The sequence below is a fragment of the Neolamprologus multifasciatus genome, chromosome 2 (assembly GCF_963576455.1).
Source record: "Neolamprologus multifasciatus chromosome 2, fNeoMul1.2, whole genome shotgun sequence".
Classification (NCBI taxonomy): Eukaryota; Metazoa; Chordata; class Actinopteri; order Cichliformes; family Cichlidae; genus Neolamprologus; species Neolamprologus multifasciatus.
The window spans coordinates 16576445-16648533 of record NC_140440.1 but is presented as its reverse complement, the minus strand read 5'-3'; the positions used below and the strand labels follow the sequence as shown (position 1 = coordinate 16648533).

The 72089-nt window shown below is 39.7% G+C and overlaps 1 long non-coding RNA gene across 3 annotated transcripts; it reads right to left on the bottom strand.

Moving 5' to 3' along the window:
• Positions 1–35465: 35465 nt before the first annotated feature.
• Positions 35466–42934, bottom strand: LOC146524154 (uncharacterized). 3 transcript variants are annotated; one of them, XR_014869446.1, is made up of 4 exons: positions 42726–42934; positions 36949–37005; positions 36633–36728; positions 35466–36185 (listed from the first exon to the last, which is right to left on the bottom strand). It is a non-coding gene; the product is annotated as an uncharacterized LOC146524154 (long non-coding RNA). The 3 variants fall into 3 exon arrangements; XR_014869448.1 differs by lacking the exon at positions 42726–42934 and having other exon boundaries at positions 36627–36728; positions 36949–37342; XR_014869444.1 differs by lacking the exon at positions 42726–42934 and having other exon boundaries at positions 36949–37342.
• Between the last annotated feature and the right edge of the window lie 29155 nt (positions 42935–72089).

Here is a 72089-nt window from a genome sequence, read left to right as displayed (position 1 = left end):
CTCCACTGAATATATTTTTAAGCATATTTGTACATGGATTTTTATGACTGTGTTTTTATACGGCGTTTTAGATAATTGTTAATAAATTGTCAATTTGTCTTAACATTGAACCTCGTCTCTGTACTGAGTATAACAAACCTAACTGCCTTCGTGGTGATTAGTGTTACTGATTATTCTCTGGGTGAAATTCCCAGAGTGGCGTTGTCTTTTAAAACTGTGAAGAGTATTTACTTTATTCTCACCTCGTGCTGCCACAAAAGGATGAAACATGCAGGCAAGTTAAATGTTTCTTTGTCATTTTTTCTCCTGGAGACAGAGCTGTTGTCATGAAGTAACTAGTAATTAATGGCAGTGGATACTTTGGAATAAAATCCTTTAGGATATACATTTCAGTGTCCATGCATCATATTCAGGATTGTGTTACTCAGTGAATTATTTGTATATATATTTATTTGTATATATCTGACCTCATTATTTAAAACTAAATAATTAACTAACTAATTTAGACCATCTATCACTGTAGCACTACACTGTAAAAAATAGATTAATACTGTAAAATAACAGAATTCTTTTTATCGCATAAATATACAGAAATTTTGAACGATCTATTTAAAAAAATTATTTTTGTGAGACAGTATGTACATGAAACGTGGTATTTTTTATGTTACATAAAAAGATATTTACATGTATAACAACAATGCAATTACCTGATGATGTGGTCAAACACTGTTGTAATACAGTTAATCAGAAAAACACTGTTATAGTGTTTTATTATCTAATTTGATGGAAAAAAACACTTAAAAAAGTCAAAATCTTGTTGGTAAACTAGTAACTACAACCATCTACATTTCATTTTTAATTATATCAAGTATGAAAAATATCTTTATGTTAAACATAAAAAAATATGTCACAGTTGATATAATTAAATAAAAAGTACAGTATTTTCATATAATCTATTATATATTTATCTTTACTATTAAAACGTGTTTTTGACATAAAGTTTTCTTTTTAAAAATATCCAAAAAAATGTTATTGTAATGACAGATTGCATGAAGTACATACTGGTATGTTTCCACATACATCCATATCTGTTTAAAGATAAGAACACTGACGAGTCACGTTTAGTAAAGAATTTCTTTAACTTAGTTTAATAATATCATCATACCAACACAAAATTACTACATTTACATTTTTTATATTTGCCTTGAAAAACAATTTAAAAACCTCTACTGGTGCCGTAAGACCACCTCAACACTGCTCCACATTTTCATTACTTAAAGTGACACAGATTTTTATTACTGAATGATCACAACTCTCAAACAGTTAGAGCACACTTCCTTCCTGTGTGTAGCTACATTTAATTCTGTAAGCAAACACAACACAGCATCATCTTCTAACAATATTATTAAAGCGCTCTGTTCCAAATAGCAGTCAATGAGCCATACACACAAAACAGGAAAAGAATCTGTCAATTAAACCACAGACACCTTCAGTTTAGAGTCACACTGAATGTGGCAAGTTACCCTGAAAATGTCTGTCCTCGAGGAAAGATCACTGCTCTCTCCTAATCCATCGGGACTCTTTTTTTTCTAGTTTTGAATTTCACTCGTGCTCCTGTTACTAGTGGTAGCATGAGAATGTACAAGCAGTCCATTTAGGTTGCACAGATAATCCACCTCAACCAGGATGCCATAGGTGAAGTTGCAAGAAGGTTTGCTGTGTCTCCCAACACAGTCTCAAGAGTGTGCTGAAGATATCAGGAGATAAAGAGAGCAGGACAGGGCTGTAGGAGCCAGTTTCTGCTTCTTTGTGCCATGAGGACCACAACAAACACTACTAGTGGGCCTGACACTTACAGCCCCACACCATTCAGATCAATTGACATTCCCCAGAGAAGAAGCAGGTTAGAAGTGGGCGGGTTCTACTGGCATTACAGTCTTTTCACAGATGAATTCTATGTAATCTATGCATTAATTGTGGATTTTATTATGTTACAACATTTCCTGGGAATGTTCACCACTGTTCCATGTTTTCAACATTTCTGGATAATGGCTCTTCCTGTGGTTTGCTGGAGTCCCACAGCTTTAGAAATGGCTTTCTAATCTTTTCCAGACTCAGAGATCTCAATTATTTTCTTTCCTTGGATCACGGTGATGATTTCTGGCTTTGGAGGGTCTTTTTTACTCCACTTTGTCAGGCAGGTCCTATTCAAGTGATTACTTGATTGAGAACAGGTGTGGTAGTAACGCCTGGGTGTGGCAAGAGAAACTCAACTCAACTCTCCAAACATGTGATACACCACAGCTAATTTATGTTCTAATGTTGGAGCGGGCAATCACTTTTCACACACGTTTTATCCCCTTAATCAAAAACAAGTTCATTTAGAAACTGCATTTTGTGTTTTGTAGTCTTATATTTTTTTAAATATTTGAATATGTTTGATGATCTAAAACTTTTAAGTGTGACAAACATAAGAAGAAATAGGAAATCAGGAAGGAGTGAAAGGGTGTTGCAAACGCAACACAATCCAATTCAGATTTTTTTATCCTGTGCAAAATTACAACAACAGTTTCCCAAAAGCACTTTATATATTTATATATATATATATATATAAAGTTTATATATTTAAGGTAAAGACCCTAATAATAATAATGATAATAATGATAACAATAACAATAATAATAGAAAAAAAAAAACAGAAAACCCAATAATCATATGACCCCCTATGAGCAAGCAGTTTGGTGACAGTGGGAAGGAAAAATTCCCTTTTAGCAGGAAGAAACCTCCGGCAGAACCAGGCTGAGGGAGAGAGACATCTGCTGTGACTGGTTGGAAGAGAGCCAGAGAACAAATAATTTAACATAGAGAGGTGTCTTAACACATAGTAAGTAAAAAGGGTGACTGAAGAAGAAAAAGATGCATTGTGGGAATCCCTCAGAAGCCTAGACCTATTACAACACAACTGAGGATTCAGGGTCACCTGATTCAACCCTGACTTTATGCTTTAAACATTTTAATGTTTAAATCTTAAATGTTTAAATGTTTCCTAATCTTAAAATTAGAGAGGGTGTCTGTCTCCCAAATCCAGACTTTAAGCTGGTTTCACAGAATTGGGGACTGAAAGCTGAGAGAGCTGAGCGTAAAATTGAAGCTCCCGATATACCGGTCGATCTACGTCCCTACCCTCAACTATGGTCATGAGCTTTATCCGAACGAGACTGCAGATATAAGTGGTGGAAATGAGCTTTTTGCAAAGGGTGACTGGGCTCTCCCTTAGAGATAGGGTGAATAGTTCAGCAGCCTGGGAGGGCCTGGGAGAGTATTATTGTCCCTTATTTCCAACAATGACTATAGGAAAGGTCATATATCTTCACAAGCTAGTTAGTAATGTATCTGCTGGTACTGAGAAGATCATGTGTAGAGGAGTGCTGGAAATAGCTCCGTGCTTTGTTTTCCAGCTGTAGACATATCACTCAAAAACAGTTAAACTTTTCGACCACAGCTGTGCTCTTTTCTGTGTCACATTTTGGTGACATTAAATTTGGTGAATTAAAATGCGGTCAGTATTTCAGTAGTAACACTGTTAACAATAGCAGGGGTGAAGCTAACTGAAGGCCAGTTACTGGGCTTTGTTACTTAACGACAATAAAAGCTTATACAATAACACTCTAGGAAAGGAGATCACAGAGACTTTATGCAAAAAACAGCCACCTTTCACTATACTATACACAAAAATCTTTGATCCAATAATCATGTGATTAATGTGATCAGGAAGATGGGCTCCAGCGCTCTTAACTCATCTTGTGATAAAGAAAAGCACTGTGACTTCAAAAGTTTTACCTTGTTTAGGGGCACTGATGCTGTCATGTGACTTTCTCATATACACTCAGTGATGCTGAATATTTGCAAATCTAGATTATACAAAATAAGTGAATTATTTCAGAGCATTTTACGGAGTCTCAATGAATCTCAATGGCACAATGGGACATCCTGGTTAAATAATGGCAATAATTAATTAATATGCAGGACAGCTTAGCTCAAAAGTGAAACAGCTGACATGCTGGGTCTTTGCCTTACAGTATAAAATGCCTTTAGGTGACTTTTCTTGGGAACTGGTCTGTATAAATAAAGCTGAATAGCACTGAACTAACACTACTGTACAATAGGTAACTCATGTACCTGAAACATACACACACACACACTGATGAGGTCATTCTCCCCCCATTTCATTTTGCTGTGCCATTGTAGTGAATATGAAGTAGGAGCAGAACAGTGCCGTGCATATCAATGTGTCCTTAATAAATTATGAACCAGCTGTAGGGAGAAAGAAGCATGTTTGTGTTTCTCACTGTGTGGCCTACAAATTCACCAGAGTCAAAAAATTTAAATAAAAGTAAAACAAAAAATAAAACACTGTTTTCAAAAGTCAGCATCCTACAAATCACCTGTCCTGAAAAGTAATTCACAACATCTAAATTAGCAATTTAAAGACTCACATCTGTGTTTCATCTCCATTTCCACCCCAGAAATTGAGCTTAATATTCATTTGTACATTGAGTTATTGGACTTTCTAGCACTGTTGCTAGATGATAACTGGAACAAAATCGCCATCAGCATTACTGAAACACATCATCAGATAAGGCTACAACCAGCTAATATTTATCATGAAACAGAAGGCACAGTGTGTGTGTGTGTGTGTGTGTGTGTGTGTGTGTGTGTTTTGGGTGGTGGAAGGATACATGAAAGAATTAGTGTTGTGCTTGCTGTGACCTTGCTGCAGGCTAAGATGTAGTGCAGGTTTATGGATGCAGTTCTTCATAATGGAATGGATGATCTTTATAGTATCTTTAAAAAGTAATCTTTGACAAAAATAAGCCAAATTCCGCTGTTTGAACTGCATGACATACAAGCAGACAACATGAACATGGTTTATGATTATGGCCACTCCAGGACATTCACTGGTGGTCCCAAAGCCACTCGTTTGTTGCATGTGTGTTTAGAGTTGTTGTCCTGTTGGGAGATAAACCTTCGCCCGAGGCCAAGGTGGAGAGTGCTGTGAAGCAGTTTATCATCAAGGATGGATTAACCTTTCCTCAACCCTGACTAGTCTCCCAATCTCTGCTGCCAAAAAACATCCCCACAGCATGATGCTGCCAGCACCATGCTTCACTGTAGGGATGGTATTGGTCAGCTGATGAGCAGTGCCTGATTGCTTTGGCATTCAGGCAAACAGGCTGATTGGTGGAGTGCTGCAGAAATAGCTGCCCTATCCTCAGTCAGAGAGGTGACCAAGAACCTGATGGTCACTTTGACAAAGGCCCCAACACCCCAATCGCTTAGCTTGGCCAGCTGGCAAACTCTAGGAAGAGTCCTGGTGATTCCAAATGTCTTCCATTTAGAGATGATGGAAGCCAGTGTGCTCACTTGGATCTGCAGAAATGCTGCAGACATTTTTCTGCACCCTTTGCCATACCTATGTCCCGATACAATCTTTTCTTATGGGTCTACAGAAAGTTTCTTGGACTTAATGACTTGGTTTGTTTGTGCTTTAACATCATGTCAAAAATCATGTCAGTCGTGGTTATTGTGTCATAACAAAGGCAGTGAATACCTATGCACAGGTTATATTTTCGTTTTTTATTTTTCATACACTTGAATGCAAACTTTTTGACGTTGACATTATTGGGTTGTTATTATTATTGTTACATTATTGTGTGTAGAACTTTTAGGTGAAAAATCGATGTAATCCAATAATAAGGTTGTTACATTACAATGGTGAATAGTTAAAGACTGCTGGTGGCTGTGTTTACTGGACTATTGATATTATTTAGCTTCAGCTCAGTTGTGTCAAGTTTGGCAAAGTTTAATTTAGGAATTTCTGAACTCCTTAGTTTTCTTATATCAGGAGCAGTGTTAGAGAAGATTCTCACGGTATTTGAAAGCTCTCTTCAGTGCTTCATATCAATAGAACTCAATATATTTTATTTACTGGCTTTACTGTTATTGTTAGCATTGATCATAAAAGGGTTAAGATTATTTATTAGAGTAATATTACATTGTGATAATATAGGATGCAGTCAATTTGAATCACACTAACTGGATTTTGTACATCATGCTTAAGGATTTGTGCTCTTTGTAGATATAACTTATGAAAATGAAGAGAGAGATGTCTCAACTATGTAACAATAGGAAAAGAAAGCACACCAACATGCACAACCCTGGTGGGCAGAAGCCAGTCTCACGAGCGCCTGGTGAAATGTCTTACTTTGAAACTTTTAAATGAGTGTTGTTAAAAAAAGATGCTCCTTCTGCAATGACTCATCAGCCTGAATAAGAAACACAAACAGGTAAGAATAAAGTTTCAATAGTGCCGAATAATTCTCCTTTAATGCATCTGCCTCACCTGCGACCTCTATCATTTAATCCAGAGTAATTCAACATGAGAACTCCAGCCCAGTGCCAGGGGATCAGGTGCTTTTGTTATTTTTAGGTCAGTGTTTCTTGGCCCTGTGTCACCTGCTACAAGCTGAACATGATCCAACAACAAGGAGCCCATAAGCTTTGATTAAATCATTAAATTGTCATAAGGTTGTTTTGGAAAACCGCAACAGGGCAGCACGATTCCACACGTTCACACCCACGGCGCATGCTTGAGTGAGCGCGCAGATGCACACACACACACATGAAGACGTATGTGTCACATATACACAGCTGTCCACACACACACACACACACACACACACAGACACACACACACACACACACACAGACATAGATAGCAACACTCGATCTGTTTGGCTGCTGTTTTATTCATAGTTATTCTTTACAGTGGAAGTTGATCCAAAGGGGAACTGAGCTGAGCACCTGTACTTCCTCTCGGATCATGTGATACTGTTAGATCGTTAGTGTGCACACATGTATCCGTGAGGTGTTGAATCACATTGAACAGTATCGAGGGTAATTCATTTCTCCATTTATCTTGTTTCTTGTAAGCAGCCATCTCCCCTCTGTGTAGCTGTGTATGTACGTGTGTGTGTGTGTGTGTGTGTGTGCTGCTCTCTCGTACACTAACTTCAATTTCATTAAGATGTGTCTGAACTTTCTAGAGTGTCATGTTCCTGTAATCTGAACCCATGGCCGACGCGACTTTGATGGCTTAACTCTCCTTTTCCAGCTGGCCAACAATCAGCTACATGTTTACCATCATGTTTATGTGTTTCCACACTTCTTGGTTTATTGTCATGAATTTGTTTTTCCAAAGGCCTGCATATACAATACACACATTTTCCAGGAAAATGGCATCAAAATGCAAGGCTGTAACACACAAGTTAGTTTTTTCTTCCATCCTTAATTAAATCTACCTCTGCCTCAGCAAACAACCGTTCTACCAGATGCTAATCCCACCCTCAGTCATAGGTTATGACTTGTAACTTCCAAAGCCTTAGGAAATAAAACCTAGCAGAAACATAACTTAGGCTTTATTCTCTCCAAGTATTTACTGCTTTTTATGATCTGAATAATTAAAAAAACAAAAACATGCAAAAAACCATCACAAAAGATGTCATCATATTTTTATGCCTAACTTTCATATTTAACCTTCATAAGTAATAGTAATAATGCTGACCATCAATACTACCTTTATTGGATCTATTGGTTCATCATTTTTTTGTTCTCTCCTCAGAAAGTTGTGCAACAAGCAGAGTTTCCTGCTTTGTTCACGGGGTTCAAGGGGTGGCTGTAGCTCAGGTGGCAGAGCAGGTCAGCCACTAATCAGAAGGTCGGTGGTTTGATCCCAGGCTGCCTCCTGGCTGCGTGCCAAATATCCTTGGGCAAGATACTAACCCCATATTTGCCTACTGGTGGTGGTCAGAGGGCCCGGTGGCGCCTGTGTCCGGCAGCCTCGCCTCTGTCAGTGCGCCCCAGGGTGGCTGTGGCTGCAATGTAGCTTGCCATCGCCAGTGTGTGAATGACTGAATGTAGTGTAAAGCGCTTTGGGGTCCTTAAGGACTAGAAAAGCACTATACAAATCCAGGCCATTTACCATTTACTTTGTTCACGGGCAGGTGTTCCCTTTTATGGTAATTCTAACTGTTTTAGGCTCACACACACCTTTAGTTTCTTGTAGAAAGCATGCAGGAGCAAATGTCCCAGTAGCACGTCTGACCATCACAAATGGTCCTCGACCAAGCTACTGTAAAAGGAACTGAATTAATCTGCACAAAAATGACAGATAACACGAATGATAAGTGATGTAACTGAGTAAAATTGTTTAGTAATATTACACGTATGGCAATGATGAACACCATAATGGATATCCACAGCTACAGGGGATTATTTGTTCTTATTTCATATATATCACAGATGATGTGTTGAAATGTTTAATATATAGATAATAAAACGCCACACACCTTATTACTGGGTTTCGTCCTTTGTATAAAAAAGATTTTGAAAGACTGTTGGCGAGCCTATTTTGAAGTTCTACCTGCTGGTGGAACGGCGCTGTAGCTTTGTTGAGAGGATGATCTGCTGGGCTGCTTTGTCAGGTCTGATGTATTCTGCAATGGTTCCAAACAGGTTCAGGACTTTGTGATCAAAATACGTTTGAAGTCCTTGGTGTGTTCATGACCAGTCTTAGTGCTTAGAAGTGCACTCTTTTCACTGCAACTGCTGTGTGTTTCTAATGAAAAGCTAAGAATAGGGAGGTGAAGGATAACGTTTTCAGCACAATTATTTGCCAACTTTGTTTTTTTGTTCTCCTTCTGCTTTAAACCAGCACAGTGTTTGTCAAAATCTGATATTTTCACATAATTCAATCTGCTCTTGAATTTTTTTCTGAGTGCCTTCGCCAGCCACTCATGATTGGCAAAGGCAATTTCTCTTTGTGCTCCTTTAAAATAAAAATTGAGTACAATGTGAAGATAAATGTTTCTTTTTTTTCTTTGATGCAACGTTCGTTCAGCGTGTATGATCACAGCTTATAGACAGCCTGTCTGAAACATTTAGGCAGAATATGTATGGACATTACCACGAGGACTAATTTAAAGACAAACCTGTTTAGAGTTTAGCAACAGTTGCAGAATGTCATTTGCTCTTCAGTTCCTCTGTTTTCTGTCCTTGGAAAAGTTTACTTCCTTTCAGAGAACTTAAACAAAACTCTGAACATGCCCCTGACAGTCTATCATCACTTTGTAACCCTGCACTGCTGATATCAACTGACTCCTTCCTCTGTCTCTCTCTTTTACACACTCACACACACACAAACACATAGTTGTTAGTTCACATGATAGTCAATAATGTCAACACAGCAGTCACTGGAACACAAGCCGAGTGTGTATATGAAGTATTGGTGTGCACAACAGTCACACTACAGTTACAAAGACTCTGGATTTTTGCTCCTGATATAAGATTTCTATCTTCCACCAAAGTCTATTCTGGAATATGCCAAATATTACAAAGACAAGCTACAAAGATTAGACAGGTCAAAGTTGAGGGAATGAACAACAAAATGAACCATTGTAATCTTTATGTTTCATGATCCAGACGGTGTAGCTCATCAGTAAAACATGGAGCACGTCATGTCGTAGCGTGTGCATGTCTTCTTGATCTGGCTGATACTTTTTAGTTACAAATGAAAGAGCAGCAAGAGGTCAGTCACAAGTAGGCAGAACGTTTTTGTCTAGCTATTTTAATTCCTGCTATCACATTGGACTGATAACAAGCGCTTTTATCTGTGGCGACAACAAACTAACAAACAAAGACTCCCATAAACTAAGCGCAGCTTCTTTGGAGGCTTGGTAGTATTTTCTTTAGGAAATAGTAAATGTTTAGTAATAGCTGTTGTCTAGTTGTTTTTGTATGAGGTGTTCCTTTAACACTAGCCTCAACCCTGGCATATGAAACCTCCAGTCATTTTCAAAACATAAGAAACCCCTTTAAGAAAATTAAAAACTAGGGTAACATACAACTAAACCATCAGAATATCAAGCTGTAGTGTACAGCTGCAGTTATCAACTCTGAAAGGGAATTCAATCAATTTCAAATGTTCAAAGTATTGCTGGGAGAGGATGCTGTCGAACTCGGTGCAAAATGCAGGATAAGAACTGTAAGTGCGAGTTCTTTAAATGTAGTAGCAAGCTTTCTGCTGAGCCTAATTTTAGCATTTAAGTACACCTGATTTTTGTCAGCACAGATGACAAAAGATGCAGTGCAGACATGTTTTTACAGCTTTGGTTTGCCTGGTATTTCTGACATCATATTGAAGACATGGAAGGGTTGTCTGTTTCCTCTTTGTTGTTTCCCTGTGGCCTTCTTTCTCGCATACAGACACGATATACTTTCCTTGTCTGGCAGTTTTAGCTGTAGATATGCAGTAGATGTGGAGAAGCAATTCACTCTGTATTTTAGAGCTTGATCATTGGCATTATCAGCTATTGTTTCAATGCCAGGCTACATGTTGCTCTTAAGAGGTAGGAACTGGGAACCCATCCTTGTAGAAAGGTCAAGCAGGTCCTCTTCATCACTTTCAACTATTGTGCCCTGGAGAGCTTCTCAACTGCTGATCTCTCAACAGGAGGAAGATAGTTAAGAAGACATGCCAACAGGGCACAATCTACATTGACTGAGTCAGGTCCATGAACAGAGGCTAAAATGAATGCCTTTGATAGCCTCACGGAAATCATACCACGGTCTAATTCTTTCAATCAAAACTGTCTAAGTGCTTGCTATTCATTCAGCCTTAGAGCACTTTGTCTTTCACCTTCACACTGTTCCAAATATTGTTCCGAGTGTGCAATGCAAACCTCCGCTCAGAGCCGTGGGAAGAGCCTTGAAGTTGGGGGTGTTGAACTGTGCTGGAGGTGGGTGTCTAATGTAGAAAATATTGTGCCACATTCTGATATAACTAAAGTATGTCAATGATGCAAAGTTTGCCAGTCTTCCAGCTACAAGGTGTCTTAAGACAACAGCAGTCAAGACATACAAAACCTATCGAAATATGGATAATAAGGATAATATTTTAGGCAACTCAAAAACAAAATGTGTCCTTTCACAAAAAAAAAAAAAAAATGCTGCTTAATTTTAATGTTAAACTGCTTAGGGACAGATGTGTCAGTCGGTTTTGTGTCATGGTTGTCATGGTCCTCAGTCTGTCAACTCAGTGTTTTGTGTTTCTTTATATTATTTCCTCTCCTTGTTTATCCTGTTTTATCTTTTGTTGAGGTTTTGTTCTGTGCCTGCCTGCTCCCACTTCTCTGTGTTCGCTCTCTCTATGGTGTCACACTGTTTGCTCGTGAATCTGTCTGTTTAATTCAGTGTCTTGTCTGGTTCTGTGTCTGTGAGTTTTCTGTTTTATTCTGAAGGTCTCTGCCTCATGTGAGTGTGTTCAGTTTACATTTCCCCTGTCCCGTCAGCTCTGATTTCTCCCAGGTGTGTTCCCCTCCTGTTGCTCATCCCTTGATTGCTGCTATGTGTATTGTGTAACCATGCGTGTTCTCCTGTCAGTTGCCGGTTCGTCTGCATTATCTCCCTCCGTCATCTGTGTTCGTTCCCTGCTTGGTTCTTTGTCTAACTGCGTCTCCCTGCTTTGCCATTTGGGTCTGTGTTTTGTTAGCTTTCTCCAGTCTAGGTTCTGCTTAGTTTCTGCCCACTCCTTTGCCATTTCTGTTTGTGTTCCTCCTCAATAAAAGCCCACTCTCATCACATATGCCTGCATCTTGGGTCCTTTAATAAATTCCACACGGCTCGCCTCGCTGAACGTGACAATGGTGGTTCATTATCATGTTTTTAATCCATCTTGGAGAAATACACATATATGAGACCAACAATGGGACAAATGTAAGAGTTTAAGGGATGGTCTGTTATGCTCCTCTGTAAATAACACAAAAAAGCTTTTTCATGCAGTTGTGATAGCAGGTGATATTGGCTGATAGGTCATTTTGAAAAATGCACCACTTCTAACTGTGTGTAGTATGTGACATTATTTGACCATGACATTTTCTGGAGGAAAAGAAAAGCAAAATATGTGTTTATATGTGTATCCACACATATTTTCCTTTTTTTTCCTTCCAGAAAATATCACCTTCAGGTTCTTCTTGAGCTTCTCATGTTCCTTTTTCCTGATGCTATCACTTGGCATAGCTAAATGACTGTGTTCCTCTGCTTTCAATTCAATTCAATTCAATTTTATTTATATAGCACCAAATCACAACAAATGTCGCCTCAAGGCGCTTCATAGATACAGAGAAAAGCCCAACAATCATATGACCCCCTATGAGCAAGCACTTTGGCGACAGTGGGAAGGAAAAACTCCCTTTTAACAGGAAGAAACCTCCGGCAGAACCAGGCTCAGGGAGGGGCGGCCATCTGCTGCGACCGGTTGGGGTGAGAGAAGGAAGACAGGATAAAAGACATGCTGTGGAAGAGAGACAGAGATTAATAACAGGTATGATTCAATACAGAGAGGTCTATTAACACATAGTGAGTGAGAAAGGTGACTGGAAAGGAAAAACTCAGTGCATCATGGGTATCCCCCGGCAGCCTACATCTATTGCAGCATAACTAAGGGAGGATTCAGGGTCACCTGGTCCAGCCCTAACTATATGCTTTAGCAAAAAGGAAAGTTTTAAGCCTAATCTTAAAAGTAGAGATAGTGTCTGTCTCCCGAATCCAAACTGGAAGCTGGTTCCACAGAAGAGGGGCCTGAAAACTGAAGGCTCTCCCTCCCATTCTACTTTTAAATACTCTAGGAATAACAAGTAGGCCTGCAGAGCGAGAGCGAAGTGCTCTAATAGGGTGATATGGTACTACAAGGTCATTAAGATAAGATGGGGCCTGATTATTTAAGACCTTGTATATGAGGAGCAGGATTTTGAATTCAATTCTGGATTTAACAGGAAGCCAATGAAGGGAAGCCAAAACAGGAGAAATATGCTCTCTCTTTCTAGTCCCTGTCAGTACTCTTGCTGCAGCATTTTGGATTAACTGAAGGCTTTTCAGTGAGTTTTTTGGACATCCTGATAATAATGAATTGCAGTAGTCCAGCCTGGAAGTAATAAATGCATGAACTAGTTTTTCAGCGTCACTCTGAGACAGGATATTTCTAATTTTAGAGATGTTGCGCAAATGGAAGAACGCAGTCTTACATATTTGTTTAATATGTGCGTTGAAGGACATATCCTGGTCAAAAATGACTCCAAGGTTCCTCACAGTGTTACTGGAGGCCAAGGTAATGCCATCCAGAGTAAGAATCTGGTTAGATACCATATTTCTAAGCTTTTCAGCGCCGAGTACAATGACCTCAGTTTTATCTGAGTTAAGAAGCAGAAAGTTAGTGGCCATCCAAGTCTTTATGTCTTTAAGACATTCCTGCAGTTTAACTAATTGGTGTGTGTCATCTGGCTTCATGGACAGATAGAGCTGGGTGTCATCTGCATAGCAGTGAAAATGTATGCTATGTCTTCTAATGATGCTGCCTAGGGGAAGCATGTATAATGTAAACAGAATTGGTCCTAGCACTGAACCCTGTGGAACTCCATAATTAACCTCAGTGTGTGAAGAGGACTCTCCATTTACATGCACAAATTGGAGTCTATTAGATAGATATGATACAAACCACTGCAGTGCAATACCTGTAATACCTACAGCATGTTCTAATCGCTCTAATAGGATATTATGGTCAACAGTATCGAATGCTGCACTAAGGTCAAGAAGGACAAGCACAGAGATGAGTCCACTGTCAGAGGCCATAAGAAGATCATTTGTAACCTTCACTAAAGCTGTTTCTGTGCTGTGATGAGCTCTGAAACCTGACTGAAACTCTTCAAATAAACCATTCCTCTGCAGATGATCTGTTAGCTGTTTGACAACTACTCTTTCAAGGATTTTTGATATGAAAGGAAGGTTGGAGATTGGCCTATAATTAGCTAAGACTGCTGGGTCTAGAGATGGCTTTTTGAGTAAAGGTTTAACTGCAGCCACCTTGAAGGCCTGTGGTACATAGCCGATTATTAGAGATAGGTTGATCATATATAAGATCGAAGAATTAATTAATGGCAGGACTTCTTTGAGCAGTTTTGTAGGAATGGGGTCTAAAAGACACGTTGATGGTTTGGAGGAAGTAATTATTGAAGTTAACTCAGAAAGATCGATTGGAGAAAAAGAGTCTAACTTAACATCAATGGTACTAAGAGTAGCTGTAGATAATATTACATCTGTGGGATGATTATTGGTAATTTTTTCTCTAATGATAAAAATTTTATTTGTGAAGAAGTTCATGAAGTCATCACTAGTTAACGTTAAAGGGATGGTTGGCTCAAAAGAGCTCTGACTTTTTGTCAGCCTGGCTACAGTGCTGAAGAGAAACCTGGGGTTGTTCTTATTTTCTTCAATCAGTGATGAGTAGTAAGCTGTTCTGGCTTTGCGGAGGGCTTTCTTATAAAGCAACAAACTATTTCTCCAGGCTAAATGATGATCCTCTAAATTTGTGACACGCCATTTCCTCTCCAGATTACGAGTCATCTGCTTTAGGGTACGTGTTTGAGAATTATACCACGGGGTCAGGTACTTCTGATTAGAGACCTTAGTTTTCACTGGAGCTACAGTATCCAGAGTCGTACGTAGTGAGGAGGTGAAATTATTAACAAGATAATCGACCTCTGTTGGGGTAGCGTTCAGATAGCTGCTCTGCTCTGTGTTGGTACAGGGCATTGACGATGATAACAGTGGCTGGATTATATTCTTAAACTTAGTTACAGCGCTTTCAGAAAGACATCTACTTTGATAAAGTCCACTCTCCACTGCTGCGTAATCAATTATTGTAAATGTAAATGTTATCAGGAAATGATCAGACAGGAGAGGGTTTTCAGGAAACACTGTTAAATGTTCAGTTTCTATGCCATATGTTAAAACAAGATCTAGAGTGTGATTAAAGTGGTGGGTGGGTTCTTTTACATTTTGAGAGAAACCAATTGAGTCTAACAACAGATTAAATGCCATGTTGAGGCTGTCATTTTTAGCATCAACATGGATGTTAAAATCACCCACAATAATTATTTTATCTGAGCTCAGAACTAAATCAGATAAAAAGTCTGAGAAATCAGACAGAAACTCTGTGTAAGGCCCAGGTGGACGATAGATGATAACAAGTAAGACTGGTTTCTGAGTTTCACAGCTGGGGTGGAAAATGTTAAGCATCAGGCTTTCAAATGAATTAAAAGTCTGTCTTGGTCTTTCATTAATTAATAGACTGGTGTGAAAAATTGCTGCCACACCGCCCCCTCGACCTGTGCTTCGAGATTTCTGGTAGTTAGAATGACTCGGGGGTGTTGATTCATTTAAACTAACATAATCATCCTGCTGCAACCAGGTTTCTGTAAGGCAGAGTAAATCAATTTGTTGATCAATTATTAAGTCATGTACTAACAGAGACTTGGAGGAGAGAGACCTAATATTTAATAATCCACATTTCACTGTTTTACTCTTGTATGTGGATACTGTATTATTCTTTCTTTGTAAATGTTTAAGTTGTTTGTTGCTGGTTTTTAGTTTGTTTTTTGTCTTTTTGGAAGCAGACACAGTCTCTATGGAGATGGGTTTTTGGGGGGGTAGCAGGAGGAGAGAAGCTGCAGAGAGGCGTGTAAGACTGCAACTCTGCTTCCTGGTCCCAACTCTGGATAGTCATATTTTGAGGGGTTTAATAAATTTGTCGATATTTCTAGAAATGAGAGCTGCTCCATCCAAAGTGGGATGGATGCCATCTCTCCTAACAAGACCAGGTTTCCTCCAGAAGGTTTGCCAATTATCTATGAAGCCCACATCGTTTCTGGGACACCACTCAGACAGCCAGCAATTTAAGGAGAACATGCGGCTAAACATGTCACTCCTGGTCTGATTGGGGAGGGGACCAGAGAAAACTACAGAGTCCGACATTGTTTTGGCAAAGTTGCACACCGATTCAATATTGATTTTAGTGACCTCCGATTGGCGTAACCGGGTGTCATTACTGCCGACGTGAATTATGATTTTACTGAATTTACGTTTACCCTTAGCCAGCAGTTTTAAATTTCCTTCAATGTCGCCTGCTCTGGCCCCTGGAAGACAATTGACTATGGTTGCCGGTGTCTCTAGCTTCACATGTCTGAGAACAGAATCACCAATTACCAGAGTTTGACCCCCAGCGGGTGTGTCACCGAGTGGGGAAAAACGGTTAGACAAATGAACGGGTTGGTGGTGTACCTGGGGCTTCTGTTTAGGACTATGCTTCCTCCTCACCGTTACCCAGCCGTCTTTCCCCAGCTGCTTGGGATCTGCCGATCTGTTCACCACTACTGTGTCCGGTGAGTTAGCCATCACCAGTTTGTCCGTCTCTATCTGGAAGTACCACAGGATCTTAGCTCAGTCATTCTCAACCCTTTTGACCTCGGAACTTCCAGGTTATACTCAGCACAGATGTTTCTGTACACTAAGCAGCCACTTGGTTATGGCGTTCCATGTATGCCCTGTCTGCTAGCATCTTGCACCCTGCTGTTATGTGCTGGATTGTCTCAGGGGCATCTTTACACAGCCTGGGGTCTCGCCTGCTGTGATAGACCCGGAGCTTCTATGGATCTTGTGCTCAGAGCTTGTTCCTGTGCTGCCATGATTAGAGCCTCTGTGCTGTCAGTTCAGCTTTGTCCAGCCACTGGTAGGATTTCTCTCAGGATCTCACAAAAGCAGTCCAGAGGTGCAAAAAGAGATGACCCTGAAAAGTAGATCAGCAAAATTTTAATTGAGTCAGTTTTTGCTTTTCATGGATGGAGTCACACAACTTATTTTCATTGCACTACATATAATACTTTATCTTTTTAACTTACTTTAGCAGATCTAATACAGAGGGACTCAAAATTAAAATATATGTGCATATAAACAGCCTCTTTTATCTTATTGTGGAGTTTTGATCTCAAATTCAAATGCCTGAAGTCCCAAAACCACTGACTTGCACACACTGTTAACACACTTTTGGAGAGTACTGCAAGTGTTACATTAGAATTTGATGTGACTGTGGGTGTGAGACTACATAAAGTATTCACCACTTGGGTTGTTCTCAGTTCTTTTGTTTCAAGTTGTGTTTGAAAAAATTCTCCCATGACAGGAACATGGTGTGATGATGCTTCTTCTCTGCAAAGGGCCCTGGAATGCAAGTGCAAAGGATAAATGAAGGCAACACAACTTTGAAACTATAATAATATCTGGGATTACAATTTATAACCTGTCCCTAAATCTAATGCTGGCAAAATACTACAGGATCAGGAGTGGGACAAATTGCTTACAGGAGATAGTAAAAGTCATATTCCAGTCCAACTGTTATCATTGCAGCAACACAAATCAGACAGAAAGTCTCACCAACTCTAACTTTAACCAGCTGCTCATAATCAAACTGGAAGACTATACAAATAAGAATTACAAAATAAGTTTGAATGTGTGTCCAAATCCATTTACACAGACCAATGCCACAGCATGAATTACAGTGAACACACTGCAGGGCCTCTGCCTGATAGGTCTGTCTGTATATTTCTATTTCTAATGTTGCCATTATGAGCTGATGCTGTCTTTCTCTCCTTGTTATGAGGGTTTTAATTGCTGAAACAAGAAAGACACTTAAAACGACCTTTGCTTCATGGTGTTTGAGGAAGCTAGCTATTTGCAAAAGAAAACTGTCCTCCCATAAACCACCTTATTCTGAACCTTTGGTATGTTTCATATGAAAGGATCCTCTGAGGGCTGTAGCTGTGCTATGCGTGTACTACACACGCATCAAAGAAGCTCTGTGTGGATGGTAGCTCAACAAAACTTTAAACTGCTATTGAAAGTATCACACATTTGTTTATTTCCTGCTGGAAAGATGTGGTTTAATCCTGCCTGTCCTAAAACCTTTAAAAGCATATTTATGACTATTATTGTAATGAGGAAAGGTCTCTATTTTAACCCAAGAATAAGCAACAGAGCTATGCTCCTGAGAGTTGTATTTACAGGGCTATATGGTACAACTTTTTGGATGCTCCGCACATTCCATGAAAAGGAAGGTGTATCGTGTGTGGGAATTTAGTAGTAATGATACCCCATCAGCATCTCATTATGTATTAGTACTAATGTTGTGATAAAACATATATTTTATGTCTACGGAGCAAAATAACCACAATATTTCCAACATTTGGATTCCTGGATGAGAGACACAGGTGGCAGTTTTTACCCGTATCAGAGCTTTTTCAATGATATGAAGAAAACTGAAAGATCTGCTCAGCTTCTGTTTACAATACACAAACTAGATGCAGTTGTTTGTGTGTGACATTGTGCAACAAGCCTTTGCTGCAGGCCATTATAAGCTATTTTAAAGCAAGGCCACAGTGAGTGAGTCATAACGGGATGACTGACCCTGTAGGTGTTGACGGCTTGACAACGAGGATCACATCCCAGAATGCCGTGGTTTCAGATGTTACGCGTCCTCTGTAACTATTTCAGCCCCATCTGACACAGAGGACGTGATTACAAGGCTCTGCAATAAGCCTGCAATCTGTAGTGGAAAGTACAAGAGCTAGGGATAAATAATTGATGGAGGTTCACCGTTTAAAGGTGAACCTCCATCAGTAAAGTGACGGACTGACAGTCGTGCTTAACAGAGAAAGAAAAGGAGACAAACAGATTGTCCATTACATTCATGCAGTCTTTGTTAACTTCTGCATTCTTGACTTGAGTTTTCTTAATACCCTCACCTCGCCTGTCGTCTCCTTTCCCATCTCCTTTTCTCTCTTCCCTCTTTTCCATTTCTCTCTTGCTTTTTCTCATTTATTTATTTAGTTTGTGCTGCTGTTCCCCCTTCCTGGCTCAGGTGATATAAGGTATGGCGACAGCTATTGAAACCTGAGGGATTAAGTAAAGCTATTTTAGTACCTTAGGCTAACTCCACAGTAGCTATCTCACACAAATGCACAAACATGCCACAGACAACCAGGTGATATAAGGTAGAGAGACAAAGCTATTTAAACTTGCAGGGGGGTTGTGTGGCTGCCTGCACACATACACACACATAGCCTGTTGCCTATGGCAGAGAAAAAAGTTAGAGCCAAACACAGGCTCATATACACCACCCACACACGTGCAGAGAGAGCATAGTGTGACACAACTCCTATCATGCTGCTCTCACACTGAGGAAGCCAGAGCGCCAAAAGTCGACACCCAGACAAGATTTGCTGGAACACATCTTCCCTGTAAATCCATGCCATCACTGTATTGTTCCACAAGTCAAAGCTCATTGCTTTTGTGGCTATATGTGGCCTTTAGCATGATGCACCATGGAAACAAATGTCCTTTACATCAGACATCCATAATAGAATTGGATGCATACCACAGCCCCAGCGCTCCTGTTCTTGCATTTGTACAAATTTACTGCTGCATGCTCCTTCTGCAAAAAAGACCTTACCTAACCCAAGATGGCCTTAAAGCTATTGTAACTGTTTATTTGCACATCTAGTCCAAAACAATGGCATTATTTGCAAGGCACACCATTGCCACATGAAGTACATGTTTGTACTTGACAGCTTGTTATGACGAGAGTCTTTAAGACAGATCTAGGAACCTTACAAATTGAAATAAAGCTTTATTAGTTGTATAACACTGCTACTCTTCTATTGACCACTCGAAGCTGTCGCCAAAAGTGAGGCAGTCTCTGTAAACTCCAATGTTAGAATACCAACGTGCACCTTCACAGCCTTTTACTAAGAAGCTTTTGGTATTTGTGGATGGATCTGCCCTCATAATTGTACAGGGGGTTAATTTACATAATAATATATTAATAATTTTATTTTTTTTAAATAAATCATTGATTAGAACAAGGTGAAGGTTTTAGTGAGGAATGTGACTCGTTTGAGTGGCAGATACACTGACGTGGCACATGTTCACTGGTAGACCTCACCTTCCCATACAATACAATACAATTTTATTTATATAGCACATTTAAAAACAAGGTGTATGCCAAATTGCTTCACAGAAACCAAATAAGCGCAATAATAAATACAAATAAATAAAATAAATAATATACGTACAAATAGAATATACTAACAGGTGGGAGACATAACTAACCAAAGATACCAGGCATAGTAGGCACGAGCTGAAAGGCTGAAGGTCAAAACATAAAAACATTAATAAAAGCAAAAAGGTTACAGTACAGTTAAAATGCAGGGTCTAGGAGGCAGGGAAGGCAAGGCTAAATAAATACGTTTTTAAACAAAATTTAAAAGACTGAATTGAATGAGACGCACGGATAGCTTGAGGAAGATTACTCCAGAGGTAGGGTGCAACAGAGGCGAATATGCGGTCACCTCTGGTCATAAGGCGGGATCTAGGTCGCACCAGGAGTATTTGGCCTGCTGACCTAAGCGCTCTCCCAAGGGTATAAAAGCTGAGGAGATCCATAAGATAGCTGGGCGCGGTGTTATTTATGATTTTTAAAAGTGAGCAATATGATTTTAAAATCAATGCAATGTTCCCTTATTCCAGTAACTGCTGTGTTAGTCTTTTGGAACATTTTTAATGGAATTATTTGACAAATAAAATATCCTACTGTGGGACAGTTCTTTGTACTTTATCATATTTTGTTAGTCAGAGCTATGCTATGTGTGTTGAGCATGTACAGTCTATAGATACAGCTTGTTAACCAAACCCACTAGTGTTAGCTGATAATTTAGCATTAACACACAAAATGAGTACATTAAAGACTGGCTGCTGTCACTCAGGCGATACTGATCTTTACTGTCATGGCTAAACTAGAATATTTATTAACAGACAAGAAAAAATAACAGGGCACACTGATGAACTGGGTTAATCCAGGGGAGATCAGATGGTACAGACAGTGGAGCAGTCCAAACATCCGACCCTCACGATCCACGCACACTCTCACGGTTTGAGGGAAGACTCTCTCTCTCATCACACTCGAAAGAAACGCTGAAGGGAACAACATCCTGCACACAAGGAAGACAAACAGTCACCGAAGGAAGCTGCAAGGAAACACACAAGGAGTCAACTAGAGAATGAGCTGGGGTTGTGGGTCAAGGTTCCAGCAATGAAAGGCTGTCCATCTCTGCCTTAAGAAGGGCTGTGATTTTTCATCCTCTACAGGTGAGTGATCAGCCACAGGTGAGAAGGACGGAGACACAGAAAGAGTCCAGCCCACCGTCAACACTACACACAGACCAAAACAGAGGGGGGAAGAGAACGAGAGAAGGAGAATCCACTGGGAGAAGCAGATCCATGACATAAACACAGTGCTTTAAATTTACCCCCTTCATTTTATTTGCTTTTTGTCACATGTTTCAGAATTGATGGATGGACACTGTCCTTTAGGATTTTCTGGTAAAGAGCTGAATTTATGGTCCATAGCAAGTCGTCCATCCCTGAAGCAGCAAAGCAGCAAAGACCATCACACTACCACCACCATGCTTGACTGTTCCTTTGATGCTCTTCTTAGTTTTGTACCAAATGTACCAGGGTACAAACCATCCAAAACACTAAAGTGTTCTCTCATCAGTCCACAGAATGTTCTCCCAAAAGTCTTGTGGATCATCATGATGTTTTTTTGCCAAATGAGTAGCTGTCATGACAAAGATTTCCAAAGATAACCACTGTAAACTGCATCATATAAAACAACATTTAACTGTTTGGGTCTTACTGGTAAATGTCTGGTGGTGAATAATACAAAGCATCCACTTTATGTCTGGATTCACCTTCTTCACACACCTATGTGTGCTCTGCCATTGTCTGCAGCACACCCACACTTTTCAAACGTTCTCTCGTATGAAAAATGGACTTTGACAGCTTCTGGAAGTAACTAGCAAAGCAAAATATGTTCATGGATGTATTCTACATTGTTGCAAAAGTTTGAGCCAAACACAGAGAGAATGAGTTTTTCAACAACTGAGTTTGGCTTTTGTTTCACAAGTAGTAACAGAGGAAACTTCCTCCAGAGTTTTGCTTCATACTCTTCAGTCTATTCTTCTGACTTGGTAAAACTGAAGAGGTTTTGAACTAAAACTGTCAGAATCCAAGACCCCTGAGTGCTTGCTGCTGCTACGACGATGGGCTGCCTTCACCAAATTATCTGCCAGGATTTTGCTGCAAAGAAAACATTGTGCCTGCAGTGTATCTTCAGACATACAAGGAAACCCATACATGCCACGTAATTTCCACTGAGCTTATTTCTATGGAATCAAATCATTTTTATCCTTATATAAAACATATTAAGAGTTTTCAAACAGCTTGTCCTGTTGATAAATCCAGTGGTTACCACACAAACGAGGGCCCTCAGTCATGAGGGATGCTCTCTCCAACATCTGGACACAGCCAGCAGCAGTTTGATGCCCCTGCACCTCCTGAAGTTTCACTGTTCCACTCAAGGAAAAAACACCCCAGACCACCAGGTGGGATCTGCTCGTCATGCCAGTAATGTTGGAAACCATCAGGACCATCATTCATCATCATCATTTGTTCTCATCAGAGAATAAAACTTTCTTCCACCTCTCAATGTCCCATGTTTGGTCCAAACGGTCAGTTCTGTGGCGTTCAAGAACACGAGGCCTTTGAAGACGTTTTTCTTTTTGAAGCCTTTCAGTCTCAGATGCCGTCTGATGGTTAAGAGGCTGCAGTCGGCGCCAGTAACGGACTTAATTTGGGTTGAGGATCATCCAGTGTCTTGACAGACAACCAAATGGATCCTCCGGCTCAGTGCTGGTGACTTTTTTGGTCTGTCACTTCAGTTTTTTGTTCCACAACCCCCAGGATCATTTAAGAAATTCCAAATGACCGTCTTACTGCGTCCCACCTCAGCAGTGATGGTGTTGTTTTCAATCAATTGTCTCACTCTCATTTCTTCTTGTTGCATGTTGAAGCTCAACTTGGAACCTTTTTAAGATCCAACCATGCCAAATAGGATTTTTTGCCATTTTTCAAGCCGTCTTAAACGTTTGACATGGACTGTACTGTAAAATAACAGTGAATATAAAATCTAATTTCTGTGTCGAGTCTTTAATAAAAAAAGCAATTTGATGCTAATAATTATAATTTTCTGATTGAGATAAAGTTTGCATAGCTCTTTCATACACCTAATGTAACAATCTCTTTCCATAACAACTTTCTTGTTGCTTTATTCAACGAGGCGACAGCGAACTAATCATTCTTATAGGTCTCGACATTATCCATCCTCGCATGAAAACACTCAACAGTGAGACATTTGAAATTGTTTTCCACTAAATAATTTGGGTATAAACATCAGAAATAACCTTATTTCTCTTTCATCAACATTAAATCAAACAGCTGATTCTTTTCAGCGAGGCAACACTGTCTGATTGCGTTGGGATTTTTCTTTTTTGCTTTATTTATTTATTCTTTTTTGGGGTTATTTATCCAAAGATTGGTGAGCTTTTTCTGTCTGAGAATCAGCAACTGGAAGTGATTCCAGGCATCACTTCCAAGGTCAAGCATCTTCAGTCATCTCAACTACCTAATTCTACAATGTGCTACGTTCACCCTTCAGCACTTTGCTTGTTCTTCTGAGGGATCACTTTTATTTGCTTTCATTAGTAGCAGCATCATGCAGGGTGGTCCAGTGGAGCAGGTTGGTGTGTGTGGGAGCATATAAGAGCATGCTTCTTTTCTTCACTCTGTCTCTTCCTTCACTCCCCCACCTCTCGAGCTCTTTATAACCATACAGTGAAATGATTTCTCTATCCTCCCAGATTTCCTCTACCTCTCTGTTGTTCCATAAGCTTTATAGCTTACTGAGCAGATTAAGAGTGCCACATATGACGAACCAAAATATTACCACAAACGTGGTGAACATGTGTGACGTGTGTCAAAGTCCAGGGTAAATTAGACCATAAAGAGGTAAAGAGGCTCTTATTGGCTTATTGATCTTATTAGTTGGATGTGAAAGGTGTAAAGACCCATGTTACTTTGATAAGGCTCAAATTGTTAGGACCAGCGACAGCCACAGCCCGTTCTTAAGTACATAGCCTCCTGATGGATAATGGTTTGCAGGCACAGGGGAGAGTGAGCCTGGGAAGGAAACTCCACCAGAAGGCAGAAACAGAAGGAGCTGACCACAAACCACCTGGAAAAGGAAAACATCCTGACAACAAACCTGACAGTTTAACCTCTTAACATCCACCAGTGGCCTGTCTATGGTTGGACTAAATTGATCTTCAGAGATTTTGGTCCATATTGACATGATGACGTCATCCAGTTCTTTGAATTTTAACGGCTACACAACCATGATGTGAATCACCTATTCCACCAATCCCAAAGGCACTCCACTGGGCTGAGATCTCGACTGTGAAAGCTTTTTCAACACTGTCATGTTCAACAAACCAGTTTCAGATGATATGAGATTTTTTGACCTGGTTCATTATCCTGCTTGAAACAGCCATGAGGACATGGGTACACTGTGGTCATAAGAGCATGGACTTGATCAGGTAGGCTGTGATGAATTTCATGAGTTTCTTTTGCCTTTCTGTCACCTTGAACCACGTTGGCAATTATCCTTTGACCTGTGACATCAACAAGCCATTTTTGCCTTGAGAATTTCACTCCCAGTATCTCGTTGGATATCTTTTTCTTTTTTGTACCAATATTTTTAAACCCTAGAAATGGTTGTGTAGAAAAATCCCACTAGATTGGTAGATTCAGATTTTTTTTGGCAACACCTCACCTTTTTTCCTTATTCTAATGCTTGATTCAGACTTCATCAAGCCATTTTGGCCATGTCTGTATGCCTTTTATTCTTATTATTCTTCTTATTTTATTCTAAAACACAGGGTTAGTGTTGTAACTATCAACAAGGACTTAGACCTTCCTGGTCTTTAAATGTGTAAGGGTTTCAAATGAACCTTGAGTAAAAGAGAAACATCGTCTGGCCCACTGAGTTTTCTGTATTCTTGGACATCGTGTAAAAAAGCGGGTATAAGTGTAATTGTACCAGGGCAGACAAACAGGTGAGAGAGTGTGATGCTCTGGAGCATTAAAGGGCCTGTTGGATCAACTGCAGGCGAGGTCAGGACTGTTTTGGCTGCACACAGAGAAACAGGAGCTTATTAGGCAAACAGCAATCCTTTGGCTCACCAGCTTTTGTGTTTAGCCATACTAGCATCAAACACATTTTTGCTGCAAAAATGTTCTCCTCGAGATGAACTGCAGTAACTGGACGATCCTTAGACTTTCAAATAAGAAAACACTTCCCATTAGCCTTAGCTGTACTTTGTGTATATTACCAATTACAAAAACTAAAACTTTTTCCAAGCAGGCTTCAAAATTCTTGAGCTCACACAGTTTCAATTGATAGTGGCACTAAATGGGAAATATTGTACCAGAGAATTATGATATTGTGGTCATTATTCTAGTTCAGTGGTTCTTAACCTGGGTTCGATCGAACCCTAGGGGTTCGGTGAGTCGATCTCAGGGGTTCGGCAGAGGTCCAGCCACACCCGAATTATCGTGTAAATTTGTGATGTCACGCCCCCTTCTGGCCATCACTGGCTGCAGACGATCATGCTACACTGCTTGGCCAATCAGGGCTGCGGGGAATGTAACGCGTGCAGTAGTCAACATGTGAATGTTGTGGTAGTACTTGGTGTGATACAAGAACACAACACTTGCTGAATTCAAGGTGAAGAGAGCCAGATTCGATGAAAGGCCCACTCTGCCTGCTCTTGGATTTGTACCCGTTAACAAACCGATCCTCACAGCATCGTACAAAGTTTCTTACCTGATCGCAAAGCAGGGCAAGCCACACACCATTGGTGAAACACTCGTGAAACCAGCCGCGTTAAAGATGGCAAATCTGATACTCGGAACAGCGGCCGAAGGTAAATTATCACAAATTCCTCTTTCAAATGACACAGTCAGCGACAGAATAGAAGACATGAGTAAAGACATCTTGGCTCAAGTAGTCGCCGATCTGATTTCAAGCCCGGCAAAATTCAGCCTTCAGCTCGATGAGAGCACAGACGTTGCTAATCTAAGCCAGCTTACTGTTTTTGTGCGCTATGTGAAACATGACATGATAAAAAAAGATTTTTTATTTTGTAAGCCTCTTACAACAACAACTAAGGTTGTGGATGACTTCTTCAGAGACAACAATCTTTCATGGGACATGGTTTCTGCAGTTTGTACGGACGGAGCTCCAGTCATGCTGGGAAGAAACTCTGGTTTTGGTGCGCTAGTAAAAGCCAATGCACTACACATCATTGTGACTCATTGTATTTTGCACAGGCATGCATTGGCAACAAAAACCTTGCCTCCAAAAATGGCAGAAGTATTAAAAACCATGGTGGAATGTGTGAACTATGTGCAAACTAGTGCTCTGAGGCACCGCATCTTCAGTGAGCTGTGTAAAGAAATGGGCTCTGAATTCGAGGTACTTCTGTACCATTCTAATGTTCGGTGGTTATCACGGGGACAGGTGCTGAATCGTGTTTTTGTGATGCGTGTGGAATTAGCTCTGTTTTTGCAAGAGCACCAACACTGTCATGCAGATTGCTTCAAAAATCCTGAGTTCATTCTCATTTTAGCGTACATGGCTGATATATTCGCAGCTCTCAATCAGCAGATGCAGGGTGGTGGAGTCAATATCATAGAAGCGGAAGAACACCTGAAGGCTTTTCAAAAAAAGCTAACGTTATGGAAATGACGAACAGAGAACAACAACTTTGCAAACTTCCCCCTTCTGGACAACTGTGTAAGTAAGGTCGAAGATGTGTCTGGAATCGGAGATATTTCTGTATCCACGGAACTGAAGCAAACAATTGCAACGCACTTAGATGAGTTTGCAAAGTCTCTCGGCAGATATTTCCCTACAAGAGAGTCATATCCAGCATGGGTGAGACAGCCATTCACGTTTGCTGTTGAGACAGCAGATGTCAATGATGAATACCTTGACGAAATCATTGAAATTCAGCAGAGCCAGGTTCAACAGCAACTCTTCAGAACAACAACGCTCTCAACGTTTTGGTGTCGACAAATGGACAAGTATCCAATTATTGCTAAGAAACCCCTGGATTTTGTTATACCATTTGTTACAACATATCTTTGCAATCCTTTTCGACAATGCTGGACATAAAAACGAAGAAAAGGAACAGACTTTTCTGCGAAAATGACATGAGACTGGCACTTGCCAAGGTGAAGCCACGCATATCTGAACTGGTCTCTTAAAGGCAACAGCAGAAGTCACACTGATTTACAGGTATGTAATTTGTTGTAAGTTCATGCATTGTGTTGGTTTTGTTCTTTGAACAAGATGATGTTCATGCACGGCTCATTTTGTGCACCAGTAAAAAACATATCTATGTCTTGAATTTGAAAAAAAAAAAAAAAAAATCACTAAAGAGGAGTTTGGTGAATGCGCATATGAAAGTGGTGGGGTTCGGTACCTCCAACAAGGTTAAGAACCACTGTTCTAGTTGCAGTTTGCGAACTTTTATAATCTCAATGGTTAAAAATCAAGTGATGCCTAATTTTGTGTTGTGCTCTTTCATTAAATGTCATTAATATTAGAAAAACTGACTGAAGTTGCTCTAAATGTTTGACATCTAATCTGAGGGAAAGAGTTGAAACATAGGCCTGTTCTCACTTGAGGTTTGATCTTTACAAGCTGGCATTTTACTATATAAACAGCACTTTCATGTTGGTCACTCTGTAGCATCAGTTACACTCTTTTAGTAGCCTAGCAACAATTGCAACTGGCAGCTTCAAAGAAGTAGCTTGTTGCACCCTCCTTTCGTTGCCTTCCTAATGTGCCGGAGACTCTGCAAGATCCTTCCCCTCTAATCTCTGGGTCCAACATGCTATTTTTGTCATTTTTTTCCTTTAGGATCAGGAGCAGGCGATGCACTGTTTTCTTCTGATGGCTTGTTTGCTCATAGGTGGCCCAGTAAAACAACACAATGATGAGGGACTGGCCCAGAGGAGAATACAAATGAAACCACTGACTCCCCCTGCTCAATATGCTTGGAAAAAGACACATTTTAAATCTGTTTGTACACTTTAAAGTCATGCATTTAAACTGCGCTCTTTGGTCCCGTTGTTCCCCCTCTTTTACAAATTAAAACATTTATCGCGTCATCCCGGCCAGAGTGTCAGAAAACTGCTATTTTGTCTGAGAGGTACAGACAAAGCGTGGTGTCAGTGCTGGCACTGCTGGATGCTAAGGGCAAACAGTGCACCTAAGCTAAGCATAAGGATGCACAAGGGGTGGTGTTATTATAAATCTCAAGACTGCCAAGCATGCAGTGTACCTGTGGGGCCTTTGTTTTTAGCCCTTACTTGTTTTTTCATTTACTTCAGGGTTCAGGGTCACCTACGCTGGTTCCACAGAGGAGGGGTCATACAGCCGAAGGCTCTGCCTCCCATTCTACTTTTAAATATTCTAAGAACCACAAGTGAGCTTGCAATCTCATAAAATGAAGTGAACTACTGAGGTGATATGGTACTATGAAGTCTTTAAGATAAGATGGGGCCTCATTTGTGAAGAATGTTCCCTGTTGGCCAGACAGTATTTGTTAGGATTAGGGATGGGTACTGGTATCCGGTGCCATGATGGCACATTTCGGTGCTTTTTTTCGGTGCTTTTTTTCCTGAGCTGTGATACACTTTAGATTCTAGCCAATCATTTTACGTTTCCGAGGATAGTAGGCGGGCCCAGGTACGCACGTTCTTTTAGAGCAGAGCTACAGATTAAAAATGCCCAAGGCGAAGTGGTCAAAGTCTGGCTGTACTTCACAGCAAAAGATACAAACTCAGCAGCCTGCAACAAGTGCTTTAAGCTGATACTGTGCAAAGGAGGTAACACCTCAAATCTGATGAAACACCTGGCGACGCATAGCTCTTTTTTTTTTTAAAGCCGAGAAATGCGCCGTATTTGATAGCTTGCTGCGAGACCTCACAACGAGTGCATCTACTGCGGGTGGGTTGCCTGTTATCGGACGGAGTTTGCAACATCCCCCAAAAACCCGAAGAGTAGAGTCCTGGCCCCTAGCCCTGCCAGTGTAGCAGAAATGATGACGGATGATGATGGCAGCAGCAGCCATTCTTCTCTGTGTGAGTAGCTTAATGTTGTTCGTGTATAATTTACGTTGAGTAGGCTAACCACGTTATTACATTAATGCATGTAAGGTGAACTAGCAAACACCGTCGTAGTTACATGCAGCTGTCTTCTTGTTTGATGGCAGATACTCCTTTCATCCTGGCCAAAAAGGCTAAAATGACCAAAGAAAAAGTGGAAAACAGTTAAACATTAGAGGTTTTTGGACAAAGTTTGTGTTTTTTTCCATTGTTTAAGCACTGCTTCCAGCCAATAGTGATACCATACAGTGTTGGGGAGTAACGGAATACATGTACCGCCGTTACGTATTTAAAATACAAAATATGAGTAACTGTATTCCGTTACAGTTACCGTTTAAAAAGGTGGTATTTAGAATACAGTTACTTTGTTGAAATAAATGGATTACACGGCGGTACTTTCCTGTTTCATATTGTGGCGGGTCAGGACTGTTTGGGTTTTGTTTGACAGCTACGTTCTGTTGTTCCAGGCGGCAGCGTTACGGTTGCCATGGTTACAGGGCGACACTCTCGCTCTGCGTGTTTCCTAGGTGAGAGAGCGCCTTCTTGTTGTTGTGCTAAGCTAATAGGCAGAATGCAGAATGTATCATCATGGGCAGTGTAGTCCGTGCTGCAAGGAGAATGCACTGCCATACGCATTATGTGTCTGTGAGCGCCAGGTGGGAGAAAAAGGAGAGTCGAAAAGTACGAGCTGTCATCGAGCAAAAACGGGAGCTGGAAGCATGTAAATATAATAATAACCACTGCAGCCAAGAAGAGAGCCTGACGAGCCCAGTTGTAAGTAAGCTATTAAAACTCGACTGTACGCTTTGTTCGTGTTTTCCTCCAAAAACAATAAGTTCCGTTGGAGCAGCCTTTCAACGCCTCTCTCTGTCTCTCGCAAGCAGAGTTGACCCAGACAACAAAGTAAAGCTAGTTTTCGGCTACGAGCCCGACACAGAACCCACCGTATTAGCCAGAGGTCCCTTTACTACGGTTCGGAGCCGCAGACCTTCAGTAACAGTAATAAATCACAGCAATAGTACATTCATGTAGTTGTAAAATGCATGATAATATGTTAAGTAATCCAAAGTATTCAGAATACGTTACTCTCATTGAGTAACGTAACGGAATACGTTACAGAATACATTTTGGGGCATGTATTCTGTATTCTGTAATGGAATACATTTTAAAAGTAACCTTCCCAACACTGTACCATATATGCCCCATAGCTGCAGAAAAGGCTAACATTGTTATCTTTTTACAAAAAAACAGTTGAATATGAGGAGGGTTTTGGACAAAGTTTGTGTTCTCCATTCTTTAAGGACCGGTTTGAGCAACGTTTAAGCACCGGCACTGTTTCAAAAGTACCGGTTTGGCACCGGTATTGGAAAAAACCTAAATGATACCCATCCCTAGTTAGGATGTAGAAGAACATCATGGTGTTGGTCCTTATAGAAGATTAACTCTTTAAAAACAAAGATTCTTAAGGGTTTAATTCAAATTTGACACTAAGGTGTCTCAACTACATGAAACACGTGGAGAGTGAGACTGGCCTTACCCAGTCTACCTCACGCTGAGCTCAGTATTTTTTCATAAATATGAGCACAGACTAAATGATCCAATTAAAAATTCAGTTTTCAATACTTGGTTTTTCAAACAACTGGAAGATTATGAACAATCCAATACTTACAGTCAGTCTATTCCAATAATTATGCACCCCAAGGGTTTAAATGCCAGAAGTTGTTACTGACTCAAGATTTCTTAAAATTAATGGATCTGCCACACTAGAATAAAAATATGACAACAACCTTCTTGCATCTTGGACAAATGTGTGGTTGCCCAGTGACTGCAATGATTTTTTTTTCACCTTCAATACATTTTAGAGCTCCAAGGAAATGACTGAATAAAAAAAAAGTGTGACTGCTGTAACAATGCATTGAATTTCAGTTTGTTGATGCCACAACCTAATTTCCCCACTAACATCAACGCTTCCTGTTCAGATGTACTTGCTGAATAAGGAGTAGTATAATCCATTTTCCAGCACTATAAAGTTGACCTCAGTATGTTTTGGGGTAAAACTGGGTGAAACATATGAACTGGTGGAAGACATGACATGGGACCTTTAGTAGTGTGGCAGACAAAAACCCTGCTGGAGATCCTGGTGAGTCACCCTTCTAGCTGACTGTGATGTTTGCTGCAGCTCTCCGCAGGAATAGCCCAACAGCAGCATGTGGCTCTCTCTCTCACACGCACACACAGACACAGACACAGACACACACACACACGTGCAGTGACTGTCTTTGTGGATTTTTTTATTTTTTACTGAGTGTATCTTCATTTTTTGTCCTCTACGTGTGAGGCGACCAGCAGCTGGTTCACCTGGGCGAGCATCATTACGTCAAACAGGCTTTTAGAAACCAGTTAGGAACTAAGTGCACTGTCTCTCAAGCTTTTCTCATCAGTAGGGCACACACATGAGATTATAAGAAAGGGAACATTTTGTGGTGGGGGGAGGCAGGGATTGCCACCTGCTTCCTGTATTCCACAGTGATTATAACAATAAGTAAAAGATGGAGATAAATATTTAAGTGTTTTAGCTCATATATGTGGTGAGTCTGTTGCTTAGGTGAGCTGTGATAACATGTTAAAACAAAAAGCAGTTAAATACAGTAGATACATGCATTTTATTTCTGTGTATATTATCCTTTTAACAAGATGTACTGAGAGGTACTGTGAAAGACAAACCAGTCCATGAGATGATATTATTTAGCAGATCATAGATCCAGAACAGTCACAGTACCCATGCTGCCCATGTACACTACAGAAAGTGCCAGCAATGGGCACATGAACATCACAAGTGGACCACAAAGCAATGGAAGAAGGTGGCTTGGTCCGATGACATTTTCTTTTACATCATATGGACTGCTTACCTGGAGAACACCTGGCAACAGGAGGAACTATTGGAAGAAGTTAAGCAGATGAAAGCAGTATGATGCTTTGAGAAAGGTTGGGTCCTGCCATTCATGTGGATGTCACTTTGACACAAACCACCTACCCGAGCATTGTTTTAAGGAGTTTAAGGTGTTGCCTTGGCCTTCACATTTCCCAGATCTCAATCCAATCAAGCACAAACAAATCCGATCCATGCAGGCCCTACCTTGTAACTTGCAGGACTCAAACTGTCTTGGTCCCAGATACCACCGCACACCTTCAGGGGTCTCGTGGAGTCCACTACTTGACAGGTCAAAGCAAAAAGGGGACCAACACAATATTAGGAGGTTATTGTGCTGATAGTGTTAGTGCAGCTGTCCCTTTAATAGTTCTGATACCTGGTGACATCACAGGAAGCAGGAAGTAGTGAGGTTTAGTGAAGTTTGCACATGGCCAAGGAGACTGCCATGAATCCACATGCATCTGCCCTCAATCCTTCGTCTTTTGGAGCATTGTCTGTATGTATATTGTTTATTTGATACTTATCTGTAGTTCTGTGGTTGTATTTTGTGACATGAGGGACGTTTAATGTGTAACTTTGATACGTTGTTGAAGCCACATGTTTAGAGCACAGCTAATGCTTATTCTTGCAGCTAAAGTGCAATGCTACGTTGATTTAGATTATTGTAGACTTGTAGGTACAGTGTATATGTAAGATTTAAAGAATATACTGTAATTGTAATTGTGTTATGTTTGTTTCAGTTTCACACTTTCTACATCATTAAACCTGTGGACAAAGAGTAATGGTCTTCAGAGTCTTGATGGAAGAAAAGTGTTGAACCTTGCTGCCGGTTCCTCTTCTGTGCAGTGTGAGGAGGGAAAGACAGTACAGTTATGTTACGCCTGATCAGTGAATGTAAAATCCAAGACAAAAACAAAACTAAGGCATTTACCTCAGAGTCATCAAGTCATCCCAAACTCAGTAAGCACTCATGCTTCTTATGTCCCTATGGATCAGTATTTGTGTTCAATGAGCTAGTTAAAGAAGTATGCTAACATCAAGGAAATAAAAAATGACTGTGGACACTCACCGCTGCATGCAGTTTAAGATCACAGCTTATTTACTCAAATAAGCTCCAATTAAGCCAAAAATAAAAAAAAGCTTTAATAATTATTTTTTTAGCAATTTGCATAATGTTGCCCTTATTCCAAGCATCTCATTTCACATGCAAATTTATTATTTGCATGTGAAATGAGATGCTTGAGATGCATTTATTATTTATTTAACCAGCTTTGTAATATATATCAACACACTTTTCTTTTGATGTATGTGTATTTAATGGAGCAATATGAGATGCAAATATGCTACAACTGTCATAGTTAAATGTTAAAAAATGAATGTGCAAACATGTTTTGACATTTAGTTTAAACCTTTTCGCACTGTCTTAGGGCTTGAAAAACCTTCCTTTCACCTCTTTCCCTCCCTGAACCCAAACCCTCTTTTCATGCTTGCGGTGTAGAAATCGATGCAGGATCATAGCTATCTTCTGAATTCACCTGCTCCACAAGCACAGGAAGTACCAAAAATATAGTATATGTGACTAAAGTCCTGTCTAGACAGGAATATTCATCCTGAAATGTTAGCTAAAGTCATTTTCACTTGTATTTAGGTCCTGTGAAAATAATTGCCTTTCTTTGTGGGTGTGCAAACCATATATCAGGTGAAACAAAACAAATTGCTTAATAATTCTGTTTAGAGCTATGTAATATGCACAACCTGACACACAGCACAATCAAAATACAAAATCAAGAGGTGGTGCATTAAAATAAATCTACTCACATGAATAATAATTGAGTGTCAAAGCATTCATTACACGCAAGAGCACGCATGCAGTTCCAAAGCATTCTCGATGAATTAAAACCAGATCCGAGCCCACTGCTCTCCTGGAAACTGTACGCATTGTAAACGTTAGTTACCAGCGCAGCACGAGAAGCAGAGATGCCTGCAGGCTCAGCAAAGTGCTAGAAAAGCCGTCCTCTGTCATGGGACGGAGGGTCAACTCCCCGGAGTCTCAGGGGGGAAGGGCGAGTCCAAACTGAGGCCCATGCTAAGCCCTTATTCACATAGGACAGGATTCATGTAGTGGCATTAAGTGATTAATGAATTAACACTCCTCCTCTGTGCTTCAAGGAAGGAAAAAAGTTGTCCAAACCTCCATGGTGAAAATCCATTTGTCCAGATGTATACACTCCATTAAAGGCTTTATTTCTGATTCCGTGATGAACAATGGTAAGTGTCTTTGACTCCATCAGCACAGCATTGGGCGGTTCAGGGATTATTTTGTGAAAAGGGGAAGCACAAGGCGGGGGGTGATACAGGAAATCAGAATATTTAAATTGCATTAAATATGTAACTCAGTGAAGTGTTTGAGTAAATGTAGAGTACTGTGAAACTACAAACAAAAAATTAAATCTACTACAGGAATTTCTCTTTTGACGGTAGTGGGTGCATAGCTAGTGAGACAAGGGAAGTAAAACTGAACACAAGCACATGAGATGAGGATAAAACAGGAAGTAGCACCCACAACAGGACTCAGACAAGTGGCTTGACCCCAGGACGGGGATAAAACACGACAGACTGTGGAGACATGGAAACATGACAGACCTCACATGGAAGACGCTAAGGACAAACCATAAAGGTGAAAGTAAGAACACAGGAGGAGGACACTAAAGAACAAAACACAGAGACAAGACTAAGGGACCGGGAAAATAAACAGACGCCCAACATAATAACAGAAATAGGCTCAATTCTCAAACTCAAAATGACTTTAACCAGATTCAAAAGTCCAGACCACAAAGCACTGAATCACCGACCCAGATCTGTGACATTTACGCTTTAATCATGTAGAGAAACTGAGACATGCTGTTGAAATTTTACTTCTTTTTCTTATATTAAATAAGACATTGTGTTACATGCTGTTACAGAAAGGGCAGTTTCACTGGTGTGGCCCGCTGCAGCTCAAAGTGGGCTGAAAGTGGCTCAAATTTAAGTTTGACACCCTGTTTAAAATATTTACGAATCTACTACTCAGGTAAAGGTTTATTTTTATGTGTTATTTCAATGATGGCTGTATTTTTGTGCTAATAAGATAACAAACATAGATATTAGACATGTTTAGTTTTAGTGCAGCCAGTGTGGTGGAGCTTTTAAAAAGAACAAGAAGACTGAACCTGAGGACAATCCTCAAATATCACCTACACTGTAAACCCGAATAAGTTACCAGAACTCAAAAAAATTGCTCCCTTTTAGCACATTATGTTGAAATTAAATACATTTTAAAAAAAATTAAATAAATTAAAAATAATTAACAAAAACATTTATAAATTAAAATAAGTAGACCAAAAATGCAAAAATCGAAAACTGTCAGAGTAATAAAAAAATAATGCCAAATAATTATAAATAATATCAAAATGTGCTTTTGGCTCTCTGGCTAATATCTGAATAAGGCAACAGGGCAGCAATTTGAGTGAATTACAATGCTATTTGTTTTACATTAACCAGTATCAAACAGTGAAATTTAGGTCATCTTGTGCAGCCCACAATGTTTTAGAAATAGTATTATGAAAAACATTAAAACATACAAAACATTAGTGTTGCTTTGCATTATGTTAATGAAAACAAAGACACGTTGTATAGTTTGGACCTATTGGCTGAACACCTGTAGAGTAATGCAATAATGTTTTGAGGCATTATTTAGATAAAAGGAGAGAACTTTGAACTAGCCTTTTATAATGCTTCACCCTGCATCCTTCTTTCAGATGAGTTCCTACATAACCAAGTCATTCTTGAGGGTCTGTAACCTGGGTGACAGTTTACCACTTTCTAGACCAAGTTAAATCTTTTGAGTAAATTCTAAAGTGTTGGTCAGGGCTTTGGGGTAGCTGAGGTGAAGTGCATAGATCAGTCCAAACATTACCAGGAAGGCTTCACCAAATCTGGGGAGACTGTCCACGGCATCACTTTCAATGACGACAGAGATTTTCACAGGTTGGTAGTGAACTGGACTTGTCGTGTCATGGTCACTGATGACAGTGAAGAGGGCCACTTCAACACCATCAAGCTCCAACTCATCAGATTTGTCCTGAATGAATGAAAAAGAGATACTAATCACAATCTAACCCAAGAAATACAACACACGACATATAATTTCTCATTTTACCAACTCCCGTTGAGATCCAATACCTCTTTTACAAGGGAGACCTGGGTCTCGCTGTAAGAGGTGAAAAACAGAAGATCCATGTTCTGCACACAGAAATCAGCTAATTCACCAGAGAATCAAGTGGTGTGAGATAGACTGAAACTAAGCTAAAGGAATACACAGGAAAATGTTTTACTAAACATCTTATCACTTTCAACAAAACACCAATTCAGTTCATTCGTAGTGAGGAGACAGAAAAGACCATACATGGAAACCGTATGGGTAGACTAAACAAAGGTAAGTCCAAACAGTGCATCAGAATACATGTTTGTACTTTGATGCACTGTTTATATACACAGTAGTATCTGTTAGAAACTTAAGGACACTCACAGTGCACGTTCTGAAAAATCCAGAGACATCCTCACGCAGATAGACAGGAAGGGCGTGGAGAACGGTAGTGCGCTTGGTGTGGATATCATGGATTTCCTATTGCCAGATAAAAACAGAATTGTATATACTGGTGAGTTTACTGAACAACAACAACAGTCAAATCAGAACATATGTCCACAAATAAGAATAAGAATCTATAGGTGGAAAATAGCATAAGTAAAGTTGGTTTAGTAGTTAGTTTAATATATTTTTAAGACAACTCGAGAGAGAGCGAGAGCGATGATTGGTAGAAGAATTCACAAACAAAATGAATTACCTGGTATCTTTATCACATCCCCAGTTCTCTTCCTCGACTCTGTCTTAATTCTTGAAGCTGGAACAGAGAGATCCAAAGGCATAAACTGATGAACAATTAAAAAGCATCCAAACGGTGACAAATTATAAATACTTCCATTTATAATTTTTCCCTGTTAATGATCTTTTCATTTAATCCCCAAAGTGGGAATGCATCTCTAGTCAAGATACTAAAGCCATTGAGCAAATATTACAATACTGAAGACAAGCAGCAGCACTTGAACTTTAACGGCATGGTTAAATCAACAACAACGCCATTTCTACAAACTAAAGCCTTACTGATGAGAGGTTCCCCCAAACATATGTTATTTGAAATTATTTAATGTGCATGCACAGTTAATGTCAAAAATGTCAGGCATCACTGCTTCTCTCTCCGAACGATTCTGGTTGTTTTGATTGACAGGTTTGTTTTTTAGGACCTTAGTGATCCAAGAGTGCCAATTGGTTGGCAGAAGTTGATTGACAATTGATTCCACTAATTAGGCAAAGTGAGAGGAGACGATGCGTGCGCCGTGCTCTTTCATTGGCCCTCTAACTCTGGCTTGTGAACAACGTGCCTCGTCAGAGCAGGTGTGTTAGAAGGATACACCTGGTCACTTGGTGTTCGCTCGCTCTGTGGTATAGTATCGCTTCCTGTTCCTGCTCAAACACAGTGGTGTTTCTGAGTAGCTTATTTGCTTAGCAGTTTAATTAACAACTTTTAAATACATTCTTTTTTCACAGTATAATCTTCACGTGCTTCATCCGAAGCACACTTTCTGTGTACTCACTACCTAATTTATAGTATTCACTCACTGTCTCTGTACTGTTTCGCTAGCTTAGCTCGTAGCCGACCCGTTAGCACCATGGCTACTTCACCTGTCCCTTCTGCACTTTCTTGCTCATTGTGTCAGATGTTTAGTTACTCCTCGGCCTCCTTTAGCAGTAATGATATCTGTAACAAATGTAGCATATTTGCAGCTCTGGAGGCCAGGATTACTGAACTGGAGACTCGGCTTTGCACCCTTCTCTCACACTTAGCTAGCCAGGCCCCTGTAGCTGGTGCAGCCGAAGATAGCGTAGGCCCCGCTAGCTGTTCCCCGGGAGATCCCAAGCAGCTGGGGAAAGACGGCTGGGTAACGGTGAGGAGGAAGCATAGTCCTAAACAGAAGCCCCAGGTACACCACCAACCCGTTCATTTGTCTAACCGTTTTTCCCCACTCGGTGACACACCCGCTGGGGGTCAAACTCTGGTAATTGGTGATTCTGTTCTCAGACATGTGAAGCTAGAGACACCGGCAACCATAGTCAATTGTCTTCCAGGGGCCAGAGCAGGCGACATTGAAGGAAATTTAAAACTGCTGGCTAAGGGTAAACGTAAATTCAGTAAAATCATAATTCACGTCGGCAGTAATGATACCCGGTTACGCCAATCGGAGGTCACTAAAATCAATATTGAATCGGTGTGCAACTTTGCCAAAACAATGTCGGACTCTGTAGTTTTCTCTGGTCCCCTCCCCAATCAGACCAGGAGTGACATGTTTAGCCGCATGTTCTCCTTAAATTGCTGGCTATCTGAGTGGTGTCCCAGAAACGATGTGGGCTTCATAGATAATTGGCAAACCTTCTGGAGGAAACCTGGTCTTGTTAGGAGAGATGGCATCCATCCCACTTTGGATGGAGCAGCTCTCATTTCTAGAAATATCGACAAATTTATTAAACCCCTCAAAATATGACTATCCAGAGTTGGGACCAGGAAGCAGAGTTGCAGTCTTACACGCCTCTCTGCAGCTTCTCTCCTCCTGCTACCCCCCCAAAAACCCATCTCCATAGAGACTGTGTCTGCTTCCAAAAAGACAAAAAACAAACTAAAAACCAGCAACAAACAACTTAAACATTTACAAAGAAAGAATAATACAGTATCCACATACAAGAGTAAAACAGTGAAATGTGGATTATTAAATATTAGGTCTCTCTCCTCCAAGTCTCTGTTAGTACATGACTTAATAATTGATCAACAAATTGATTTACTCTGCCTTACAGAAACCTGGTTGCAGCAGGATGATTATGTTAGTTTAAATGAATCAACACCCCCGAGTCATTCTAACTACCAGAAATCTCGAAGCACAGGTCGAGGGGGCGGTGTGGCAGCAATTTTTCACACCAGTCTATTAATTAATGAAAGACCAAGACAGACTTTTAATTCATTTGAAAGCCTGATGCTTAACATTTTCCACCCCAGCTGTGAAACTCAGAAACCAGTCTTACTTGTTATCATCTATCGTCCACCTGGGCCTTACACAGAGTTTCTGTCTGATTTCTCAGACTTTTTATCTGATTTAGTTCTGAGCTCAGATAAAATAATTATTGTGGGTGATTTTAACATCCATGTTGATGCTAAAAATGACAGCCTCAACATGGCATTTAATCTGTTGTTAGACTCAATTGGTTTCTCTCAAAATGTAAAAGAACCCACCCACCACTTTAATCACACTCTAGATCTTGTTTTAACATATGGCATAGAAACTGAACATTTAACAGTGTTTCCTGAAAACCCTCTCCTGTCTGATCATTTCCTGATAACATTTACATTTACAATAATTGATTACGCAGCAGTGGAGAGTGGACTTTATCAAAGTAGATGTCTTTCTGAAAGCGCTGTAACTAAGTTTAAGAATATAATCCAGCCACTGTTATCATCGTCAATGCCCTGTACCAACACAGAGCAGAGCAGCTATCTGAACGCTACCCCAACAGAGGTCGATTATCTTGTTAATAATTTCACCTCATCACTACGTACGACTCTGGATACTGTAGCTCTAGTGAAAACTAAGGTCTCTAATCAGAAGTACCTGACCCCGTGGTATAATTCTCAAACACGTACCCTAAAGCAGATGACTCGTAATCTGGAGAGGAAATGGCGTGTCACAAATTTAGAGGATCATCATTTAGCCTGGAGAAATAGTTTGTTGCTTTATAAGAAAGCCCTCCGCAAAGCCAGAACAGCTTACTACTCATCACTGATTGAAGAAAATAAGAACAACCCCAGGTTTCTCTTCAGCACTGTAGCCAGGCTGACAAAAAGTCAGAGCTCTTTTGAGCCAACCATCCCTTTAACGTTAACTAGTGATGACTTCATGAACTTCTTCACAAATAAAATTTTTATCATTAGAGAAAAAATTACCAATAATCATCCCACAGATGTAATATTATCTACAGCTACTCTTAGTACCATTGATGTTAAGTTAGACTCTTTTTCTCCAATCGATCTTTCTGAGTTAACTTCAATAATTACTTCCTCCAAACCATCAACGTGTCTTTTAGACCCCATTCCTACAAAACTGCTCAAAGAAGTCCTGCCATTAATTAATTCTTCGATCTTATATATGATCAACCTATCTCTAATAATCGGCTATGTACCACAGGCCTTCAAGGTGGCTGCAGTTAAACCTTTACTCAAAAAGCCATCTCTAGACCCAGCAGTCTTAGCTAATTATAGGCCAATCTCCAACCTTCCTTTCATATCAAAAATCCTTGAAAGAGTAGTTGTCAAACAGCTAACAGATCATCTGCAGAGGAATGGTTTATTTGAAGAGTTTCAGTCAGGTTTCAGAGCTCATCACAGCACAGAAACAGCTTTAGTGAAGGTTACAAATGATCTTCTTATGGCCTCTGACAGTGGACTCATCTCTGTGCTTGTCCTTCTTGACCTTAGTGCAGCATTCGATACTGTTGACCATAATATCCTATTAGAGCGATTAGAACATGCTGTAGGTATTACAGGTATTGCACTGCAGTGGTTTGTATCATATCTATCTAATAGACTCCAATTTGTGCATGTAAATGGAGAGTCCTCTTCACACACTGAGGTTAATTATGGAGTTCCACAGGGTTCAGTGCTAGGACCAATTCTGTTTACATTATACATGCTTCCCCTAGGCAGCATCATTAGAAGACATAGCATACATTTTCACTGCTATGCAGATGACACCCAGCTCTATCTGTCCATGAAGCCAGATAACACACACCAATTAGTTAAACTGCAGGAATGTCTTAAAGACATAAAGACTTGGATGGCCACTAACTTTCTGCTTCTTAACTCAGATAAAACTGAGGTCATTGTACTCGGCGCTGAAAAGCTTAGAAATATGGTATCTAACCAGATTCTTACTCTGGATGGCATTACCTTGGCCTCCAGTAACACTGTGAGGAACCTTGGAGTCATTTTTGACCAGGATATGTCCTTCAACGCACATATTAAACAAATATGTAAGACTGCGTTCTTCCATTTGCGCAACATCTCTAAAATTAGAAATATCCTGTCTCAGAGTGACGCTGAAAAACTAGTTCATGCATTTATTACTTCCAGGCTGGACTACTGCAATTCATTATTATCAGGATGTCCAAAAAACTCACTGAAAAGCCTTCAGTTAATCCAAAATGCTGCAGCAAGAGTACTGACAGGGACTAGAAAGAGAGAGCATATTTCTCCTGTTTTGGCTTCCCTTCATTGGCTTCCTGTTAAATCCAGAATTGAATTCAAAATCCTGCTCCTCACATACAAGGTCTTAAATAATCAGGCCCCATCTTATCTTAATGACCTTGTAGTACCATATTACCCTATTAGAGCACTTCGCTCCCGCTCTGCAGGCCTACTTGTTGTTCCTAGAGTATTTAAAAGTAGAATGGGAGGGAGAGCCTTCAGTTTTCAGGCCCCTCTTCTGTGGAACCAGCTTCCAGTTTGGATTCGGGAGACAGACACTATCTCTACTTTTAAGATTAGGCTTAAAACTTTCCTTTTTGCTAAAGCATATAGTTAGGGCTGGACCAGGTGACCCTGAATCCTCCCTTAGTTATGCTGCAATAGATGTAGGCTGCCGGGGGATTCCCATGATGCATTGAGTTTTTCCTTTCCAGTCACCTTTCTCACTCACTATGTGTTAATAGACCTCTCTGTATTGAATCATACCTGTTATTAATCTCTGTCTCTCTTCCACAGCATGTCTTTTATCCTGTCTTCCTTCTCTCACCCCAACCGGTCGCAGCAGATGGCCGCCCCTCCCTGAGCCTGGTTCTGCCGGAGGTTTCTTCCTGTTAAAAGGGAGTTTTTCCTTCCCACTGTCGCCAAAGTGCTTGCTCATAGGGGGTCATATGATTGTTGGGCTTTTCTCTGTATCTATGAAGCGCCTTGAGGTGACTTTTGTTGTGATTTGGCGCTATATAAATAAAATTGAATTGAATTGAATTGAATTGAAGGATGAGTTTCCCGATCATTCTACGGCGTAAAGTGACTGATATATATAATATATATATATAAACACCTATCGAGACCTCAAACGCCTAATACACCATATAGTTTAAAATATAGCGTTTCTAACAAGAAAACGGCTTGAAAGCACTCTCACTGCAGACAGTTATCTCCGCTGTGTAACTGCAGCGACAACGGGCTTGTTTGGACCCAACTATTCTGAGTCATGAGAGGGGGTTTCAAAATTTAGAGAGATTAAAACACTTTGTTTCATACTAGGCGACCGGGCGCCACCTCTAAAACAAGTAGTATCTAACTTTTTAAACAGCATGCGACCCTCATTACAACAACTTAATGCTAGATCTGCAAGCGCAAAGTTTCCTTCGGGGAGAGCAGCAAAGCACATAAAAAACACGGATCCGACATTTCTACTATTCTTTTCGACACGCACCAAAAATACAACTAAATATTCGTATTTTAACAATAAACTAATATCAACATTGAAAACTTACTGTAAGTCCAGTGATGCTAGTTGCTGCTGTTAGGTCCAACTTTCTCCAGTCTTCCGTGTTGCCTCTTTGGTGCTGTTTCCCGCCCATATACCTTTACTTCTTCTGTGTTTCGTATTTTTTTCCAAATAGCGGTAAACGATCAGTGTATAATGCTCATTAGCCCCGCCTTCGGCTTCGGAGGGTGAATCAGAGATTAACTTGGAATAAAAATTGATTCCTGCAGCTGCTCAACACTTACGGGAAAAAGAAAAAAAAAAATATATATATATATATATATATATATAGGATACATTGATAAGACAATGAATATTAAAATAAATACATTTTGTCTTCCACTAATGCATTTAAGACAATTTGATTTTACTTATTTGGTGAAACACTTTGAGATTTTATTGTATTTTAGCATGTGCTACATAAATTAAGTTTATTATTAAATCCTACCTACTTGAAACAACAAAAATAACAGGACCTTACCATTCTTATATGTCCTAACTTAACTGTGTTACGTTGTGCTTAAGTTATGATTTCAAGTGATGCTTACTTAATATAGAAATAGTTCAATTCAATCAAAAATTATTAGCTTTATTTACTCAAAAAGAAGAACATGTTACACGAACTTGACATATTTAAGTTAACAGAACTTTTTAAAGACTTTGAGTATACACTACTTAATCTATTTAATTACTTTGAACATTCAGGTTTACAGTGTAACAGCTTTGAGAAGAAACTCAAAGCTGTTAGGTGTTGGTAAATTTGGCCCGTTTTGGTCCTTCATAAGCTCTGTGGTTACTTGACTCAGTGACCCAGTTACCTTGCCAACAGTTTTTATGCTTTGTGGTTTGAGACCTTTTTTGTCTCTCGGGAAAACATTTCTGTGGCATTCAAACTGAACTGTTTACACTAGGCTACAGATACACAACATGGTGAGAAACGCTGGTACAACATACACAACACAACACAGCTATCTCTAAGATTTGTGGAGGATGGTCAGAAAAATGCGGTAATATCCAGTGAGCTGTACCCCTCTGGGTGAAAAACCCTTTTTTGATGCTAGAGGTCAAAGGAGAATAGCCTGACTGCTTTGAGCTGATAGAAAGGAAACAGTAAATTGCCTTCCTATCAACAAGTTGCCAAGTTGTTCATGTTGTGAACATGTGAACACAAACAATGTTATTTGTTTTTTTTGTTTGTTTTTTTTTATGTGTGGTGCGAAGTCAAGATTCATGTTACATTCCAAGTCACTTCTGCCATGATTAGTTAACCAGTTAACCAATTACTAATCCAAATACGTTATTTATATACTGCAGACAGTCATCAGTGTGTTGTTTGAACAATAAAACCAACATCATTCAAATACCAACGTTACAAACTAAGAATAACAGGAACAACCACAGAAAGCTGACCATCTAAGGAAAACCAAATGATCCATTTTTAATTTTTGCTCACTAATCTTCTTTAATAAGACATACTGTTGATCTGTAAACATTCAGTATGGATGGTCCCTGTCTAACTCCAGTACCAATGTATTGAAATCAATCAATATATTTGATCATTATTCACATGGATAGACTGATGGGATTGATAGGATCATCTTTAAAGCGTGCATTTTGTCTAACGCTCACTTTTTCCCTTTGGTTGCTGCAGTGACCCTGCTGCCCCACAGGGATTATTACATTGTCAGTTAAGCTGATCTCTCTTTCTCTGCCTCATGATGGATCTCCCGCTCTCCTCGTACCTGTTCTCTTTCATCTTTTCTTCTTCACAAAGGAAATTGTACTGTACCTGTGCTATCATTATCCCCACAGTCTAATTACAATCACACTCTTAGGTGTACTCATACATACATATTACATCTCCCATCCTCATCATAATTGCGGTCCATACATCAGCTGCTTGCTCTTTTCTCCTCTGGTGAACACAAAGAATTACAACGGGTACACACCTACTGCAGTACTTTATCATTCTCCCAGCAATTTTTACTCTTTGAAATTCAAAGAAAAGTGTGTGTACACCAATCAGACTTAACATTGTGACCACTGACAGGGAAGTGAATAACACTGATTATCTCTTCATCATGGCACCACCTAGTAGGTGGGAGCGAGTGAACATGTTGTTCTCAAAACTGACGTGTTAGAAGCAGGAAAAATGGCCGAGGATGTGAGTGATTTAACAAGGCCCAAACTGTGATGGAGACAACTGGATCATAGCATCTCTAACACTGCAGCTCTTGTGGGGCTGTCATCGTCTGCAGCACGACAACAAAAGGGGAGCATGCGCAAAACAAGCAGGTGGTCATAATGCTGTGTCTGATCGGGGTATATTAGAGCAGAGTGGAGGCATCTCGGCTGTGCGTGTTTTTAGAGCATGTGCGTTTGTAAAGTGCTGTAAAAATAAGGGTCATTTTGAAATATAGTCCTAAGATATTCCTGTGTGGGTGTGCTCTTCCACTGTTTATGCTCTTTATTGTTGGCTGTGTGCATGTGTAGATATTAATAAATTTGACTTTATTATACTCCTGACAGGCAGTGATTACATGTTTTTGTCCCTTTTGTTGTCGGTGATGGTGGATGTTCTGCTTTCCATGGCTGAGGATGATGGGAATATAAAAAGGTCTGTAAACGCTTCCTCTTGTTATCTTCCCTCTCCTCACCTCCCCCTACCTGCCACCCTCCTACATCGTGCTAACTTCTACTCCAAGCAGCGTGGTACTCTGTGTCATTTACAGCCCTAATGATATAGAGATCTATTTAACACTTGCTCCTTTTCGTTCTTTGCCTCTGACTTTAGCAGCAGTCAGCATTTGTTGCAGATATGTGATCGCTTAAATTATACCCAGGCCTCTATAAAATGAACTACTCTCTGTCCACAGTTGGAGGCACGCTGAAGTCTGTATTACACCATGTCCTCATATTGCTCATTCTGTGGATTCACTCAGAAAATAGCAGTAATCATTACTAGACGTTAAGCAATAATGAAACATAGTCAATGTCCACAAGCATGTTTTTTCAAAAGAAAGCCATACGACATCATGACAACAAATAGCAACAGACCAGTGGATGTTACCTGAAGCCTCAGAAAGATGATGAACTCTGATGAAAACAAAGATAATAGCTACTGAGCTTGTACATCAGCACTAACATCAAGGCAAATTTTCTGAGATGAAGACTGTGATATGGGTGAAAACTCCAGAAAAAAGCAGAAAAGTAGAACATCATGGGAACATTTTGTCAGCTGGCAACATTACTTACAGTGGCATTATATTGTTACCACAATATTTTCAAATATTGCAGTGCTATGAATTCAACTTTACAGAGTGGCTATGGCCTCATGGGTGTCAGGCAAAGGTATTTTAGTAAACACTTCCTGGGTCTCCCTGTTACCCACAGCTTGATTTAGTGGTGGTCTTTGACCCACTTACTGTTTAGTTTCACTTTCACTCAGTGTCCTAGTCCATTTACATAACTGGTAAATGGAATAGTCATTATTTACCATATTTCTACATGAGAATTCAAAGCATGAGATGAGGATCCAAATGCAGGACTTGGACACTGAGTTGTAACTCAAAAAAACTCAGCTTTATTGCTGACCAAAAAACAAAACACGAACTGAGCAAAGGTACTGCACACAGACACACACAGGCAAGTGTGAGGGTGCGACGCAACACTCACACAGAGAAACACGGGCCTTAAATAAACTGGGGCGTAATCAGAGAATGGAAAGCAGGAGGGAGACACAGCTGGGAGAGATTAGGGCTAAAGAGACGGGGGGGGGGGGGGGGGGGGGACGCAAGACACACTGACATAAGACACAACCTTTCAAAATAAGACAGGAAACAATTCACGAAGACGCAGACTAGACAGAATTAAACCTAAGAACAAAACCTTAAACCTGAATAAACTGGAACATAGAATTATGCTAATAAACAACAAACATAACAAAAACATCAGAATACAAACCATAATATAAAGGAATATAAGAAACTGAAAATGCTGGGTCAAAATGACTTAGAACCATGACTCTATGTCTGTGAAGGTTCTTAGACTACAATGACCTGGATGACTAAGGAGCTTGGAAAGAAAAGCGTCTGGACTTCTTGGGTTTCTTGAAAATGTTTCACTCTCATCTGAGAAGCTTCTTCAGTTCTAATAGCAATTGATGGAGAGTCCCTGATTTAAGCCCTATGGGAGTGTCCCCAAGAGGGTCATGGACTCCCTGATCCTCAGCAGTCCCCAACCCCTGGGCAACTTACCGGTACCAGTCCGTGGGTCGTTTGGTACTGGGCCACAAGAGTTGAGGCTCTGGTGTGAAATTTTCAGGGTTTTTATCGGTTTTTAGAATTATTTTATCGTTTTTTTCATTAACTCGGTTTCCCTGGGTCTTTTCCCGTGTGTTATGAATAAATCTTTTTTGGTACCTGTACTGGTTTTATTTTGTTGTATTTATTCGTGACACCTTGAAGGCCGGTCTGTGAAAATATTGTAAAACATAAACTGGTCCCTGGTGCAAAAAAGGTTGGGGACCGCTGCTCTACCTAATTACACAAGCCAAGGTGTGAAAACAGGTGTGGGTCACAATCAGCCAAGTTTTCAAGTGAACCCATTGGGAAACCTGGCCCCACCCTATCATGTGATTGATTGAGGTCAGATGGCCCAGGGTGTGAGTGGGCATTAAGGCGTCGGGGAAGGATCTTAAGAGTGACCTTTGACCTTTAGATGCAGATGAACTATGTTGTGCCATGCGTTTATGAAGTGGCTGTTTGGTTTCTTATCCTGGCTTTAACAGGCAGAACCAGACTCAGGCTTCCTCCCATCACCCACAACCCCATGGGTCTAGTTCTGCTGGAGGTTACTTCCTGTTAAAAGGAAGTTTTTTCCTTCCCACTGTCACCAAGTGTTTGCTCAAAGGGGGTTGTTTGATTGTTGGAGGTTTCTCTCTCTTATTGTAGGATTTTTACCTGACAATGTAATTGAAGCGTCTGTTGTTGTAATTTGGCACTGAGCTGAAACAAAAACCTGAGGCATGACATTAGACTGCAGATAGTGCGCACAAGTTTACTGAGTATTTTGATTCACTTACATAGACACGGTGGTATTTTTATTGAATCACAGCCATATAAGATTACACTGCACAACAGCACGCACTGACTGCTAAGAACATTTGTACAAATGTAGAAATCCATTGTCTCTATTATTTCTGTTTTTTTGGGGGGGGTAAGGGGAGAACAAAAGAAACATGTCTGGTGGTGTGCCTGAGTGGTCCAAGGCCCAACCCATCATTTATGTTCAAAAAGTGAATCTAATAAAATCAACCAGTAGCTGGTCTATAGTGGTTAATATCTGTTTACCCTCTGTCCCTCATTTTACCTATTTAACTCTCTTTCCCACACCTCACTCCCTAAAGGCAACTTTCTTTGCACCACTGAAATCACTGATGAAAAACGCCATCATATCAAAAGACTAAAGAAACCCAGAAAGATAAAGACACGGGGGAGAGAATGAAAGACTGAAGTGTAATCTATGAAAACACTCATCTGTGGAGGATCATGGAAAAAAAGCTGGCAGGGGTAATTGAGGTTTTGAAGTGGCAGAAATTGATTAAGTCACAGCCCAAATACAGAGACTGATAAAAGGATTTTGGATATGATACCTTTAGAAAGATGCTTTGGTAACATTGTCCATGTAACATTCATTGGTCTGTACTGATAAGCTATTTGCTAATGGTCTGTGGAGCCCATTCATTTTTCTCAGTAGAAGCACCATGCTGGTTTTAATGGGCCTTCAGAGAGAACGAGGAGGTTGGTTAGACGTGTCAAGAGGGCAGACTGGGGGTACGAAATAGAAAAGTGCATGTTGTAAACAAGCCATTAAACTTTAATATGAAGCAAATATGCACATTTTAGCAGATTAAGGAGGATATATTTATTTTATACTTTATAAGAAACATTAGGGGCATAAAAAAGATATCAAACTACCCTCTGCAATGATACGCAGACACATACGCACCACTTCAGGATTGCACACGTTTGTTAAATATTAAATCTGCCAATGTGCACCCCATGGCTGTCTACTTTATTGGGGTGCAACTTTGTGTCAATGACATTCGTCTCTCAGTCTTCTTTTTCCTAAAGAAATGTGTCACACAGCGAGCTGACTGATAACATTCATCAAGTCAAATTGAAATAGACAAAGTGTATTTAGGCTCATGAGCACCACCAGGTAATAGTTGAGAACATAGCAGTGATATATGACTCTTTAATGATTCCATATCCACCAGGTCACCACGGCTTGTTGATCAGCAGTAAGGTTAGATTAAAGTCTCTTAATAGCTGATTAAGAGCTGATTTGAAATGTTTAGCATGAGCCACCCGTAACACTGACCTTACATGTAAGAGTTTCACCGCTGATCCGGTGGAGGTGGCAATATCACAATAGGAATAAAGGCAGCTTTAACCTCTTAAGCCCCAACGCCCCCTGATACGGGGGCAAAAAGCAGGAGATCAGGTAGGCTTGGGGCTTAAGAGGTTAAACAAACTAAAAACAAAGTCGGCTGGTGGTTTACTGACTAAACAGTGAGTCAACTACGTATGCATAATATGAGAAGTGCAGCTTGAACTGTGCCTACAAAGAATTATTGCTGTAATCAAAGCTAACTATAATACTAAAAATGTAATTAACTAAAATAAAATGAAAAACCTAGACTCTAAAAGACATTAAAACTTTTCTCGTTCAGGTTCAGAAAAATCAGATTAGCTCATCATTGTTTGATGGTGACTTCATTTTTATCACTGTGCATTTTTTAAGGACAAAGTTTTCAGAAAGCTTCAGAAGTGCCTGTCCAAACAACACAACAACTGTAACTCCTCCAGCCTGGATAAGCTACACACTTAAAAAAATAAGTCCTCACCTCATGACGACTGCTCTTTTAAATTGTCCATGCCTTGTGTTGTACTGCTATGTCAGACAGTGTATTAACAGAGTGCATCTTTTATTATTGGTAAATCATTAATGACCGGGTCACAATGGCAGCAGTCCAGGCCTCGCTCTCCCCACGCACCTCCTCCAGCTCATCAGGGGGAAGGCTGGGGATGTAATCTCCACAGTATCTCCTGCTCCCCTCTTTCCTCATTTATGAACAAGGTGTATGTTATAGAGACATTGTAATTTGGACAGAAGTCTAATAACAGACCACTGCTTGGGTTCAAATCGTGCAGGCCGTGCTGCCCAGTCTCCAAGTCTTATTGTCGCTGCCCACATGAGCGTTTAAGTTTCCCAGTGGGAACAATGGTGATTCTAGCTGGGCCACTCTGGCAAGTTGACTCCAATGATTCAAAGAAGATGTCACTGGACGGATACATGCAAACAGCAGTAAGAACCTTTTGCCTGACCCAAAAGTGCTGGGAAAAAAAAAATCACAACATACAGGCAGTGTGTCCAACTGGTTGAATCTCTGGTTCCTTACAGGGGTTTTATCAATCACTTTACACCTGCCGCCTCACTGAGGACCCTTTTGCCTTTGGTGACAACATAGCATAAAAGGTTGGCACATTGGTGTAGTGGGTATCATTGTTGCCTGATAGCAAGAAAGTTTAAATCCACTGGTCGGCTGGGGCTCCCCTGTCTGGAACTGGTGTGTGGGCTCTCCTTAAATACCCTGGCTTCCTCCCGCAGTCCAACATGCACATGTTAGGTTAACCGGTGACTTTAAATCAGCGGTAGGTTTTCTGCCTCTCTGCAATGGACTGGTAACCTGTCAGGTGTGCACACCACCTCTTGCCCCATGACAGCTGAGATGGTTCTGTTCAGTTACTGAAATCTGAGGATCTTGTTAGAGCCAAACTATATTTTGATTGTCTGTTGCCACACTGTAAAAAAAAAATTGTAATATAAAAGTATTTTTACTGTGAATTTTACAGTTTTGTACTGTTCTTCTAGAATATCATTAAATTTACATAAATATGATTTATGATTTTACATTTCAAATTTAAAATAACATAAAATCACTGTAAATGTAACAAAACATAATTTTCTTGTTTTTTTTAATATATTTGTCTGTACATGTGCATATTTAGATTAAAATACATTCACAAATGTATCATAATTTTACAAATATGTGTCTATTATTTGAAAGATTGAACTGTTAAATTCAAATGTGATGCTATGGAAAAATACAGTGGGGCAAAAAAGTATTTAGTCAGCCACCGATTGTGCAAGTTCCCCCACTTAAAATGATGACAGAGGTCAGTAATTTGCACCAGAGGTACACTTCAACTGTGAGAGACAGAATGTGAAAAAAAAATCCATGAATTCACATGGTAGGATTTGTAAAGAATTTATTCGTAAATCAGGGTGGAAAATAAGTATTTGGTCAATAACAAAAATACAACTCAATACTTTGTAACATAACCTTTGTTGGCAATAACAGAGGTCAAACGTTTACTATAGGTCTTTACCAGGTTTGCACACACAGTAGCTGGTATTTTGGCCCATTCCTCCATGCAGATCTTCTCAAGAGCAGTGATGTTTTGGGGCTGTCGCCGAGCAACACGGACTTTCAACTCCCGCCACAGATTTTCTATGGGGTTGAGGTCTGGAGACTGGCTAGGCCACTCCAGGACTTTCAAATGCTTCTTACGGAGCCACTCCTTTGTTGCCCGGGCGGTGTGTTTTGGATCATTGTCATGTTGGAAGACCCAGCCTCGTTTCATCTTCAAAGTTCTCACTGATGGAAGGAGGTTTTGGCTCAAAATCTCACGATACTTGGCCCCATTCATTCTGTCCTTAACACGGATCAGTCGTCCTGTCCCCTTGGCAGAAAAACAGCCCCATAGCATGATGTTTCCACCCCCATGCTTCACAGTAGGTATGGTGTTCTTGGGATGCAACTCAGTATTCTTCTTCCTCCAAACACGACGAGTTGAGTTTATACCAAAAAGTTCTACTTTGGTTTCATCTGACCACATGACATTCTCCCAATCCTCTGCTGTATCATCCATGTGCTCTCTGGCAAACTTCAGACGGGCCTGGACATGCACTGGCTTCAGCAGCGGAACACGTCTGGCACTGCGGGATTTGATTCCCTGCCGTTGTAGTGTGTTACTGATGGTGACCTTTGTTACTTTGGTCCCAGCTCTCTGCAGGTCATTCACCAGGTCCCCCCGTGTGGTTCTGGGATCTTTGCTCACCGTTCTCATGATCATTTTGACCCCACGGGATGAGATCTTGCGTGGAGCCCCAGATTGAGGGAGATTATCAGTGGTCTTGTATGTCTTCAATTTTCTGATGATTGCTCCCACAGTTGATTTTTTCACACCAAGCTGTTTGCCTATTGTAGATTCACTCTTCCCAGTCTGGTGCAGGTCTACAATTCTTTTCCTGGTGTCCTTCGAAAGCTCTTTGGTCTTGGCCATGGCGGAGTTTGGAGTCTGACTGGTTGAGGCTGTGGACAGGTGTCTTTTATACAGATGATGAGGTCAAACAGGTGCCATTCATACAGGTAACGAGTGGGGGACAGAAAAGCTTCTTACAGAAGACATTACAGGTCTGTAAGAGCCAGGGATTTTCCTTGTTTGAGGTGACCAAATACTTATTTTCCACCCTGATTTACGAATAAATTCTTTACAAATCCTACCATGTGAATTCATGGATTTTTTTTTTCACATTCTGTCTCTCACAGTTGAAGTGTACCTCTGGTGCAAATTACTGACCTCTGTCATCATTTTAAGTGGGGGAACTTGCACAATCGATGGCTGACTAAATACTTTTTTGCCCCACTGTATATAAAATGATTCTTATAAACTTTTTTACATCAAATAATGTTATTTAGGGCGATCGTGGCTCAAGAGTTGGCCGTTCGTCTTGTAATCAGAAGGTTGCCGGTTCAAGCCCTGCTTCGGACAGTCTCGGTCGTTGTGTCCTTGGGCAAGAGTCTGCATACCGGCAGGAAGTTGAGCGGCTGGTACTCTGTTGCAGTCAGCACAATCTGGAGCTGAACACTCTTAAAACTGTAGAGATGACAGTGGACTTCAGGAGACATCCCTCAACTCTGCTCCCCCTCACCATATCAGACAGCCCTGTGTCGACTGTGAAGATCTTCAAGTTCCTGGGTACAACCATCTCCCAGGACCTGAAGTGGGAGACCAACATCAACTCCATCCTCAAAAAGACCCAGCAGAGGATGTACTTCCTGAGACAACTGGGGAAGTACAGTCTTCCACAGGACCTGCTGATCCAGTTCTACACTGCAGTCATTGAGTCTGTCCTGTGCTCCCCCATCACAGTCTGGTATGGAGCAGCCACTAAACAGGACAGGAGCAGACTGCAGCGGACTGTACGGGCAGCAGAAAGGATCATCGGCGCCCCCCTGCCCTCCATCCAGGATCTGTACCTCTCGAGAACCAGGAAATGGGCAGGGAAAATCGTCACAGACCCCTCACACCCTGGACACAGACTTTTTGATCTGCTGCCCTCTGGCAGACGGTACAGAAGCCTGCAGACCAGGACCACCTGACATAGGAACAGTTTCTTTCCCCTCGCCATCTCCCTTCTTAACAGTTGACCTGTCACACTGCTCCCACTGCCAGACTGCAACTGCACCTTATGTACATTCTGTAGTATTCATTCCACCTCATTTCATTTCTGTATTTTATGTATATAAGTTTAGATTAGTTATTTATAGTTGGTTTACACAGCTCTGTGTATGTATGTGTAATGTGTGTATATAGACAAGTGTGTGTGTGTGTCTGAGTATGTGATTTACATTGCTGTGCTTGAGAGCCACCATCTACCGGAACCAAATTCCCTGTATGTGTCTGCACATATACTTGGCCAATAAACACGATTCTGATTCTGATTCTGAAGACACTTCAGCTACCGCCTACTGGTGTTGGCCAGAGGGGCCGATGGTGCGATATGGCAGCCTCGCTTCTGTCAGTCTGCTCCAGGGCAGCTGTGGCTACAACTGTAGCTGCCTCCACCAGTGTGTGAATGTGAGACTGAATGAATAGTGGCATTGTAAAGTGCTTTGAGGGTCTCGGAAAGCGCTATATAAATACAATCCATTATTATTATTATTTAAACCAACTGTTAACTGTATATTTCTGTACATTTAAGTATTATTATTCATATTGCCGCATTCATTGACCTTGTTTATAGGTAATTTCATTGTTTAATCACATTAAAATGTTCCTAATTTAATGTTTAAAAGCACTTGATAAAGGCAAAATCCCATGTAAAATTAGGACAACAAACTGTATTGTCATTACTGAAAATGACCGTATTTTTATGAGAAAGTTATTTTCTGGTATTTTCTGGTATTATTTTGGCGCCCCAGCTGCTGGAATATTACTGTTTTTTTAGGGGTTTTTTTACAGTGCATGTAAACAGTTTTTATTCTGGTGAATTGTCTTCACTGACATCTGCCCCCCCCCATCTCAATCTGATGTCACTTGTGTGTTTTGAAGCATTCAATAACTGCTAAAAAGATTCTAATCTGCTATTTTTTCAGTAGTCATTAAATGCCCTCTACTCATCGGTGCACATCAAAGTGGCCAGGCATTTGCCTTTTGTGTGCATACTTGTGAAATAATAAGCACAACTGGCAGGGAAATTAAATTCTATGAAGGGTTTAAACCTGCAGAATAATGTGTATTGATGACATCAATTACATTATGTGCAGTTTGAAAGTAGCATTTATCACAAAGCTGTGACAAACTCATATCTAAGAGCCTAATAATTGAAGAGTCTACAATTCCAAAAATAATTTTGTAGAGCAGCCTGGTTCAAGTCATTATCTTCCTGGTGCAAACATGTTCTCTTCTTGAATTAAAATTGGTTAAAGGCTCATTTCACAAACATAAAGTCATTCAAGCAGGTGTTTTTATATTTTGAAGATCTAAAGTAAATGTAAAGTGAAGTCATTAAGTAAGACAACCAAGGAACAAAAATGACAAAATCATAAAGTCCTGCGGTCAGTCTCAACAACATCCTAGCAAAATGCTCTCAGCTGTGTAACATTTATAACTGTCCTGTATGTCATATATTCAGTACATATACTTACGGTAATCTCTACAAACACTGTTTAGCTTTCAGGGCTCATATTTCCACCCTTCCTCTACTGATGTTCTCAGAAACACAGCATGTACTGGAATAACAGTTGCTATATGTACACAGGATTTTACAACAGTAAGAGATGCCACAGTGACACAGAAGCTGATGACAAATAATATGCTGAAGTTCTTTACAGTTGCTTTGCAGTAACCAGAAGAAGCTGATAACGAGATTGTTATCCAGTTTGGCAAATTCACTCAGGAGTCTAAACTTCCAGACTTCCAGGGACATACTGAATGACCTCCCAGCTCAGCTGCCCACCCACCCCCAATATAGACATATCATATGCAATAAAATTGCATATAATATGTCTAATTGCTTAAGCTCTTTAAAAAAAAGTATGTTATTGAAGTTTTTACAGTTTTTAAGTGCTCTGATACAATCTCAATATCATCAGTACTTATATTCATGCTTTATTGTATTTAAACTTATTGTGCTTACCATAAGCCCCAGGCCAATAAAACAAACTAACACACACACACACACACACACACACACACACACAGAGTTATTATGCCTGTAAGAATAAAAAGTGTTGTTGAATGTACGTGGTTGTAACTGACCACAGGTCACCAACAGGCAGTTTGTTCCTTAGAGCAGGTCCATGGTAAGTGAGAGCCTCCTCAGCACACTTACATCTAATTCTAGGAACAGATCTGCAGTTGCTGACTGGAGCAGTCTAATTGGGTTACAGACACTGAGCAAGTCAGTGATGTACTGGGGAGTCAAACCATTAAGATCTTTAGGAACTAGAAGAAGTATTTTAAAGGTAATTCTATATCGACCTGGGAGGCAAATAATAGACTCAGTACTGGGCTGCTGCTGATTTGAATAATCCTGCAAATAAACCATTACAGTAATCTACTTTTTATGACTGCATGGGCCATTTTCTCTGTTATTATGACTTAAATTTGTATATTTTTTTAAGGGTGGACAGGGTTTTGGTGAACTTATTGATGCGATTATCAAAACTGAGTTCATTGTCTAAAATAATCCCAGATTTGCTCAAAGAGTTTTAGAGGAAGTTATGATAAAAACAAACAAGTTTGAGTCTACTAATTGAAACATAAGAATGCCTGCCCTTTGCATATGATGAAAACCAGCTGAGAACCTGACCTGTTAACTATGTGACTCATGAAGCCTTTGAATTAAAATGAAACCATCAAGAGTGTGGAAAGCAGCGACATCACTGAAGACTGAGACTCTTGGCAAGTCACAGCTGATTGTCATTTCCATGACGGCTGTTTCTGTGCTATAGTTGGTTCTGAAACCTGCCTGTTATAAATACTGTGAGTTGGAAGATGTTGATTTAGTTGTTATTCTGTTCAAGTTTTTGCTGAGGAAAGATATAGTAGAAGTTGGTGTTTAATTATTACTTACCAGTGGATCTAAGGTATTTTCTTTAGCAGTGGTGTGATCACAGCCCATCTGTGAGAAACAGAGAAATGCTAGCTGTTGGTAATATTTACTAAATGATTTATAAAACACTGACAGATTAACGTTTAGGTCTTTAGATTTTATGGATGTGAACGTAAATGCTTGTGGCAGTAATTTAATAATATGAGGCAGTGCAAGATACGTTACAACAAGATTCTAAACTATTACCTAAATTATTATCAACTTTACTGTGGAAGAAAGTGGCAAATTCATTACATTTAGATAGATTCACTTCATAGATATGAGAAGGAGTCAGTAGTACGCTAGTGTAGCGCATCAGCCAGTTGACCTGCCAATTATAAATTGAGCAGAGCTCATGATACCTGTGTTGAGAATGACCTGGTCCCTCAGGAGCAACATGGGGAAGCCCAGGTTATTTTCAGTGTAACTTGCAGTCATACACTTACTGTAAGTTATATCTAATGAATAATCTTGGGTTTATTTCTGTGTTTTACTTGTTCTGGAACAAATGGCTGAAATTAGAGACAAGCTGGGTAATTCTGTTTAACTTCAAGGACCTACAGAGCACAATAAGTATATTTAGAATAATAGTTCAGTCATCTTTATTGTCACAAAAATAAATTTCTTATTCCATATAAAAACAATAAAAATTTAAAACATAAAAAACATAAAATTTGGCACAAAATTTCAACATTTTTTTCCCCTTCATGCATCAAATACTTTTCAAGGCATATTTTTTTGAAAAATGGTCCATTGACCCACTTTTAGGCATTTTTAATTTTTTGTTTTCTCTTTTTGCACATTGAAATTGGAGGCAAGATAAAAGCCTAAAATTGTCACCGGTCGTTCATGTGATCAAAATGAATCAGGATCTATAATTTGGGAGAGATGCATCAAAAAGTGTCCAAGCATTGGCTTCTTAAAATCTAAAATCTGAATCATAAAAAACCCTTCATCAACTAGTGATGATTACGGAATGACATGTAGAATAGTTTTAAACATGAAATTCACAAATATTAATAAAATATGGCGAAAACTAAATTGCGACAAAATATGGAAAAAGTGGTGCTGTGAATACTTTTCAGGTTTTTTTTAATGCATCTAAAATTGCACGAAATAGAGCACAATCAGACTTACATCAAAACATGAAAACTATTTATAACATACACAAAAACCTTTGGGTCAAGAAATGTTAATCTCATCATGTGACATTTAGAGCCAAGACTTAGTCACGGTAAATATGAATTTGCTTTTCACAGACATCACAGCTTTGTAGTTATGTGTATCCGTTTAAAGACTCTACATAAATCCTAATGACACATGTTGCAATTAATTAGTTTATATCAGAATCAGAATACTTTATTAATCCGGAAGGAAATTAAATACTAAAACAGACAAAAGTAAAAGTAAGAACAAAGAAATAAGTAAGAAAAAGGTCAAACTAAAGAGAAAGAGCAGGAGCAACTGTTACAGGTGCATGCATGTTACAGGCGCATGCATGTTACAGGCGCATGCATGCGCACATAAACTGTCAGTGAAGCATGTGTATGTTAGATAATTGTTTTTTGTCTTTGAAGACCAGAATTTTTGGAGATAATCAAGTCAAGAATGCTTTTTTGGAACTAATTCATTAAACAAACACACCTGCTGCCTGTGCTCTTATGTGTCTTATGCTATATTAGGTAGCATAAAGTTGTTGGTGACAAGTGAAAAGTGATGTGTTTGCCTTTCTGCTGTTCTGGAAGAGGTCAGCTCAAAGGTTGATAAACTAGGATCTTATTTTAGCTAGCATGAAATCTAAATTAGGGTCGTTTTCTCACGTTTTCTCAATCCTGAAATAAAACGTTATCCAAAGGTGAATTTCTGCAGGCTAGGTGCTTACTTTTTGATTATTTTAAAAATGTTTTAAATGTCAGCCTCCTTTGGTTATGCTATTATTATTATTATTATTATTATGCGATTATTACAATAGTGAAACATACACACAAAGCATATCCATTCTCTCACACAAAACCCTGTTGTTACGACAGCCTTTTTGCACTATAAAGATATTGCTTATTACACCCAGAGCCCATTGGGGCAGAGGAAAGGTTGAACTAAGAATTTGATGAGTTAGGTTGTGACATGCTAGCATTTAGCTGAGTACCACCAGTTCTTGCATTAGCCCCGGCTGGCTCTGCCCAGCCACTGGGAAAGGTCAATGGTAATGCTGGCTGGTTAGCTCATATGCCTCAATCTATCTATATTTCACTTGCTCTTGCTCTCTTTTTTGATATGAACCTATCAGTTGCTTGACTCAAACGTGATGTTTTATTTACACCCACATGCATGTAAGGAAAGACTTCACACAGTCTCCGCTACAGAGACTTTAAGGTTCAGAAACTCTTCGGTGAAGCATGTTTTGACTATGCAGCTTGCTCAAGGACACTTCAGCAGAGCAGGTGTTTGCTGACTAATAGTTCTGAGTCCCATTCATCCATTTGGAGAGACTCTCTAAGCTGCTGCAGCCCCCAGAGTGATCAGGCAGATTTATTATTTTTGCAGATTCCCTGTTTTTCTCTCTTGCTAAGGTTACTCTGGGTGATTAGGCTTCAGCACTGCATTGCTGACAACTCATTGCAGCTTGGCTGCCTTGTTAGTACATCCAGAAAGGTCACAGCTAATATACTGCAGTTAGGTGGTACATTTCAGGTTAGATATGCGATACTGGAAAGTCTTGTTTTAAGGGGCTTAATCAAACCTCCCATGTAAAGGCAGATTTATTTTTAAACCAATTACATTAAAAATTCCTGTTGTTGCCCATGTCGATTTTAAATAAAACTCTGCTACTTTCAACAGGCAAATGTATATACTGTTTATAGGCAATTCACTTTCAGTATCTTGGTTATCACATAAGAATAGAATAGAATAGAATAGAATAGAATAATCCTTTAATTGTCCGACAGGGGAAATTTGGTTGTAACAGCAGCAAAACAACACATATACAAACAGAACAGGAGACAGGACAGAAACACACAACATTTTTACATATTTATATCATGGACAATAGTTATCAAAACAGTACTGTACAATTATTAAAATTAAAGTACAGATAAGTGGCAAACCCAGGTTGTAGTGTGAACTTATTTTTTAATCATTTAATTTGGTGGAATATGAAGTGCTTGTGAATGGGAACAACAGACCAACAATTAGAAAACCTGCTTAGGGCTCAATTATAGTTCCATCTACTTTACATACTTTTTTAATATTTGTCACTGATAGCTGGCCTCTAGATTGTTGAGTTAAACAGAAAAATAAATAATTTCACTTCAGTTTTCTGTGAATAGGCACTTGCTGCTTGCACATAGATCTGCTCACCGCTGTGTTCCTCCATTAAGCAACAGAAAGTATTTGATCCATCACATATAGCCCTACCCATTCGTTACATGAATGTTAACCAAAGGTTTGTCAGTTCTCAAGAGAAGTTGGGATATGTGTTAGTTTTCACACTAAAGATGTTGCATTCATAGTAAAAGAAAAAACAAGGAAACTTTATAAAAATAAAGACTTCGTTCATCTTTTACTTTCATGTAGTACAAATGCAAATCGGCTGCTGAGAGCACAGGGCCCACAACAGGCGATCTTCATCAAGTCTGTTTTTGATTGTTTGGTCTGACGGAGCTCCAGCTCTGCTGGAGGTCATTTTGTAGCTCTGGCAGGGTTCATCCTGTTTCTCCTTGCACAAAGGAGCATCAGTCCTGCTGATGGGTTAAAGAACCTGTTACAGCCATGTCCAGGTCTCCTTACAGTAACTACCTGCGGATCAGAGGATCTGGACTACCTGCACAACCTCTGTATATATCAGTTTAAGTGACTTGATGCTATACTTTGCTCAAAGAAGTGTATTAACACTTTAATCAGTGTAGTTAAATAAAGTTCAGCAAATCACTGCACCTATTTCTCCTTTTCTTAGCTAAATATAAAGAGGTATATAAAGGGATGTGGCAAGACTTTTGCACAGTGCTACTCAAAAATAATGGCAACAACATCAAATAAAATACGTCTTTAACACATTTAACGAAGTGGAAACATTTATCACTTAACGAAACAATTCTGTATTTTTCAAATGCATTACTGGGTTTCAAAGGAGAACATTGTTTCAGATGACACACCTGGGTTAAAGGTTCTTGTCCTTTTTTGAAAAGACCAGTCAGGTTGATCACCAGACAGATGGGGAGAACATATTTGTGCCTTTCAAGCGTGTGCTGAGAGAAAGATCAATGGATCTGAAGAAAATGGCGCTCATTTGAACTGATGGAGTTACAGCAATCACTAGGAGACAGATGGGACTTGTTCAGCACTTAGGGCAGTACCATTCAGACTCATTTGACAGCACTGCATGATTCAGCAAACCAATGTGAGAGCCAGTTATTTAGAATGTCCTAAGTCTAGTGAACGGCAAATGAACTCTCCAGAAAAACTCTTCAAGACGGTGCAGTGCCAGTTGCTGGTAGAAATCAATAGAAATGGTGATATCATTATGTTACTATGTTGCAAAGACCCATATTGTAACAGTTCTGAGCAGTGTTTTTAAATGGGAGGTATACACCTGTTTAGCACTCTCTTTCTCGTTTCCTAATACTTCTATAGCCGATTATTCACATAAACACAAATCTGTTCTATGGATTATTTATTATTCTGCCCATGCTGTCTTTGGCCTTCATCTGGAACCTCGTTGTCTCTGCCCTGTAACAAAAATGAAGGAAGCTGTTTTCTTTCAGTGCAGACAACGAAAACAAAAATAAAATATTCGTTTTTTTTGTAATTATTTTAGCCATTTAGCTTCACTGACTCCAATTCACTGTGGATTTTATGTCTGTACTGGACCACACTACACACCCCACTTAATTGCAAAAAGTTTCTGTACAGTGGGTTTAATAGGAAATTGAATGGCTCTTGTAGACTGGCTCTGGTGTCAGAGGTGATGTCAGTATGGCTACATCCAAATATGTCTTTTTGTTTGTGTAAGATTGAGTTACCTACCAAGTGCAACACATTTCTGCAGAATCAAAAGGTAGCTCGAGATATATACACATTTGTACATGTATCTGTCTAAATCAACAGTCTCGTATAGAGGGCTACCATGAATAGCAGCAGTCACTGTCTTTTCAGCACCATGAATAGCTCAGCCATGCTTTTGATCAAAAGCAGTTTAAAGCTGTAAAAGAAAGGAAAGAGGACTTTTTAAAGAATGGCTGGGAAGAACTCAGGTGTTATTGGAAAATGGAAGTGAGGTTAGATGTGACCTTGTGTCAGTATTCCTTAAAGCCAGAGTATAATTTTATTATTCATTAGTACCCGATGCAAAGAACCTGTTGTTTACATTTTTTTTGTTGGACACAAGTTCCACAGAAACACTGAGAACAGACAATGCTTTTGAGTGTCGTCCATCATTTACAGCTTTGTCTTTTTTGTGGTACTCAAACATATGTGCACCTGCTCCTGACATCAGCTGTTCAAAGGGAAGTTTCAGTAATTTCATAAAACTGTGGGGCCTGACAACTTAGAACAAAAACCACTAAAACATGAGGTAACAGTGCTCTGTCTCATTGTATGTAGTGTTAATACAACATGTGTGGGGAAAAGACCACCGCTTTCTGTGACTGGCTTTAAATAGTTAGTGGGCGGGGCTTGTGGTAGGTAGTGTGCATCTACTTTTACAAACAGTTTTTTGTCAATGACATTTTTAAGCCTTTGTTTTGTATTAATTTCTCAGTAAATCACCTTAATCTGTTAGGACATCTTCAGACCAGTTTTTAGTTCTGTTTGATTGGTTTTAGTCCATGGTGGGACTGGTAATTAGTTTATCGAAAACAAACAAACACCTCTGAACTGATGAAGTGGGGTGCCTGTGGTCACTTGCTAATTGGAAGGTTTATGGTTTGATCCCTGGCTGCCCAAGTCTGCATGCCAAGCATCTTGGGCAAGATACTAACCCCAAAGTATGATAGAAAGCATAGAAGAAGGTGCCAGTGTGAGTGGGTGAATGTGGCATGTTGTATAAAGCACTTTGAGTACTCCAGGAGAGAAGAAAAGCGCTACGTAGTCTGACAGTCCATTTACCATTACGTTCGCTGGATTCTCTAATAACAAGTGGAATGCAAAGAAAGCAGTGTTGTCATTGATGCCATCAGTCACCAATTAGTTAGGCGTAGTAAGTAAGGGTAGAAGCTTTGACATGATATAAATAAAATTGAATTGCATTGAACTTAATTGCCACAGTTAGGAAGCTGACCAAGGTTAGGATATCAGCATGCTATAGTGGCACACATGTCTGAGAGCAGCATTGCTAATCTGATTGTTCTTGGTATAAATCTACTGGACAGAAGTAATGAGATGAGGTGCTCAAATGTTGATTTTGCCATTCTTGCGGCCAGTATTTAGTCTGATATGTCTCCTACTGAACACAGCAGGGATGTGCTTAGTCGACATGCTCATCAGAGGCAGCTGTAGCCAATCACCAGTGCACAGCTGCCCTCATCCAGGAATGGAAAGAAATTCCTCAACCAAATATCCCCAAACTTGTCCTGTTCGTGCACAGATAGGTGACTGCCTGCATCAACTTAAATAGACCTGCTGTGTATTACAGCGCAGGTCTGCAAAATCTGTTCAGAATACAAACGTACGTTTATTTATTTATTTTGACTAGTATACATAAGAATTACTTGTAGTCATATTGGACAATAAAGCTGCTCAGAGCAGACTGCTGAAATCCATGACATTTTAAGAAAAAGCTGGTTTTATTTTCCCTAATAATAAATGGGAAGAAAAACATGAAATATCACTTACAGAAAAATCAGATATATATTCAGATTTGGTTCGATAACAATTAAAAATATATGGTTTAGGGGCAGTGTCTCTCAGCTCTGGAGACAAACAAAAAACAAGACAAGAGTTTTGAGTTCTTGTCTAACTAGTAACGCACCAGGATGATTCTAGGGCAGTTGGCAAATCAGTGGGTCCTCAAGCCAGTTCTGTTGTTCAGTTCTTTCCTGTTTAGTCCGTTCTTGGGTGCATCCAGTTAATTAGCAAGCCAAGAAATGAAGCACAAATCAAAGCACATTGTTAGTCCAAAAGAACCATCAAGTTAGCTGACAAATGAGCCAAGAAAGAGTCTAAAAATAAAGCCTGGGTAAGCATTCCTTTTGCCAACACTTTACCGTACAGCTCAGACACCCGGAGCTTGCCAAACAACTTTGCAACCAGCTTTCTTTCTGAAGACAGACTAAGCTGGCTGGGGATAAACAGTTCAAACCTGACTGCTGATGATCTGCAGCTGTTACAGTTACACCTGCCAGATTCTGCCCTGCTGCAGTCAAACACAGGGTAAATACCTTATTATGATCTGGTGTTCAGAGATCAGCCTCAGGAACTTTGAGTTCAAGCCTTTATTGCAGAAACACATATATAACCAAACTGCCAGCAGCATTATTGAAAATCATCAGGTCTTTAAAAAAATCCCCATCAAACGTTGACTGCAAATCTAAATAAAACCAAACATTCACATGAGAATTTAATAACTGTGATTAATCCATGTGATGTGTAAAATGCAATATGTCTACATTATGCCTGCAGACTAATACGCTGTGTTAACCACTGTTATATTTTTCTCTTCCAATGCTGATCTGTATTGACATTTTCTCTGACCTGAACAGTGTTCAGATTAGTCCTCTGTGGCACCATCTTGCTTCCTAGAATATAAGAAACAGCCTCTTCCAGACACTCATTTTCTCATTTTCTACCAGTGCTCTAAAGCATAAGGTCACCGTGCATCATGCACTGATCGGAATAGAGAAGATGATTTGTTGTCGACATTTTAGGTTATTACCACCGGTCCAAGATATGTGATGAGGGGCAGTGAGAAAAAGGAAGAGAAGAGGAAGAGAAGGGGTGATAAAGAGAAGGAAGTGGGTATATGCAATTGGACGCATCACTTTACAGTCCCCCTGAGAGAGAAAAGGGAAGAGAGGAAGCGAGATGAGACTGAGAGTCAGATTAGGCATACCGAAAGGAAGGCTTGTTAAAGAAGAGTAAACCGCATTAGCTTAGCTGGTTACACATCTCCCCAACTTATGTAACAACCTTTGCACACCACATGGTCCTCATAGGATAAAATATTCACATCATTGCTCAAACACGCAGAATATATTTTCATCTTGTATTTTCTTACTGTGCACTGCTGCTTCCATAAGGAACGCCAATTTAGACTAAACCACAAACACATAAAGCCACTGTTTCCAACTTGGAGATTAGGATTGGATGTAGTTTTTACCAAGCTCACCTACCACGGCTGAAACATAAAGCCGATGAAAATCACAGGCCAAAAAGAAGAGCTTCTGTAATAGACACTTGGGACTGGCTCTGAAGCCGAATCAGTTGGTATGAATCGATATCCAGCAGGCCCTGCTGCTATATTCCAGGTTCGGGTTTTGGTTTGGAATATATTCCTACCTGAACCCAAGTGAACCTAGTTAGCACACAATCCAGTGTCTAGAAGACTGGTGACAATAACCCAGACTGTAACAGTGTTATTCAGGAGTTTGTCACAGGGCTACAAAAATGTCTGTGTACAATAGTTAGCTCTGCCAAGGAGGTGATGTCTGCGTCTGTGTCACTATTTGTCTGTAAACACGATAGCTTGAAACATTTTGAGTGAATAATTTCATGAATTATGAAATATGACAGAAGGTTGTGTAGAGTTGGGTAAATTTGCCCTCAATTTAGCCTTCAAGGTCAACACAACTATTTATTAGTTGAAAATGATACTGAATACGGGACTCAAAATATCACTTTACAGTTTCCAGATGTTGTGTCACATGATTTCTGATCTGCCTTTTACATTTCACATCTGAAATAAAATGATCTGCCTGGCTAGTTAAAAATATACTGTAGTATAATATTACATAATAATCTCAAATTATTCATATGCAGTTACTTATAAATGAGTTTGTGCAACCAACTAAACGTCTGTCATGTTATTTTTACCTCATTTTTATTGAATGACAAACTTCTTAAAGGATGTTTAAAAAGAAAAAAAGAAAACAGAATGAATACGTACAAAATAAAATACTATTTCCTTAAAAGTAAATCCTCCCCAGAGAGTGGGCTGACTGGGCGAGTTTATTTCTTTATATGGAAACTGTTACACACAAAAGCTGAATACAAAGAGGTGAAAAACAACACGTCCTTCTCTATTTGCACTAAAGTTATTACACACTGCTACTAGATTTATTAATGATTTAATTGTTTCCACAGAAACAATAACTTTCTTTTTATTACAAATTGGGAGTGTTAATAAGTTATGCCAGTGTTAAAATTATTAGATCAGCAGAATTACATTGGATTCACCTCGAGCCACATTCCAAACTAAACTTTTTTGTCCTCTGTAGTTATTCTTTAAACTTTGAAAATAAAATAAAACACATTTCCTTTTTGTGAAAAAAAATCTAAAATCCTTCAATTCTCCCACAAACCTGAATTGGCTGAAAGAATAAATGGCTGGATCAATCTTGTTGATTTGTTTTGCTCTAAAACAGGTTGGTACCCTTAACATTGCTACTTAGAACGTGGCTCAAAAATGGTAATGCAAATATTCAAGTCAGTTCCAAGACAATCTTTATTATGTAGATTACAGATATTCTAGGTAAGTTTTATATATCTGGTTCACAGTGACATTTTCTTTAGCCATACAACATGTGCTCATGAAAAAGGAAATAAGAACCACAGTTTATTATGTAGATTACAGATATTATAATAATAATAATAATGAATTGCATTTATATAGCGCTTTTCGGGGCCCTCAAAGTGCTTTACAATTCCACTATTCATTCACTCTCACATTCACACACTGGTGGAGGCAGCTACAGTTGTAGCCACAGCTGCCCTGGGGCAGACTGACAGAAGCGAGGCTGTCATATCGCGCCATTGGCCCCTCTGGCCAACACCAGTAGGCGGTAGGTGAAGTGTCTTGCCCAAGGACACAATGACCGAGACTGATATTCTAGGTAAGTTTTATATATCTGGTTCACAGTGACATACATTTTCTTTAGGCATACAACATGTGCTCATGAAAAAGGAAATAAGAACCACAGTTTGGGAATCAGATCAGTTTTTAAAAATTTGGATTAATTGAAAAAAGTGACACTGACAAAAGATTTCAGGCAGCATTTAGGGTTTAAGGAGTCAGCAGTTAGCAGATTGCATATATATTTGAAGATGAGAGCATTTAAAGCTTTAAAAACAAACAAAAAATTTTAAAACTCATTTCTACAACTCATGTGACGTGTTAAAAGCCGGCAGCAGAGCTGTGAGTTGGTGGTAGTCTTTGGATGTTTTGCCTGCTGATATCAAAGTGTACAACAATATTATAGTGTAGAGATAAAGGCAGAGAACCTTCCTTAAATCTCCAGAGAAAATGGTCTACACCAATTTAGTCATCTCATACTAAAAGGTATTAAGATAAAAAATTATGTTGAAGTTATTTCACCAGCTAGGATAAAAAAAACATGATTCTCCCTGCAAAATTCCTCATCAATTATGCACTCACCCTTGAGAAATGGATTTAAACATTTAACAACAGATGTCACAGAATCAGCTTAAAAGAGGAAAACCAATCTTGCTGTTGTTTTTTCTCCTCCATGTATTATTCAAATATAACTTACACAGGTGTTATTCTGTATTCTTGTCACCTCCACTAAAAGACATTAACTGTTTTACCTCTTCGACTGCATTTGATTTTGTGCTTTTCTAGATTTATTGAGTACTTTTACATTACAAGCCACATTGACCCACACCCATGTATTCTATGCAAACAGCACACTCCATTACACACACAAACATGCCAATGAGGGAATTGGAGAAAGTTTGTGGTGCCGTTTCTTACCCAAGATAAGATTTTAACTGTATTCATACAACTAAATTAATCTTTACAGGGATGCCTCACATCACTCAGAAGCTCTAGCTCTATTGACTAAACCAGGTGCTGCGAGGACTCACTGAGCCAACATTACATATTATGTCTTGCTCAACCAATGCCTGTCTCTTCAGAAGAGTCTAGTTCTGGTTTTCTAATTCTATCATGTTCCTTGTCAAACTGAAGTGTCCAGGTCCAGGTCTGCACATATAGGCCTTCTGTCTCTGCCACATGGCTTGGGAAAGGCTGTCCAGTTTGCTGACAGCAAAGATTTCTTCCACTGTTACAGCTCGTGGAGAGGTTCTGTCTTGATCGCAGGCCTCCTACTTGATTGCCATTTTGACCTTCCGGTTGGCATCTTAAAGGTTCTGCCTTTGTAAGCAGCCTCCTCCCCATCTTTGAAAGGCATTTTTTTCCTACTGTATGTTCCCTCCTTGCCACAGCAGGAAAGAAGTCCAGTTTGCTTTGGCTCCCCTTTGCCCTGGCCAGAAGGAAGTCTGGCACAGCCTCCCTTTCAAAAGTTGCCACCCATTTAGTTCCACTTTTGGACGCATCACGTTTTTAGTTTTGACTGTCTTGTCTCTTGTTTTGATGCACAATTCTTTGCCGGAGGTTAGTCACTGCCATCAGAATTAACCATCTGCCACATAAGCATCAGTGTAGCAGAAATGCATGGATGCTTTATTAGCAGCATTAGGATGTTGCAAACGACCTTTAAGTTAATTGAACACTAAGACTTTATTATTTCTATGAAATTAGAGGCAATTATAAGGTCAGGGTCAATTACCTCTCCCAGGAGTTATATGTATTAAACCTCGTTAGTGTGATTCATGTATGGCCAACATGAAAACTTGTGGGAAGGTTAATAAAGATCCAGTCCTTGCATGAATCATTTGCATTTGAAATGCAGCCCAAAAGGAGGAGCAACTGTCGTTCCACTTTGAATGAATGAAGGATTTCTGAGGAGCCCTGCAGAGGACTGCAAAATACAGGTTGCTCATATCCACCCTTACTGTTATTAGGGCCACATGCCAAAAAGGCCAATGACAATATGATGCCATCTGTCCTATATGTTACATGCTTGGAGCTTTACAGTGTGGGAGCTGGCTCAGAGGCAGCATGGGACAACACTGTAATCTTACAAACGAGAGAGAGAGGCACAATATGAAACACACAAAGTCAAACATGGTAATCACATTAGCTGTGCTTTTGAAATTTTGGGATGAGATCCTTGTTAGTCATTGGATTATAATTGAAAATGTGTGTTTACAGTTCACATCAGTATAGCCACAAAGTGCTTTTTCCACAGCTTGAAACAGCATATTTGTGGTTAGGGCTCCACAATTATATGGGACAGTGTTGCATATACTACATGGCCCCAGCTGGGAGCATATCAACACTTGGCACACGGCCCTTGCATGGGAGATACTGCTGCACCCTCACAGGAAGATGTGCAAAGTGGAACATAAAGGAGATTAATCCAGTAATGGAAAATATGAAAATTAATCAAGACACTGTAACCCAGTTTTTCCATGGGGCCTAATTACAGGAAGTCTGTCTACCATGTGGCACCAGTCCAGAGTATTTGCATTGAATTTGCCATTTCTATCTCCTTGAAGCCTTGACTCCTTAGGGTCCACACTTTTACTCAGTAATTCTATGCTGGATTCTGAGTTAGAAATATAATTCTTGCTAAATGCACCATATGTGACCTATGTTTCCCAGCTGCCTCTGTATGCTGCCCTATACTGGTTGTATATGGTGGATATAACTAGGATAACGGATAGATGAGGCTGATTGTCAGCAAGAGACTCAAAAATAGCAGCCCAGAAAGTAGACAACAACTTTTTACATAAATTTCTTTAACAAACAAATACCATCATGTTTCTTAACCACCTTTGAGAACATAAGTTGGTACCTAGAATGACACATTCACTTTTATCGTTGTAGAAATTAGTTAAAATGCCAGTTCTACTAGGATGGATAAAAAAGGAAAATATAAACATCTGACAGCATTTTAATATGAGGCTATCCACACAGGAAGGTCTAATGGTGCTTAAGCCTAAAGTCAGCTTATCATAGCATCCTGATTAGAATCTAGAGAAGCTCTTCCTGAGTGCAAGTGTAAAATATTTTACACTGTCATGACAAACAGTTTTTGTTACTATAGGTTAACCTTGAACCTTAAATAAAGGTCACATTTACTGAACATCTTGTGGTAAAAACTGATATCACATTAAAGTCCTACTTCAGGTTCAGATGTTCAATACAATGCATATGTGTTTGGGACAGTTGATACCAAAGACATTGTACTAATTCTTTAGTAAGCTTTAGTTCATTTTTAAAGTGTTATATTGTTTTCTTAAACACAATACAATAAATGCTTTTTAAGTTTTGAAGTCATGCATGGATAAGAACGTGTCAGTTGTCATGTGACTGTGCCAAAACACTGAAAATGCTTAACAGCTAAAAACTTGAAGTAAGCGCATTTAGTCATACGCCTATTTTTAGCTAACCAACATCTGCATTCCATTTCAGTCCACTCGTAGTTACTCACAAAAGCTCGTTAGCCAGTGTTAGTGCTGCCCAAATACCTAGCACTATCCTTTCATTTCAAGTTTAAAGCTTGAAATGCAAAGTGACATGAGCCAAGCCAACACAAATCAAGCCACTGACTAATGTCATCGAGGCTACATCTTTAAATACAGTTTAGGCAGCAGTAGTCTCAACATCATTTAAAGAATTAGCATCCATATTTATTGATTTTTAAAAATCAGAGATCTGCTTCTGCTAAGGGGAACTGAGTGTATTGCCCAGAGTTGTTACTATTCTTTTAAACCTAAAAAGACTAGTCTGCATTTTGGAACAAAACAGAACAAGGATAAAATATAACCAGAGGCTTTTACCAGAAAGTTTAGAAAGCTATGTCAAAGAAGCGCATGAAACTCTGTCAGTAATGAGGACTTCAAATCGCCCTGACTGTATGCTTTAAGGATCCAAAGTTGTTTGTTCCTGTTGCTTCCTAATGGACATCTGAGTTATACTGTAGAAGAGGGCGCGCTTTGATATGCAATTTATGTTTTTTGTGAAATGCAATCTCCATAATAAAATTATGGGCATATTTTACAGAAAGTGAAGATGTTGACATGTCTCCAAAAGATATATCTATGGATATTTTTTTGTATCCTATTTCCTAATGTAGAACAAATATATTTGTAAATTTGTATTAAAATATAGAAAAAGGATAGCATGGAAAAGTGTAGTAACAAAACAAAGCATGACAGAAAATAATAATCTGAACACTTGCTCCTGAGAAATGAGAAGTCGTCGGGAGGTAAATGTCAAACGAGGAGCTGCTTAGTGCCGGATTGCCAGGCTGTGATGGATGGACTCTGGTGGGAGGGCAACACTTCTTCTGCACTGGAGATATCCATCAGCATGTAGAGCACATACAGAGAGGAAAAAGGAGGGAGGACATCCAAACTCCAGAGGAAGAAACAGAGGAAGAACATGCTTTAAATATTTCTGTGTAGAACATTTCACAACGAAGTTTAAACTTGTCCTTAAACAGAAATTACCTCTCAGTTCAAAATTAATCTTTTTGTGCTTTCTCAGTGTTGTAGAATTCTTGTTTTGCAAGAATGTTTTTTATGGTTTTTACAGTCGAGTAAAGATTAATGGTGGGTTAGAAAGATGCAGTTGTACTTATATTTATACAACTACTCATTTAAGAGGTGCAAATTTTAATTTCTCATCCAGATAAAAATCTACTTTAGCATTTAGTCAGTTTCTGGGCATTAACACATATACCATACATATACACCCTGAATGCTTCCCTATGTCCAAGTAACACATATGTTGTTATGTTGTAGGAAATGATGAAATGATAGAACATTGTACCTGGTGTGCATGAGTTTATAAGTAATAGAATAATATATGTATATATATATATATATATATATATATATATATATATAAGTGCTAGATTGTTCCTATTACTTTGTGATAGGTTCAGGTTTGTTGTTACATTAACTGTCTTGCACCAAGTTGGTGTAGAAATGAGAATGATGTAAGCGTAGGTTCATTTCTCTCTTTTGCCCTTCTGTTATTTCTGACTTGTCCTGTTCCTGTCTCGGTTGCTGAGATTTTTCTGACCCGTTACAATGTAACATCTCAGTGGAGTCTTTTTTTTTTCCTTTCTTTGCTCCCGAGTGTCACTGGATGTTTTTTCTAACAGGGTTGTGGTGCAGATATTTTGATCTGTTCTGTAACTTTAAAAAATTGCATCAAATGCTGCTTGTATAGCTTTACAAGAATAGTGCATTCCTCTGGATAGCAGTGGCAGCAGTTTAAGTAGAAGCATCTAGACCTCCTCCCAAGCCATTGCCTCTAGCTCTTCTCACGGGACACAGAGGCGTTCCCAAGCTAGCCACACATAATCTCTTCAGCATGTCCTGAGTTCGCCCCGGGGTCTACTTCTGGTCAGACATGCAAGAAAGCCTCACCCGACAGGTGACAGGGAGGTATCCCTGCCAGATGCCCTAGCCACCTCCACGGGCTGAGGCAGTTTTTGGCCACTATAAGTGACTGAGCTCTAAAGTGCAATAGTCTAACCTTGTTTGGCCCAAAGGGAAGAAGTTATGCTACGTTTAATTCCAACCAAGACAAGATCATAAATCATTTTTTTACTATTGAAATCTTGACCTTTTTAATTTAACTGCGACTCAGATGCGACGCTAAGTTGGATCTTGATTTTAATCACATTGGAAACAAGAATGTCTGGTCTCCTTTGTCACTGTAACTGTGTTAAAAGATTTTACCTTATTACCTTTATAATTGTTTATGTTTAGCTTTATTTGAATTTCACAGAAATGCCTGTACATAGCGTGTCAGCAAATTCTTTAACTGGAA